Genomic DNA, 72,089 nt, shown 5'->3' on the forward strand with positions numbered 1-72,089 from the left:
TAGTTTTAACAGCGACAATGTTTATTTGCTAAAAACACGCCCATTGCGAGTTGCATACTCCCACACTGTACGCCCACTTTCACGCCCATGTCGGAGCATTGCGAAGTCGCGCCTCCGCAACGCCCACGCCACTCCTCGTTTTCGGTTGCCAGTTACGGCTTTTTTTTTTCTAAGTAATTTTGCACAGTTGTCGTACGTATGTACTCGCGCATGCGTAATCACGCATTTGCGCATGCGCAGATACTTACATTTCGTAAATTTGCGATGCGATGACTCTTTGCGAACAACTCGGAATGAGGGCCATAGACTGGATGATAATGAGATGAAATCAATATATATATATATATATATAATATCACACTATTACTGCAGCCGGACAGGTAGATATATTTATTATGTAATGACTGATGACGGACCTGCTGGACACTGTCAGCTCAGCAGCACCGCAGACTGCTACAGTAAGCTACTATAGTAGTATGTATAAAGAAGAAAGAAAGAAAAAAACCCACAGTTAGGTGGTATACAATTATGGATGGACGAGCGACTGCCGACACAGAGGTAGCTACAGCCGTGGACTACCGTACTGTGTCTGCTGCTAATATAGACTGGATGATAATGAGATGAAATCAATATATATATATATAATATCACTAGTACTGCAGCCGGACAGGTATATATATTTATTATGTAATGACTGATGACGGACCTGCTGGACACTGTCAGCTCAGCAGCACCGCAGACTGCTACAGTAAGCTACTATAGTAGTATGTATAAAGAAGAAAGAAAAAAAAAAACCACGGGTAGGTGGTATATAATATTATATATATATTATATACAATTATATATATATATATATATATATATATATTAAACTCACTGGTGGTGATTATTAAACTGGTGGTCAGGTCACTGGTCAGTGGTCACACTATCAGCAACTTGCAAGTAGTACTCCTAAGCAGACAATCACAATATATATTATACTGGTGGTCAGTGTGGTCACAATGGCAGTGTACGTTATATGTACTCCTGAGTCCTGCTCTCAGACTCTAACTGCTCCCCACTGTCAGTGTCTCCCCCACAAGTCAGATAATACAGTCACACTATCTATCACTTCAGCAAGTAACTACTAGTACTCCTCCTAATGCTCCCCAAAATTACTACTGTGTCTCTCTCTACTGTCTCACTCTCTTCTCTATAAACGGAGAGGACGCCAGCCACGTCCTCTCCCTATGAATCTTAATGCACGTGTGAAAATGGCGGCGACGCGCGGCTCCTTATATAGAATCCGAGTCTCGCGATAGAATCCGAGCCTCGTGAGAATCCGACAGCGGGATGATGACGTTCGGGCGCGCTCGGGTTAACCGAGCAAGGCGGGAAGATCCGAGTCGCTCGGCCCCGTGTGAAAAAAACTGAAGTTCGGGCGGGTTCGGATTCCGAGGAACCGAACCCGCTCATCCCTAGAATATAATAGTGTGCCAGCGCAGCGAGGCACCGTGCCCGCTAGGGGCCGCGTTCCACTCGCCACCCCTGTCGGGATTGTGTGGTCGGGATTCCGGCGTCGGGATTTCGACCGCCGGGATCCCGTCCAGTGGGATTTAGTACTAATCCCATGAAGTGAACATGAGGGGGGTGGGATGTATGATGAGGTAGAGTATGAGTAGGTGTCTGAGTGTTGCAGTGTACTGTATAAGGGCGGGTGGGGTGGGTGTGTGTGTATGAGCAAGGGGGACTGGGGGCTGTAGTATATGGGGGGCTTGGAGTGTATGAGAGAGGTGTCTGTAGTGTATAAGGGGGGACTTGCTGGGTGTTGCAGTGTATGAGGGCGGCTGTCTGGGTGTTGGGGTGTATGAGGAAGGAAAGGCTGGGTGCTGTAGTATATGAGGGGGATGTTGGGGGTTGTAGTGTATGGGAGGGGGTGCTGAGTGTTGGGGTGTATGAGGAAGGGGAGCTGGGTGCTATTGTGTTTAAGAGGGAGTGCTGGAGGTTGGGGTGTATGAGGAAGGGGTGCTGGGTGCTTTGTGTATAAGAGGGAGTGCTGGAGGTTGGGGTGTATGAGGAAGGGGTGCTGGGTGCTATTGTGTATAAGAGGGAGTGCTGGGGGTTGGTGTGTATGAGGAAAGGGGGCTGGGTGTAGAAGTGTATGAGGAGGGATTGGAGTGTATGAAGAAGGGGGGCTGTGTGCTGTAGTGCATGGAGGAGGTGTTTTGGTGTATGAGGAAGGGGGGCTGGTTGCTGTAGTGCATGGAGAAGGTTTGGGGGTGTATGAGGAAGGGGGGCTGGTTGCTGTAGTGCATGTAGGAGGTGTTGGGGTGTATGAGGAAGGGGGGCTGGTTGCTGTAGTATATGGGGGGCAAAGGCGTAACTAAGGGAGGTCGAGTAGGGCATGTGGCCTGGGCATCTTGGCAGGCCCAGCAGAGGGGGGCGCCGCCGGTGGCCAGGGCATCATGCCCACTCACCCCCGCTACTATTGCTGCACATCACCCCTGCGATCCTCAGCGGCTGCCCGCCGCCACATCTCTCACATCAAATTATGTGTCCAGCTTGCAGCAGGGATGTACAGTCAGGGGAGGCTGTCCAATCACCCACACTGGAGGCGGCGGGTCTCGACGGTGAGTGGCGTTGGAGGTAGCGGGAAGCAGCGGTGGGCCTTCAGTGTGTGCGGCTCTCCCGCCCCGTCCTCTTCCGCTGGCTCCCGCTCCCTCACAGACAGCAGCGGTGGCCCTGCGGAGCGTGCGGCTCTCCCCCCGTCCTCCCCCGCCAGCTCCGTCCTCCTGCTCACCTGACAGCCAGCAGCGGTGGGCCTGCAGTACGTGCGGCTCTCCCCGTCCTTCTCCGCCGGCTCCGTCCTCCAGCAGCAGGTTAGTTTGCGTGACTCTCTCTCTCTCCTCTCCCTCCCTCTCCTGTGGATGTGTAAGTATAATGTTCATTTTTACAGATCCCCCTACCCTATTGAATTCTACTGGACAAGTGGACGTGACCGGCGTGGGATGTAGGTATGTGTGAGTGTGTAAGTGTGTTTTAATAAATTTTTACTTTCACGGTGCGTGTGTTGTGTTTTTATTTGGGTATTTTTGTTGTTGTAGAACTACAGGTACCAGCGAGTCCATTATTTCCCTGCATGCTGGTACTTGAGGTTCTCCAAGTACCAGCAAGCGGGGGAGGCTTGCTGGGCCTTGTAGTTCCACAACAAAAAACAATATTCTTTTTTTTACACACATGGCTATCAGCCTGGCACCCACCGCCCAGGGGTGCTGGGGACAGCCTCAGGCTTCACCCCTGGCCCTTAGGTGCCTGGAGGGGGGGACCCCTTGATTTAAGGGGTCCCCACTCATCCAGGAAACCCCCGGCCAGAGGTGACTAGTTGGGGGGGGGTAATGCCACGGCCGCAGGGACCTACATAAAAGTGTCCCCCGGCTGTGGCATTATCTCTCTGGCTAGTGGAGCCCGGTGCTGGTTTTAAAAATATGGGGGACCCCTACATCTTTTGCCCCCTGTATTTTTGGAACTAGGACCGGACTAAGAGCCCGGTGCTGTTTGTCTAAATACGGGGAACCCCTGTCCAATTTTTTTTACCAGTATTTAAACAACCAGGACCGGCTCAAAGAGCCCGAGGCTGGTTATACTTAGGAGGGGGGACCCCACGCATTTATTTTTAACCCATTCAAAACCCTTCTCCATTAAGTTAATGGAAGCCCTGGACAATAAAATTGCATTCATGTCCTCCTCCCACTCCCTTCCCAGTCCCAAACACTAATTTTTTTTTCTATAAAAATGTACAATATATCACAAGTATGATGAGCAGGCAGGCAGCGGGCATTGGCGGCATCGGAGTGAGATGCAAATTAGTGGCGGAAGGCTGGGTCAGCTGATGGTGGGCGAGTTTGTAAGCCATTGGCGGTGGCAGCGGGCATCGGCTCAGAGGCAGTAGCGGGCATTGGCTCGGCGGCGGTAGGGGTCATCGGCAGGATTCGGCGGACATTATGGCTGTTTTGCACGCCACTGTTGGGCAGTGCAAAACAGCTTCCCCTGCCTCCCTCAGTCCCTGTTGAGACATAACTTTCAGTGCTGACCTGTGCAGGTGGCCGCAGAGCGCCAACAGCAGCGCCCACTGTAGTGACTGCTGGTCGTGGGAATGAGGTGTCATCCATTTGCGACACCCTCAACCAGAACACAGGGGTTAGGGAGCAGCCGGCTTGTTTGCAGAGGCGGCCCCAGCGGTAAGTTGGTGCTCATCAGGCGGCGTTGCTGCTGCAGTGGTACCCGGGCCGTAAGCCATGAGAAGGTGCAAGGGGAATACTGACGGGGAGTCCCAGGCCGACATGCAGCGTCAGGAAAAGAGGATCATCCGAAGCCCCAGCGGGTAGCCGGAGAACAGAGCCAGCAATGAGGCAGGGGAACTATCCGGGAAGCCAGCACTACAGAAGATTACTGCAGGCAGGTACCGAGGATTCGGAGAGTGTGCAGGGGAAGTGGGAGAGTGTTTGGCTCAGTGTCAAACTTGTGGCATAACGTGCGCTTTAGTGACTCTAGTGATAAGCTGTGTAAGGGGAATGAAATCTGTCTGAGGGGGAAGAGCTGCATGAGGGAGAACATGTGTCGGGGAAGAGCTGCATGAGGGAGAAGATGCGTCAGGGGGAAGAGCTGCACCAGCAGGAGAGAAGATTCCCCTTCGGAGCGCAGCAGACCACACTGAAAAAGGGTGCATCCCCGGTGCGGTGCTCTGCATCCCGGGTGGCGCCGAAGACGTGGAGTGTTGGAGGTGGCAGAAGCGCCGCAGCTTGGGGTGAGAAATCGCAATGCAACCCTTCCGCTGCTGAACTCTGCAATTAGTCAAATAAGGGGGTAGGCTCCCCTCACCACAGTGCCCCACAGGCCTTTTTAATTAAGGGGGTAGGATCCCCTCACTCTTATAATTCGGCTCATAACGTGTGCTATGATGTGAATTTCGGCTCATACCGTGTGCTATAATGTGACACGGGTAAGTGAGGAATATGGTTATGTAGGGATCTGTCACACATACAGGTCATATAGATCTGCTACATTTTAAGTGTACACATACTGTATATGCAGTACAGGTATAGTCCACTCTATGCTTATGGAAATGGTGCATAGTCCTCCTACCTTTATACATCATATGTATAGTTTCCTCTACCACTTTATTCAGTACAAGTATAGTATGCAGTATGTACTAGAGATGAGCGGGTTCGGTTCCCTGAGATCCAAACCCCACCAAACTTCACCACCCGACCCCGGATCCGAGTCAGGCTCGAGTTTTCTCGCCTGACTCAGAAACCAGACTGAGGCAAAACATCATCATCCCGCTGTCGGATTCTCGCAGGGTTTAAATTCCATATAAGGAGCCATGTGTCGTCGCCATTTTCACTCCGGCATTGGAGAGTGTAGAGAGAGGACGTGTCTCCGTCCTCAGTGTCCTGCATCAGTTCAGTGGTAGTGTCTTGTGCTGCATCAATCCAGTCACAGTGGTGGTGTCCTCTGCTGCCATATGTCCAGTGCTGCTGATAAGTCCAGTCCAGTGGTGCTGTGTTGTGCTGCATCAGTTCAGTGGTGGTGTCTTGTGCTGTATCAGGCCAGTCACAGTGGTGGTGTCCTCTACTGCCATATGTCCAGTGCTGCTGTATAAGTCCAGTCCATTACAGTGGTGCTGTGTTGACCTGCATCAGTCCAGTGGTGGTGTCCCTGTGCTGCTGTATATGTCCAGTGGTACTGCCGTATATGTCCAGTGATACTGCCGTATATGTCCTGTGATACTGCTGTATATGTCCAACGGTACTGCAGTATAAATCCAGTGATACTGCCGTATATGTCCAGTGATACTGCCATATAATTCCAGTGGTACTGGCGTATAAATCCAGTCCAGTGATACTGCCGTGTATGTCCTGTGATACTGATGTATATGTCCAGTGGTACTGCCATATAATTCCAGTGGTACTGCCGTATAATTCCAGTGATACTGCCGTATAATTCCAGTGGTACTGGCATATAAATCCAGTCCAGTGATACTGCCGTATATGTCCAGTGGTACTGGTGTATAATTACAGTGGTACTGCCGTATAATTCCAGTGATACTGGCGTATAATTCCAGCGGTACTGGCGAATAAATCAAGCTCAGTGATACTGCCGTATATGTCCAGTGGTACTGCCGTATAATTCCAGTGATACTATCGTATATGTCCAGTGGTACTGCCGTATATGTCCAGTGGTACTGCTGTATATGTCCAGTGATACTGCCGTATATGTCCTGTGATACTGCTGTATATGTCCAGTGGTACTGCAGTATAATTCCAGTGGTACTGCCGTATAATTCCAGTGGTACTGGCGTATAAATCCAGTCCAGTGATACTGCCGTATAATTCCAGTGGTCATGCCGTATAAATCCAGTAGTACTGGCATATAAATCCAGTCCAGTGATACTGCCGCATATGTCCAATGGTACTGTCGTATAAATACAGTGATACTGCCGTATAAGTCCAGTGGTACTGCCGTATAAATACAGTGGTACTGTTGTATAAATCCAGTCCCGTGATACTGCCGTATATGTACAGTGGTACTGCCATAAAATTTCAGTGATACTGCCTTATAATTCCAGTGATCCTGCCGTACAAGTCTAGTGATACTGCCGTATAATTCCAGTGGTGCTGGCATATAAATCCAGTTCAGTGATACTGCCGTATATGTCCAGTGGTACTGCCGTATAATTCCAGTGATACTACCGTATATGTCCAGTGGTACGGCCGTATATGTCCTGTGGTACTGGCATATAATTCCAGTAATACTGCTGTATATGTCCAGTGGTACTGCCGTATATGTCCAGTGGTACTGGCGTATAAATCCAGTCCAGTGATACTGCCGTATATGTCCAGCGGTACTGCCGCATAAATCCAGCGATACTGCTGTATATGTCCAGTGATACTGCCGTATATGTCCAGTGATATTGCCGTATATGTCCACTGGTACTGCCAAATAAATCCAGCAGTACTGGCGTATAAATCCAGTCCAGTGATACTGCCATATATGTCCAGTGGTACTGCCGTATAAATCCAGTGGTACTGGCATATAAATCAAGTCCAGTGATACTGCCGTATATGTACAGTGGTACTGCCATATATATCCAGTGATACTGCCATATATGTCCAGTGGTACTGCCATATAAATCCAGTGGTACTGGCGTATAAATCCAGTCCAGTGATACTGCCATATATGTCGAGTAATATTGCCATATAATTCCAGTGATACTGCCATATTATTCCAGTGGTACTAGCGTATAAATCCAGTGATACTGCTGTATAAATCCAGTCCAGTGGTACTGTTGTATAAGTCCAGTGGTACTGCCGTATAATTCCAGTGGTACTGCCGTATAAGTCCATATAAGTTCAGTGGTGCTGTCCTGTGCTGTATATTATTTACTCCAAATAAAGGGGTTATTAATATTTAATCCAAATAATTTTCACAGGGTTTGCCTTGTGTGGTGTAGAGGTACGCTCTCCTGTACCGCATATTGTTATATAACTCCAGAAAAATAATGGAGAACAAAAATTTGGAGGATAAAATAGGGAAAAATCAAGAACCACTTCCTCCTAGTGCTGAAGCTTCTGCCACTAGTCATGACACAGGCAATGAAATACCATCAACTTCGTCTGCCAAGGCCGATGCCCAATGTGAAAGTAGAGGGCATGTAAAATCCAAAAAGCCAAAGTTCAGTAAAAGACCTAAAATAATAAACTGAAATGGTCTGAGGAGAAACATAAACTTGCCAATATGCCATTTACGACACAGAGTGGCAAGGAACGGCTGAGGCCCTGGCCTATGTTCATAAATAGTGGTTCAGCTTCCGATGACAATGGATGCCCTCATCCTCCTGCTAGAAAAATTATAAGAGTTAAGCTGGCAAAAGCACAACAAAGAACTGTGCATTCTAAGATGGTATCACAAATCCCAAAGGAAAGTCCAAGTGTGTAGGCCTGACCTTCCCAACACTGGACAGAAAGAGGTGGCTCCTTCTACCATTTGCACACCCTCTGCAAGTGCTGGAAGTAGCACCCACAGTCCAGTTTCTGATATTCAAATTGAAGATGTCACTGTTGAAGTATACCAGGATGAGGATATGGGTGTTGCTGGCGCTGAGGAGTAAGTTGACGATGAGGATTCTGATGGTGATGTGGTTTGTTTAAGTCAGGTACCAGGGGAGACACCAGATGTCCCTGGATGAATAAGCCAATTATGATGCCTGGCACAATACCAAAAAAGCCACCTCTTTGGTTTGGAATTATTTCTCCACAAATCCGGACAAAGGTGTCAAGCCATGTGTTGCCTCTGTCAATCTGTAATAAGTAGGGGTAAGGATGTTAACCACCTAGGAACATCCTCCATTATACGTCAATTGCTGCTCATTCACTAGTCAGTGTCAAGTTGTGTAACTTTGGGGAAGAGCGTAAGCAGTCCACTGACACCTAAATCCTTTCTTCCTCCTGTTCCCAAGCTCGTGCAAGCCACACCACCAACTCCCTCAATGTCAACTTCCTCCTCAGTCAGGAACGTCCGTAGTCCTGCAGGCCATGTCACTCGCAAGACTGAGGAGTCCTCTCCTAACCGGGAGTCCTCAGGAGGATCCTTGAGTGGTACGCCTACTGCTACTGTTGCTGCCACTGCTGTTGTTGCTGCTGGGAGTCGATCATCATCCCAGAGGGGAAGTCGGAAGACCACTTGTAATACTTCCAGTAAGCAATTGACTGTCCAACAGTCCTTTGTGAGGAAGATGAAATATGATTTGTAGTCATCCTGTTGCAATGCAGATAACTCAGGCCTTGACAGCTGTGTTGGTGTTAGATGTGCGTCCGGTATCCGCCATTAGTTCAGTGAAACTTAGAGAATTGATGGAGGTAGTGTTCCCCCGGTACTAAATCCCATCTAGGCAGGCGATACCGAGAATGTACAGAGACGTCAGAAAAAGTGTTCTCAGTGTCCTAAAAAGTGCAGTTGTACCCACTGTCCGCTTAACCATGGACATGTGGACAAGTGGATCAGGGCAGACTCAGGACTATATGACTGTGGCAGCCACTTGGTAGATGTGTTGCCTCCGGCAGCAACAACAGCAGCGGCACCAGTAGCAACATCTTGCAAACGCCAACTCATTCCTAGGCAGGCTACGCTATGTATCACCACTTTCCATAAGAGGCACACAGCTGACAACCTCTTAGGGAAACTGAGGGACATCATTGCACAATGGCTTAAACCAATTAGACTCTCCTGGGGATTTGTCATATCGGTCAACGCCACCAATATTGTGTGTGCATTACATCTGGAAAAAATTCCAGCACGTCCCATGTTTTGCACATACAATTAATTTGGTGGTGCAGAATTTTTTTTAAAATGACTGGGGCGTGCAGGAGATGCTGGCAGTGGCCAGAAAAATTGCGGGCCACTTTCGACATTCAGCCACTGCGTGCCGAAGACTGGAGCACCAGCAAACACTCCTGAATCTGCCCTGCCATCACCTGACGCAAGAGGTGGTAACGAGGTTAATTCAACAATCTATATGCTTCAGAGGATGGAGGAGCAGCAAAAGGCCATTCAAGCCTATACATCCACCTACGATCTAGGCAAAGGTGGGGGAATGCATCTGACTCAAGTGCAGTGGAGACTGATTTCTGTCTTGTGCAAGGTTCTCCAACCCTTCGTACTTGCCACACGTGAAGTCAGTTTAGACACTGCCAGCTTGAGTCAGGTCATTCCCCTTATCAGGCTTTTGCAGTAGCAGCTGGAGAAATTGAAGGAGGAGCTAAAACAGAGCGATTCCGCTAGGCATGTGGGACTTGTGGATGGAGCCCTTAATTCGCTTAACCAGGATTCACGGGTGGTCAATCTGTTGAAATCAGAGCACTACATTTTGGCCACCGTGCTCGATCCTAGATTTAAAACCTACGTTGTATCTGTTATGATTCCCGTACTCCAGACCAGAGGAGATCTTATGGCAGAGGTCTGAGTACAGGAAAGATATACTGGTTTGTGGGAGCAGGAGAGCCTAGTAACCCCTGGCGCCCTAACTCCGTTGTCTCGCCCGTGTTATCAGAAATCCCCTGCGAGACTATGGTTGCTTGAGCCCATGGCAGCCGCGTTCGAAGGGCGGATTATGTCTGCCCAACCCCGATGCCCCCTCAGGTCTTAATGGGAGACAAAGGGAAATCCGAGACAGGGTGATAACAAGGGGCCCTCTGACTAAGCAACCAGGCCAGGGGTTACAAGCTAACTAACTTAACCAAAGAAGTATGTGCGGACTAGCCGCCAGGGAAAAGGACAACCAAAGATCCACTGATCCGTCACTCCTATCCAGCACCGCTGGACACCAGAGTGGACCAGGGAGAGCGGAATCCTCCGCAAAAGCTCCAGAACACAAAGATACAAAATAATAAACAGTAAGCGGTCAAGCCGCAACACACGGCTATGCCGCGACTCACGAACACCACAGGATGTTAAAGGTGCTCGGTCAGACTCCAGGAATAGATGACAAACTTCCGAGTACAGGATCACTGAGGACAGGAACAACCGGATTGAGCAGGACTGGAAACTCTCTGTAACTGACACAGGCAAACAGGAAGCTATCACCGGCGTCTGTGAGAAGTCCAAAGGGTGCTTATAACTGTGAGCTCCCCAATCAGGAGCCAGACTGGGTAATCACCAGTAATGCCATGCAGCTTGCATGCTGCACGGCCAGCACACCATTAATACAAATTAGAAAAGACCCAGCAACGGGGAACGCGGCCCGAACGTGGCGTCCCCGTTGCTAGGGTCTGAGCGGCTCCGTGCGCCCGGCGTCCAGCGTTGCCAGGGAGCCGGCGGCTGTACGCGCACGGCGTCCCTGGTTGCTAGGCGCCGGGCCGCACCGACGAGCGGACCCCGGCGCCTAACAGTACCCCCCCTTGAGGAGGGGTCAAGGAACCCCTAAAGCCAGGTTTCTGGGGAAATTCTCGAAAAAATGCCCTCTTGAGCCTCGGGGCATGGAGATCCTTATCCAGGACCCAAGACCTTTCTTCTGGACCATAACCTCTCCAATGCACCAAAAAATAAAGCCGACCCCGGGACAACTTGGAATCGAGAACCTTCTCCACCAAGAATTCCTGCTGACCCTGTACATCTATTGGTGATCTCCCCTGAGATATCTTACGAGGAAATCTACTGGACGAGACAAATGGTTTCAGCAAAGAGCAATGGAAAGTATTTCCGATCCGTAAAGTTTTTGGTAAACGTAACCGGAAGGCAACTGGATTGACTTTTTTGATAATGTGAAATGGTCCAATAAATTTAGGACCCAATCTGGCTGAGGTTTGTCGAAGTTTAATGTTGCGAGTCGACAACCATACCCTATCTCCTACTTTAAAAGTGCACGGCCGCCGGAGCTTGTCAGAAAATCTCTTTTCCTGAAATGCCGCTTTTCTGAGAGCCAGGTGCACTTTTCTCCAAATGAGCCTAAGATGAGAGGTCAAGGTCAGTGAGGAGACAAAGGAATGTTGAAAAAAGGAATTTGCTCTGGGGTGAAAACCAAAAACTGCAAAAAATGGAGACACATTGGTGGAGGAATGACAGGCATTATTGTAAGCGAACTCTGCCAATGGAAGAAACTCAGACCAGTCATTTTGGAGTTTGGCCGAGTACAAACGCAAATATTGTTTTAGTGATTGATTAACTCGCTCAGTCTGCCCGTTGGATTGGGGATGGTAGCCTGACGTTAAAGATAATTTCATCTTCAATGAGACACAAAAAGATTTCCAAAACTGTGCAATGAATTGTGGACCCCGATCAGAAACAATATCAGTGGGTAACCCATGGAGTCTGAAAACATGGCGGAGGAACAAGACTGCCAATCCCTGGGCAGATGGCAATCGGGGAAGAGCAATGAAATGGGCCATTTTGCTAAAACGGTCCACTACCACCCATATGACTCGGCATCCGGCTGACAGAGGGAGGTCCACCACAAAATCCATGGAGATATGAGACCATGGCCTAAGAGGAACATTCAAGGGCATAAGCTGACCGATAGGCAAAGTACGGGGAACTTTATGCTGTGCACAGACCTGACACGAAAAAACAAACTCTTTAATGTCCTTGGAAAGACCAGGCCACCATACTGAGCGGGAGACTAATTCCAAAGTCTTAGCGATTCCCGGATGCCCGGCAACTTTGCTATCATGAAACTCCGTCAAAACAGTTGCTCTCAAAAACTCAGGGACAAAAAGACGACCAGCAGGAGTATTTCCAGGAGCTTGATGTTGAAGCAGCTTTAACTGGGTAAATAAATCCTGTGTGAGGCCTGCCCGAATGACTGAAGACGGAAGTATGGGAGTAACAGGACTGTTGTCTTGAACTGGAAGAAAACTGCGTGACAGGGCATCTGCCTTGGTATTCTTGGAACCTGGCCTGAAGGTGATAATGAATTTGAAACGAGTAAAAAATAAAGCCCAACGAGCCTGCCGGGCATTCAGTCGTTTAGCTGATTCAATGTATTGAAGATTTTTGTGATCAGTCAAAACTGAAATGATATGAGTCGCTCCCTCAAGCCAATGCCTCCACTCCTCGAAAGCCCATTTAATAGCCAGCAATTCCCGGTTACCAACATCGTAGTTGGATTCAGCAGAAGAGAATTTCCTGGACATAAAGGCACAAGGATGTAATTCAAGGGAATCCGGATCCTTCTGAGACAGGATAGCCCCTACTCCAACCTCTGAGGCATCAACCTCAACAATGAAAGGCAATTCTGGGTTGGGGTGTCTGAGGACAGGGGCTGAGACAAAGGCTTGTTTCAAGGCCTGAAAAGATAACTCAGCTTCACGTGACCAATTGGTAGGATCTGCTCCCTTTTTAGTCAGTGCCACAATGGGAGCAACTAGGTCAGAGAAAGAGTGAATAAATCTTCTATAGTAGTTCGCAAACCCTAAAAAGCGCTGAATTGCTTTTAAGTTGGTGGGTTGCGCCCAACTGAGGATGGCTTGGAGCTTTTTTGGTTCCATACGGAATCCCCGAGGGGAAATAATGTATCCTAAAAAGGATACCTCCGTGACATGAAATTCACACTTCTCCAGCTTGGCATATAGGTGATTTTCACGTAATTTTTTTAGAACCTGACGCACCTGGGTAACATGTTGTTCTACCGAGTCAGAATAAATCAAAATATCGTCTAAGTAGACTACAACGAATTTTCCAAGAAATTCACGGAGCACATCGTTAATGAGATCCTGGAAAACTGCCGGAGCGTTAGACAGGCCGAATGGCATAACCAGATACTCATAGTGGCCTGACTGAGTACTGAATGCCGTTTTCCACTCATCCCCTGACTTGATTCTGATGAGGTTATATGCTCCTCTCAGGTCAATCTTAGAAAAAATCACAGCCGAACGTAGCTGATCAAAGAGGACAGAGATCAGTGGCAGAGGGTAAGTATTTTTTACTGAGATTTTATTCAAGGCTCTAAAGTCAATGCAGGGTCTGAGTGAACCATCCTTCTTCTCTACGAAAAAGAAGCCTGCACTTAAAGGGGATTTAGATGGCCAGATAAATCCTTTCCCTAGGCTTTCTGTAACATACTCATTCATGGCCACGGTTTCAGGTCCGGACAATGCATATAACCTTCCCTTAGGCAAAGTGGCACCAGGAATTAGCTCAATAGCACAATCATAAGGCCTATGGGGAGGCAGAATATCCGCATTGCCCTTGGAAAAAACATCAACAAAATCCTGGTATTCCACAGGAATGGGTGCGGGAATGGCAGCAGCTATTCTGATGGGAAGCGTAATACATTCTTTATTACAGATGGTACCCCATTGTGAGATCTCCCCCGACTGCCAATCAATGATGGGATTATGAAAGGCCAGCCAAGGGTGACCCAGAACCACTGGAACTGCTGGGCAATGGGTGAGGAAAAACTCAATTTTTTCAGAATGCAGAGCTCCTACCGAGAGTAGAACAGGAGGTGTACAGAGAGAAATAACCCCATTGGACAAGGGACTCCCATCTAAACCATGCATGGTGATACACCTACCCAAGGCTAACTGAGGAATACCTAAGGTCTTGGCCCATGTTAAATCCATAAAGTTCCCTGCAGCTCCACTGTCCACAAAAACAGAGACCGAGGAACAGAGGCTGCCAAAGGAAACTTTAGCTGGGACTAACAGTGAATTATTTGAGGAGATAAGCTGCAGACCAAAGTGACCCCCCTCACAATTCACTTGGTCGAGACGTTTCCCGACTTGTTCGGACAACTACGGGCAAAATGTCCCTTACCTCCACAGTATAAACAAAGACCAGAATTTTGCCTTCTGGTTCTTTCTTCAGGAGACAGTTTGGAGAGACCTATCTGCATAGGCTCCTCTATGTCTACAGGGATGGAAAAAACACAAGGAGTTGACCCGACAGATGCTCCTTTTTCAGCCCTCCGCTCTCTGAGCCGACGATCAATCTTAATAGAGAGCTCCATGAGTTTATCGAGAGTCTCAGGAGCGGGATACTGAAGGAGACTGTCTTTTATAGACTCAGATAAGCCGAGGCGAAACTGACTGCGCAGGGCTGGGTCATTCCATCCACAGTCATTCGACCAACGGCGAAACTCCGTACAATAATTCTCTGCGGGATTCCTACCCTGTCTGAGAGCACGCAACTGAATCTCGGCGGATGCCTCTCTATCAGGGTCATCATATAACAGTCCTAAAGACTTCAGAAAGGCGTCTACAGAAAATAAAGCCGGATCGTCTGTCTTTAAACCAAAAGCCCAGGTCTGAGGATCCCCCTGAAGCAGAGAAATAATAATTCCAACCCGCTGAGCCTCCGTACCTGAGGAGACTGGTCTCAAACGAAAATAAAGTTTACAAGACTCTTTAAAATTAAAAAACTGTTTTCTATCCCCAGAAAAACGGTCAGGCAGATGCATTTTTGGTTCAGGAATGACCCTTGGGGAAGTCCGTAACAGATCTTCCTGTGACCTCACCCGAAGGGACAGATCCTGAACCATCTGAGTAAGTTCTTGAATCTGGCTAACTAGAAGCTGGCCAGGATTTGGCCCGACACCGGTGGGATTCATGAGGCCGACAAATCTCCCAACTGAACAAGGGAAAAATTAACTCCTGTTAATTTTAATTTTTAGTCTGGCCGGTGATAATGTTATGATTCCCGTACTCCAGACCAGAGGAGATCTTATGGCAGAGGTCTGAGTACAGGAAAGATATACTGGTTTGTGGGAGCAGGAGAGCCTAGTAACCCCTGGCGCCCTAACTCCGTTGTCTCGCCCGTGTTATCAGAAATCCCCTGCGAGACTATGGTTGCTTGAGCCCATGGCAGCCGCGTTCGAAGGGCGGATTATGTCTGCCCAACCCCGATGCCCCCTCAGGTCTTAATGGGAGACAAAGGGAAATCCGAGACAGGGTGATAACAAGGGGCCCTCTGACCAAGCAACCAGGCCAGGGGTTACAAGCTAACTAACTTAACCAAAGAAGTATGTGCGGACTAGCCGCCAGGGAAAAGGACAACCAAAGATCCACTGATCCGTCACTCCTATCCAGCACCGCTGGACACCAGAGTGGACCAGGGAGAGCGGAATCCTCCGCAAAAGCTCCAGAACACAAAGATACAAAATAATAAACAGTAAGCGGTCAAGCCGCAACACACGGCTATGCCGCGACTCACGAACACCACAGGATGTTAAAGGTGCTCGGTCAGACTCCAGGAATAGATGACAAACTTCCGAGTACAGGATCACTGAGGACAGGAACAACCGGATTGAGCAGGACTGGAAACTCTCTGTAACTGACACAGGCAAACAGGAAGCTATCACCGGCGTCTGTGAGAAGTCCAAAGGGTGCTTATAACTGTGAGCTCCCCAATCAGGAGCCAGACTGGGTAATCACCAGTAATGCCGTGCAGCTTGCATGCTGCACGGCCAGCACACCATTAATACAAATTAGAAAAGACCCAGCAACGGGGAACGCGGCCCGAACGTGGCGTCCCCGTTGCTAGGGTCTGAGCGGCTCCGTGCGCCCGGCGTCCAGCGTTGCCAGGGAGCCGGCGGCTGTACGCGCACGGCGTCCCTGGTTGCTAGGCGCCGGGCCGCACCGACGAGCGGACCCCGGCGCCTAACAGTATCTCTCTTTCCGGCAGACACAAGTCTGCAGAGGTTCAAAGACCTGCTGGTGATAAAATTGTGAAGTCAAGCGGAGCGTGACCCGTCAACATCTCCTCCTTCACATTCTCCCGCAACTGGGGGTGCGAGGAAAAGGCTAAGAATTCCAAGCCCACCCGCTGGCGGTGATGCAGGGCAGTCTGGAGCGTGTGCTGACATCTGGTCCGGACTGAAGGACCTGCCAATGATTACTGACATGTCGTCTACTGTCACTGCATATGATTCTCTCACCATTGAAAGAATGGGGGAGGATTATATGAGTGACCGCATCCAAGTAGGCACGTCAGACAGTCTGTACGTATACTGGCAGGAAAAAGAGGCAATTTGGAGGCCCTTGCACAAACTTGCTTTATTCTACTTAAGTTGCCCTCCCTCCAGTTTGTACTCCGAAAGAGTGTTTAGTGCAGCCGCTCACCTTGTCAGCAATCGGTGTACGAGGTTACTTCCAGAAAATGTGAAGAAGATGATGTTCATCAAAATGAATTATAATCAATTCCTCCGTGGAGACATTCACCAGCAATTGCCTCCAGAAAGTACACAGGGATCTGAGATGGTGGATTCCAGTGAGGACGAATTAATAATCTGTGAGGAGAAGGATGTACACACAGTGAAAGGGGTGAGGAATCGGAGGATGATGATGAGGAGGACATCTTGCCTCTGTAGAGCCATTTTGTGCAAGGAGAGATTGGTTGCTTCTTTTTTGGTGGGGGCCCAAACCAACCAGTCATTTCAGTCACAGTCGTGTGGCAGACCCTGTCGCTGAAATGATGGGTTCGTTAAAGTGTGCATGTCCTGTTTATACAACATAAGGGTGGGTGGGAGGGCCCAAGGACAATTCCATCTTGCACCTCTTTTTTCTTTCATTTTTCTTTGCATCATGTGCTGTTTGGGGACAATTTTTTTGAAGTGCCATCCTGTCTGACACTGCAGTGCCACTCCTAGATGGGCCAGGTGTTTGTGTCGGCCACTTGTGTCGCTTAGCTTAGTCACACAGCGACCTTGGTGCGCCTCTTTTTTTCTTTGCATCATGTGCTGTTTGGGGACAATTTTTTTGAAGTGCCATCCTGTCTGACACTGCAGTGCCACTCCTAGATGGGCCAGGTGTTTGTGTCGGCCACTTGTGTCGCTTAGCTTAGCCATCCAGCGACCTCGGTGCAAATTTTAGGACTAAAAATAATATTGTGAGGTGTTCAGAATAGACTGGAAATGAGTGGAAATTATGGTTATTGAGGTTAATAATACTATGGGATCAAAGTGACCCCTAAATTCTATGATTTAAGCTGTTTTTTATGTTTTTTTGAAAAAAACACCCGAATCCAAAACACACCCGAATCCGACAAAAAAATTTCGGTGAGGTTTTGCCAAAACGCGTCCGAATCCAAAACACGGCCGCGGAACCGAATCCAAAACCAAAACACAAAACCCGAAAAATGTCCGGTGCACATCACTAGTTATAAGCAGGGGCATCAGAACGTTTTTAGGTTGGGGAGGCAAGATATAATTTCAGTTTGGCGCCCCTAGTTTCCCAGCACACTGACTGGTGCCCACAGTCCCTCACACAGACAGGTGCCCACAACCCCCCACACTGACTGATGCCAGTCAGAGAAGGAGACGCACTTACAATTCCAGGTCTTCCAATCAGTGGGCGGGACGTTGCTCTCCTGGATTCTATCGCACCTGGCAGTGGGCGGGGCTAATGATGAGGGCAGAGTGAGCCATCCAGCAGCGGCCGGTAGGGGGGGGTTCTGCTGCAGGTTATGCTTACGTGTCTCGAACCTCCCCGTTCAGTAATGTTTATTAATGTATGCGTCCGCCCCCTCCCACCGCCATGCACGACTCTGAGCTCCTGCTGCAGTGCTGCTGGGATGGTGAAGCTCAGGAGTGACTGCGTCCCGGCCAGGAATCTCTGCTCCGGTCCCTGCTCTCCAGCCGTCACTGCACGGGATCATATGTGCGGCAGTGGTACTTCACCTAGCTGCTCGTTCCTCTCCCCAGTACTATCGGTGCCTCTCTCATGTTTGGGGGGAGCGAGCTACCCCCTGCCCCCCCCCCCCCCATTCCGATGCCTCTGGGCAGGGGGTTAACTCCCAGAGGCAATAGAGATGCCTGCCTCCTTGTTCCAAGCCCTGAAGGGGCACCTGCATGTACAGCAGCAGCTGTGTGGTTCGCAGTGTGATCCAAGTGTGACCTCTGCTCTTCCAATGCAGCTCTGTGGCGAACCTGCCGCATCTGCAGAGTTTATCAGCACTGTCTCAGGAGCTGTTCTAACACCTGCAATAGTGGACAGGACAGCTCCTGCATGGTACAGCTCAACTTGTACTGCACCAAGTGACGGTGCACCTGTAGCTGCTGCTGGACCGTGAGATGGAACCTCCAGTGATCGCTGATTCTGTTTGCTGCAGATGGCTGCATCTCGTGAGCCTGACCCTGATCCACCAGCCACTGTCACACAGTATAGTTGGAGCCCTGCCAATTCACTGCAGGCTCCGGACCCTGTAGACTAGCTAAGGGTGCTATCTATATAATTCTGTTAGTCATGTGAGTTTATATATCTATGTCTATCTATCTATCTATCTATCTATCTATCTACACAGTATATATATATATATATATATATATATGTATATATAAAGATAGATAGATAGATAGATAGATAGATAGATAGATAGATAGATAGATAGATAGATAGATAGATAGACAGGTTGAGTATCCCATATCCAAGTATTCTGAAATATAGAATATTCCGACATACGGAATTTTTTGAGTGAGAGTGAGATAGTGAAACCGTTGTATTCTGAAGGCTCAATGTACACAAACTTTGTTTAATACACAAAGTTATTCAAAATATTGTATTACATGACCTTGAGACTGTGTGCATAAGGTGTATATGAAACATAAATGAATTGTTTGAATGTACACACACTTTGTTTAATACACAATGTTATTAAAAATATTGGCTAAAATTACCTTCAGGCTGTGTGTATAAGGTGTATATGAAACATAAATGTATTCTGTGCTTAGACTTCCCATCACCATGATATCTCATTATGGTACGCAATTATTCCAAAATACGGAAAAATCCTATATCCAAAATACTTCTGGTCCCAAGCATTTTGGATAAGGGATACTCAACCTGCATACCTCCCAACTGTCCCGATTTTTGCGGGACTGTCCCGCTGTCCCACCCGCGGGCCACAGTGTCCCGCGGTGGGGGGGGGGGGGCAGTTGGGAGGCTCTGTCACCCGCTGCCCTGCTTAGCAGAGCAGCGGTGAATAGACGCTGTGCACATGCGCACAGCGTCTATTCATTGGAGACAGAGGGAGAGGGGGCATGCCAGCGGCTCGCAGAGCGCTGGGCATGCCCCTTCAGTGACGAAAACGGGGGCGTGGCTCGGATCGCGGGTCCTCCGCAAAGCCACGCCCCTTTTGTAGGCCACGCCCCCTTTTCGGGAGCGCCCCGCGCGTGTGTCCCTCTTTAGGTAGGGTAAAAGTTGGGAGGTATGAACCTGTATATAGTGGTGAGAGGGGTTGCTTCTGAATTGAATTGCCCACATTCCTAATCAGCTCCCTCCAAGAGAGACTAAAGCAAGTCCTGTGTAGTATGCAGTAGCAGTGGGAGTATGGAACCCCAGGTTTTCTGGTTTTCACAGGTCGAGCTGGAAATCATCACTGAAGGACAGGAAGGGATTACAATCATTATGTGCCTTTTGCTCCGGGCACTGATGCTGAATAGCAGGCAGCAAGTAGGCTGGAGTCTCAATAGTGCCAGGGACTTTCTGAACTAGATGTGCTAGGAAATACAGCAGATTGTGACTGTATTCTATCACAGCAGACTAATTGCTAGCACCTTTATGCTGAGACATTTATCCACACCTGTAACTGTAATTACTGTGCGTATTTGTCCAGCATTTGTGTGTGTATGTCAGGGACGTGAGGTGAGCTAAATGGCTCAGGAGGCACTGGTAAGCCCCAGAGACAGATTTACACGCAATATATGATCCAAAGCGTACATCTGAGCATTATACATGGGTGCAGCAGTATAAACTCCTGTAAATTTGGTGAGTTTTGATCAGAGATGTTCGGAAAAGATAGACAGGTGAGGAACTGCCGAGTGAAGGAGAGGCAGGGAGGCGGGGCTTGCCAGACGTGTGTCCTCCTTCACTCGGCTTACACATCCCGTCTGCATCCTCTGCAAGGGGCTTGACGGGTCAGGCTTCCACCGGCGCGGTGCACAATCCCGGCTCTGAGTGCGGCGGATTGCTATTTTGCCTTGTGGATTTCATAACATGTGATATACTGGCCCAAAGAGTGGGTCTGACAGGGTACGAGTTTTTCTTAACCCGTGCTGTATTCTGATGTTCATCCTTTGTATGAAATAAACTGATTTGCACTATGGGCGCATTCTCCTAAATTTAGTTCTTCCAGTCTATATATATATATATATATATATATATATTTATATATTTATATATATATATATATTAGTGATGAGCGGGTTCGGTTCCTCGGAAACCGAACCCACCCGAACTTCACCCATTTTACACGGGTCCGAGGCATACTCCGATTCTCCCGTATGGCTCGGTTAACCCGAGCGCGCCCGAACGTCATCATCCCGCTGTCGGATTATCGCGAGATTCGGATTCTATATAAGCAGCCGCGTGTCGCCGCCATTTTCACTCGTGCATTGGAAATGTTAGGGAGAGGACGAGGCTGGCGTCCTCTCCGTTTATTGTTGAACTTGATTGATTGTGCTTTATTGCTTAATTGTGGGGAGGACTGGGGAGCAGCTGTATAATATAGGAGGAGTACAGTGCAGAGTTTTGCTGATCAGTGACCACCAGTTTTATCCGTTCTCTGCCTGAAAAAAACGCTCCTTATCTGTGCACAGTGTGCTGCATATATCTGTGCTCACACTGCTTAATTGTGGGGACTGGGGAGCAGCTGTATATATAGCAGGAGTACAGTGAAGAGTTTTGCTGACAGTGACCACCAGTATACGTTGTCTGCCTGAAAAACACTCCATATCTGTGCTCAGTGTGCTGCTTTATTGTGGGGACTGGGGACCACCAGTATAATATTATATAGGGGGAGTAGTACAGTGCAGAGTTTTGCTGACCAGTGACCACCAGTATACGTTGTCTGCCTGAAAAACACTACATATCTGTGCTGTATTGTAGACAGTATATAGTAGGAGTACAGTGCATAATTTTGCTGACCACCAGTATATAATATATAGGAGTACGGTACAGAAGGCCACTGCTGTACCTATCTCTGTGTCGTCAAGTATACTATCCATCCATACCTGTGGTGCATTTCAGTTTTGCACAGTTTGCTGACCACCAGTATATAATTTATAGCATTACGGTACAGTAGGCCACTGCTGTACCTACCTCTGTGTCGTCAAGTATACTATCCATCCATACCTGTGGTGCATTTCAGTTTTGCACAGTTTGGTGACCACCAGTATATACTATGTAGCAGTACGGTACAGTAGGCCACTGCTGTACCTACCTCTGTGTCGTCAAGTATACTATCCATCCATACCTGTGGTGCATTTCAGTTTTGCACAGTTTGCTGACCACCAGTATATAATATATAGCATTACGGTACAGTAGGCCACTGCTGTACCTACCTCTGTGTTGTCAAGTATACTATCCATCCATACCATACCTGTGGTGCATTTCAGTTTTGCACAGTTTGCTGACCACCAGTATATAATATATAGCATTACGGTACAGCAGGCCACTGCTGTACCTACCTCTGTGTCGTCAAGTATACTATCCATCCATACCTGTGGTGCATTTCATTTTTGCACAGTTTGCTGACCACCAGTATATAATATATAGCAGTACGGTACAGTAGGCCACTGCTGTACCTACCTCTGTGTCATCAAGTATACTATCCATCCATACCTGTGGTGCATTTCAGCTTTGCACAGTTTGCTGACCACCAGTATATAATATATAGCAATACGGTACAGTAGGCCACTGCAGTACCTACCTCTGTGTCGTCAAGTATACTATCCATCCATACCTGTGGTGCATTTCAGTTTTGCACAGTTTGCTGACCACCAGTATATAATATATAGCAGTACGGTACAGTAGGCACTGCTGTACATACCTCTGTGTCGTCAAGTACACTATCCATCCATACCTGTGGTGCATTTCAGTTTTGCACAGTTTGCTGACCACCAGTATATAATATATAGCAGAACGGTACAGTAGGCCACTTCTCTACCTACCTCTGTGTCGTCAAGTATACTATCCATCCAAACCTGTGGTGCATTTCAGTTGTGCGCAGTATATATAGTAGTAGGCCATTGCTATTGATACTGGCATATAATTCCACACATTAAAAAATGGAGAACAAAAATGTGGAGGTTAAAATAGGGAAAGATCAAGATCCACTTCCACCTCGTGCTGAAACTGCTGCCACTAGTCATGGCCAAGACGATGAAATGCCATCAACGTCGTCTGCCAAGGCCGATGCCCAATGTCATAGTAGAGAGCATGTAAAATCCAAAAAACAAAAGTTCAGTAAAATGACCCAAAAATCAAAATTGAAAGCATCTGATGAGAAGCGTAAACTTGCCAATATGCCATTTCCGACACGGAGTGGCAAGGAACGGCTGAGGCTCTGGCCTATGTTCATGGCTAGTGGTTCATATTCACATGAGGATGGAAGCACTCATCCTCTCGCTAGAAAAATTAAAAGAGTTAAGCTGGCAAAAGCACAGCAAAGAACTGTGCGTTCTTCTAAATCACAAATCCCCAAGGAGAGTCCAATTGTGTCGGTTGCGATGCCTGACCTTCCCAACACTGGACGGGAAGAGCTTGCGCCTTCCACCATTTACACGCCCCCTGCAAGTGCAGTCCAGTTCCTGATTGTCAAATTGAAGATGTCACTGTTGAAGTACACCAGGATGGGTGTTGCCGGCGCTGGGGAGGAAATTGACCAGGAGGATTCTGATGGTGAAGTGGTTTGTTTAAGTCAGGCACCCGGGGAGACACCTGTTGTCCGTGGGACGAATATGGCCATTGACATGCCTGGTCAAAATGTAAAAAAAATCAGCTCTTCGGTGTGTAATTATTTCAACACAAATGCGGACAACAGGTGTCAAGCCGTGTGTTGCCTTTGTCAAGCTGTAATAAGTAGGGGTAAGGACGTTAACCACCTCGGAACATCCTCCCTTATACGTCACCTGGACCACATTCATCATAAGTCAGTGACAAGTTCAAAAACTTTGGGTGACAGCGGAAGGAGTCCACTGACAACTAAATCCCTTCCTCTTGTAACCAAGCTCCTGCAAACCACACCACCAACTCCCTCAGTGTCAATTTCCTCCTTACCCAGTAAAGCCAATAGTCCTGCAGGCCATGTCACTGGCAAGTCTGACGAGTCCTCTCCTGCCTGGGATTCCTCCGATGCATCCTTGAGTGTAACGCCTACTGCTGCTGGCGCTGCTGTTGTTGCTGCTGGGAGTCGATCGTCATCCCAAAGGGGAAGTCGGAAGACCACTTGTACTACTTCCAGTAAGCAATTGACTGTACAACAGTCCTTTGCGAGGAAGATGAAATATCACAGCAGTCATCCTGCTGCAAAGCAGATAACTCAGGCCTTGGCAGCCTGGGCGGTGAGAAACGTGGTTCCGGTATCCACCGTTAATTCAGAGGCAACTAGAGATTTGATTGAGGTACTGTGTCCCCGGTACCAAATACCATCTAGGTTCCATTTCTCTAGGCAGGCGATACCGAAAATGTACACAGACCTCAGAAAAAGACTCACCAGTGTCCTAAAAAATGCAGTTGTACCCAATGTCCCCTTAACCACGGACATGTGGACAAGTGGAGCAGGGCAGACTCAGGACTATATGACTGTGACAGCCCACTGGGTAGATGTATTGCCTCCCGCAGCAAGAACAGCAGCGGCGGCACCAGTAGCAGCATGTCGCAAACGCCAACTCGTTCCTAGGCAGGCTATGCTTTGTATCACCGCTTTCCAGAGGAGGCACACAGCTGATAACCTCTTACGGAAACTGAGGAAGATCATCGCAGAATGGCTTACCCCAATTGGACTCTCCTGGGGATTTGTGACATCGGACAACGCCAGCAATATTGTGCGTGCATTACATCTGGGCAAATTCCAGCACGTCCCATGTTTTGCACATACATTGAATTTGGTGGTGCAGAATTATTGAAAAAACGACAGGGGCATGCAAGAGATGCTGTCGGTGGCCCGAAGAATTGCGGGCCACTTTCGGCATTCAGCCACCGCGTGCCAAAGACTGGAGCACCACCAAACATTCCTGAACCTGCCCTGCCATCATCTGAAGCAAGAGGTGGTAAAGAGGTGGAATTCAACCCTCTATATGCTTCAGAGGATGGAGGAGCAGAAAAAGGCCATTCAAGCCTATACATCTGCCCACGATATAGGCAAAGGAGAGGGAATGCGCATGACTCAAGCGCAGTGGAGAATGATTTCAACGTTGTGCAAGGTTCTGCAACCCTTTGAACTTGCCACACGTGAAGTCTTATCAGGCTTTTGCAGAAGAAGCTGGAGACATTGAAGGAGGAGCTAAAACAGAGCAATTCCGCTAGACATGTGGGACTTGTGGATGGAGCCCTTAATTCGCTTAACCAGGATTCACGGGTGGTCAATCTGTTGAAATCAGAGCACTACATTTTGGCCACCGTGCTCGATCCTAGATTTAAAACCTACGTTGTATCTCTCTTTCCGGCAGACACAAGTCTGCAGAGGTTCAAAGACCTGCTGGTGAGAAAATTGTCAAGTCAAGCGGAACGTGACCCGTCAACATCTCCTCCTTCACATTCTCAACTGGGGGTGCGAGGAAAAGGCTAAGAATTCCGAGCCCACCCGCTGGCGGTGATGCAGGGCAGTCTGGAGCGAGTGCTGACATCTGGTCCGGACTGAAGGACCTGCCAACGATTACTGACATGTCGTCTACTGTACTGCATATGATTCTCTCACCATTGAAAGAATTGTGGAGGATTGTATGAGTGACCGCATCCAAGTAGGCACGTCAGACAGTCCGTACGTATACTGGCAGGAAAAAGAGGCAATTTGGAGGCCCTTGCACAAACTGGCTTTATTCTACCTAAGTTGCCCTCCCTCCAGTGTGTACTCCGAAAGAGTGTTTAGTGCAGCCGCTCACCTTGTCAGCAATCGGTGTACGAGGTTACTTCCAGAAAATGTGGAGAAGATGATGTTCATCAAAATGAATTATAATCAATTCCTTCGTGGAGACATTCACCAGCAGCAATTGCCTCCACAAAGTACACAGGGACCTGAGATGGTGGATTCCAGTGGGGAAGAATTAATAATCTGTGAGGAGGGGGATGTACACAGTGAAAGGGGTGAGGAATCGGAGGATGAGGAGGAGGTGGACATCTTGCCTCTGTAGAGCCAGTTTGTGCAAGGAGAGATTGATTGCTTCTTTTTTTGGTGGGGGCCCAAACCAACCAGTCATTACAGTCACAGTCGTGTGGCAGACCCTGTCGATGAAATGATGGGTTCATTAAAGTGTGCATGTCCTGTTTATACAACATAAGGGTGGGTGGGAGGGCCCAAGGACAATTCCATCTGGCACCTCTTTTTTCTTTCATTTTTTCTTTGCATTATGTGCTGTTTGGGGACAATTTTTTTGAAGTGCCATCCTGCCTGACACTGCAGTGCCACTCCTAGATGGGCCAGGTGTTTGTGTCGGCCACTTGTGTTGCTTTGCTTAGTCACACAGCGACCTTGGTGCACCTCTTTTTTTCTTTGCATCGTGCTGTTTGGAGACAATTTTTTGAAGTGCCATCCTGCCTGACACTGCAGTGCCACTCCTAGATGGGCCAGGTGTTTGTGTCGGCCACTTGTGTCACTTAGCTTAGTCACACAGCGACCTTGGTGCACCTCTTTTTTTCTTTGCATCATGTGTTGTTTGGGGACAATTTTTTTGAAGTGCCATCCTGCCTGACACCTCAGTGCCACTCCTAGATGGGCCAGGTGTTTGTGTCGGCCACTTGGGTCGCTTAGCTTAGCCATCCAGCGACCTTGGTGCGCCTCTTTTTTTCTTTGCATCATGTGCTGTTTGGGGACAATTTTTTTGAAGTGCCATCCTGCCTGACACTGCAGTGCCACTCCTAGATGGGCCAGGTGTTTGTGTCGGCCACATGAGTCGCTTAGCTAAGCCATCCAGCGACCTCGGTGCAAATTTTAGGACTAAAAATTATATTGTGAGGTGTGAGGTGTTCAGAATAGACTGAAAATGAGTGGAAATTATGGTTATTGAGGTTAATAATACTATGGGATCAAAATGACCCCCAAATTCTATGATTTAAGCTGTTTTTGAGGGGGTTTTGTAAAAAAACACCCGAATCCAAAACACACCCGAATCCGACAAAAAAAATTCAGGGAGGTTTTGCCAAAACACGCCCGAATCTAAAACACGGCCGCGGAACCGAATCCAAAACCAAAACACAAAACCCGAAAAATGTCAGGTGCACATCACTAATATATATATATATATATATATATATATATAAAATTTGTGGAGCGCTTATCCCAGGCGACGGGGCTAGTCCCCGAAACAGCGTAGGATGCAATAAAAATGGAATTTCTTTCTATGCCACTCCAATCCAGAGGACCTTACGTTTAAGGCCATTGAACATGTTTGCCTGGGCGAGAGAGGAGGGGATCTTGGAAACAAACTTTCAGGACGAGAAATGTACTGGATTTTCCAGTTGCAGACTCTACATCCAGTTGGCCTAAATGAAGGATACGAAATCGCACCTTTTTTATAAGGTGCAGTATCCCTCAAAACACCCCATCTCTTCTTCTTTTTATTATTTTTATTCTTTCTATTATCACTTTACTGAATATACTCATGTATCTAGTTAATCATTGCACACCTAGCACTTGTATGATTAAAGAAATAAATCGCGTGGTATTATGATGTCTATTTTTTGCGTACAGTCAAACCACACTGGTACGCCCAATCTCGTCCGATCTTGGAAGCTAAGCAGTGTTTGGGCCTGATCAGTACTAGGGAAGGAGACTACCTGGGAAGATCGGGTACTGTAATGATTAACAAATGACGTAAACTTAATACTGACCTATTTAGCTGCATATATTGATAAGCACTACATATTTTCAACACACCAACACATTAATTCTGCACTCATCACGTATCTCCACAAACGTAAAAAAAGCTATGCACTATAATTAGTCCTTATTAATTATTATACCCTTATGTTATCAACTTGCAGCAGCACTTTGCTGTATACTCTTAATATATAATTAAAACTACTTATATAAAAAAAATCCCTGATCTCTGTACTATAATTAGTCTTTCTGTATCTTATTACTGCACCAGCGTTTTACTCTCTTAAAAATATTTATATATATTAGTGATGAGCGGGTTCGGTTTCCGAGAAACCGAACCCCCCCGAACTTCAGCCTTTGTACACGGGTCCGAGCCATACTCGGATTCTCCCGTATGGCTCGGTTAACCCGAGCGCGCCCGAATGTCATCATCCCGCTGTCGGATTCTCGCGAGATTCAGATTCTATATAAGCAGCCGCGCGTCGCCGCCATTTTCACACGTGCATTGAGATTGATAGGGAGAGGACGTGGCTGGCGTCCTCTCCGTTTATAATTGTAGAAGAGACAGTTGATTGCTTGTTTTATTACTAATTGTGGGGAGGATTGAGGAGCAGCTGTTAGGACTCGGAGTAGAGTGCAGAGTTTTGCTGATAGTGACCACCAGTTTTTTTTTTATCCGTTCTCTGCCTGAAAAAAACGCTCCATACCATATCTGTGCTCAGTGTGCTGCATGATATATCTGTGCTGAGTGCTCACACTGCTTAATTGAGGGGACTGGGGAGCAGCTATAGCAGGAGTACAGTGCACAGTTTTGCTGACAGTGACCACCAGTATACGTTTGTCTGCCTGAAAAACACTCCTGTGGTGGCTTTTTTTATACTAGTTTAGCAGTCTGCTGACAGTGTCCACCAGGTCCATTATACTGTATATAGCAGTACGGTAGGCCACTGCTGTACCTACCTCTGTGTCGTCAGTCACTCGTCATCCATTAATAATAATAAGTATACTATCCATCCATCCACATTGTATACCTGTGGTGGCTTTTTTTCTTTATACTAGTTTAGCAGTTTGCTGACAGTGTCCACCAGGTCCATTTATTATACTGTATATAGCAGTACGGTAGGCCACTGCTGTACCTACCTCTGTGTCGTCATTCGTCGTCCATAAGTATACTATCCATCCATCTACATTGTATACCTGTGGTGGCTTTTTTTCTTTATACTAGTAGTACTAGTTTAGCAGTCTGCTGACAGTGTCCACTAGGTCCATTATACTGTATATAGCAGTACGGTAGGCCACTGCTGTACCTACCTCTGTGTCGTCACTCGTCGTCCATAAGTATACTATCCATCCATCTACATTGTATACCTGTGGTGGCTTTTTTTCTTTATACTAGTTTAGCAGTCTGCTGACAGTGTCCACCAGGTCCATTATACTGTATATAGCAGTACGGTAGGCCACTGCTGTACCTACCTCTGTGTCGTCAGTCACTCGTCCATAAGTATACTATCCATCCATCTACATTGTATACCTGTGGTGGCTTTTTTTCTTTATACTAGTTTAGCAGTTTGCTGACAGTGTCCACCAGGTCCATTTATTATACTGTATATAGCAGTACGGTAGGCCACTGCTGTACCTACCTCTGTGTCGTCACTCGTCGTCCATTAGTATACTATCCATCCATCTACATTGTATACCTGTGGTGCCTTTTAGTTGTGCGCATTAAAATATGGAGAACAAAAATGTGGTGGTTAAAAAAATAGGGAAAAATCAAGATCCACTTCCACCTCGTGCTGAAGCTGCTGCCACTAGTCATGGCCGAGATGATGAAATGCCATCAACGTCGTCTGCCAAGGCCGATGCCCAATGTCATAGTAGAGAACATGTAAAATCCAAAACTCAAAAGATCAGTAAAATAACCCAAAAATCAAAATTAAAAGCGTCTGAGGAGAAGCGTAAACTTGCCAATATGCCATTTACGACACGGAGTGGCAAGGAACGGCTGAGGCCCTGGCCTATGTTCATGGCTAGTGGTTCAGCTTCACATGAGGATGGAAGCACTCATCCTCTCGCTAGAAAAAAGAAAAGACTTAAGCTGGCAAAAGCACAGCAAAGAACTGTGCGTTCTTTGAAATCCCAAATCCACAAGGAGAGTCCAATTGTGTCGGTTGCGATGCCTGACCTTCCCAACACTGGACGGGCAGAGCTTGCGCCTTCCACCATATGCACGCCCCCTGCAAGTGCTGGAAGGAGCACCCGCAGTCCAGTTCCTGATAGTCAAATTGAAGATGTCAGTGTTGAAGTACACCAGGATGAGGATATGGGTGTTACTGGCGCTGGGGAGGAAATTGACAAGGAGGATTCTGATGGTGAGGTGGTTTGTTTGAGTCAGGCATCCGGGGAGACGCCTGTTGTCCGTGGGAGGAATATGGCCATTGACATGCCTGGTCAAAATACAAAAAAATCAGCTCTTCGGTGTGGAATTATTTCAACACAAATGCGGACAACAGGTGTCAAGCCGTGTGTTTCCTTTGTCAAGCTGTAATAAGTAGGGGTAAGGACGTTAACCACCTCGGAACATCCTCCCTTATATGTCACCTGCAGCGCATTCATCATAAGTCAGTGACAAGTTCAAAAACTTTGGGCGACAGCGGAAGCAGTCCACTGACCACTAAATCCCTTCCTCTTGTAACCAAGCTCCCGCAAACCACACCACCAACTCCCTCAGTGTCAATTTCCTCCTTACCCAGGAAAGCCAATAGTCCTGCAGGCCATGTCACTGGCAAGTCTGACGAGTCCTCTCCTGCCTGGGATTCCTCCGATGCATCCTTGAGTGTAACGCCTACTGCTGCTGGCGCTGCTGTTGTTGCTGCTGGGAGTCGATCGTCATCCCAGAGGGGAAGTCGGAAGACCACTTGTACTACTTCCAGTAAGCAATTGACTGTACAACAGTCCTTTGCGAGGAAGATGAAATATCACAGCAGTCATCCTGCTGCAAAGCGGATAACTGAGGCCTTGGCAGCCTGGGCGGTGAGAAACGTGGTTTCGGTATCCATCGTTAATTCAGAGCCAACTATAGACTTGATTGAGGTACTATGTCCCTGGTACCAAATGCCATCTAGGTTCCATTTCTCTAGGCAGGCGATACCGAAAATGTACACAGACCTCAGAAAAAGAATCACCAGTGTCCTAAAAAATGCAGTTGTACCCAATGTCCACTTAACCACGGACATGTGGACAAGTGGAGCAGGGCAGACTCAGGACTATATGACTGTGACAGCCCACTGGGTAGATGTATTGCCTCCCGCTGCAAGAACAGCAGCGGTGGCACCAGTAGCAGCATCTCGCAAACGCCAACTCGTTCCTAGGCAGGCTATGCTTTGTATCACCGCTTTCCAGAATACGCACATAGCTGAAAACCTCTTACGGCAACTGAGGAAGATCATCGCAGAATGGCTTACCCCAATTGGACTGTCCTGGGGATTTGTGACATCGGACAACGCCAGCAATATTGTGCGTGCATTACATCTGGGCAAATTCCTGCACGTCCCATGTTTTGCACATACCTTGAATTTGGTGGTGCAGAATTATTTAAAAAACAACAGGGGCGTGCAAGAGATGCTGTCGGTGGCCCGAAGAATTGCGGGCCACTTTCGGCGTTCAGGCACCGCGTACAGAATACTGGAGCACCACCAAAAATACCTGAACCTGCCCTGCCATCATCTGAAGCAGGAGGTGGTAACGAGGTGGAATTCAACCCTCTATATGCTTCAGAGGATGGAGGAGCAGCAAAAGGCCATTCAAGCCTATACATCTGGCCACGATATAGGCAAAGGAGGTGGAATGCACCTGTCTCAAGCGCAGTGGAGAATGATTTCAACGTTGTGCAAGGTTCTGCAACCCTTTAAACTTGCCACACGTGAAGTCAGTTCAGACACTGCCAGCCTGAGTCAGGTCATTCCCCTCATCAGGCTTTTGCAGAAGAAGCTGGAGACATTGAAGGAGGAGCTAAAACAGAGCGATTCCGCTAGGCATGTGGGACTTGTGGATGGAGCCCTTCATTCGCTTAACCAGGATTCACGGGTGGTCAATCTGTTGAAAAAAGAGCACTACATTTTGGCCACCGTGCTCGATCCTAGATTTAAAACCTACGTTGTATCTCTCTTTTCGGCAGACACAAGTCTGCAGGGGTTCAAAGACCTGCTGGTGAGAAAATTGTCAAGTCAAGCAGAACGTGACCCGTCAACAGCTCCTCCTTCACATTCTCCCGCAACTGGGGGTGCGAGGAAAAGGTTAAGAATTCCGAGCCCACCCGCTGGCGGTGATGCAGGGCAGTCTGGAGCGAGTGCTGACATCTGGTCCGGACTGAAGGACCTGGCAACGATTACTGACATGTCGTCTACTGTCACTGCATATGATTCTCTCACCATTGAAAGAATTGTGGAGGATTATATGAGTGACCGCATCCAAGTAGGCACGTCAGACAGTCCGTACGTATACTGGCAGGAAAAAGAGGCAATTTGGAGGCCCTTGCACAAACTGGCTTTATTCTACCTAAGTTGCCCTCCCTCCAGTGTGTACTCCGAAAGAGTGTTTAATGCAGCCGCTCACCTTGTCAGCAATCGGCATACAAGGTTACTTCCAGAAAATGTGGAGAAGATGATGTTCATTAAAATGAATTATAATCAATTCCTCCGTGGAGACATTCACCAGCAGCAATTGCCTCCAGAAAGTACACGGGGACCTGAGATGGTGGATTCCAGTGGGGACGAATTAATAATCTGTGAGGAGGGGGATGTACACAGTGAAAGGGGTGATGAATCGGAGGATGAGGAGGAGGTAGACATCTTGCCTCTGTAGAGCCAGTTTGTGCAAGGAGAGATTGATTGCTTCTTTTTTGGTGGGGGCCCAAACCAACCAGTCATTTCAGTCACAGTCGTGTGGCAGATCCTGTCACTGAAATGATGGGTTCGTTAAAGTGTGCATGTCCTGTTTATACAACATAAGGGTGGGTGGGAGGGCCCAAGGACAATTCCATCTTGCACCTCTTTTTTCTTTCATTTTTCTTTGCATCATGTGCTGTTTGGGGAGTATTTATTTGAAGGGCCATCCTGCGTGACACTGCAGTGTCACTCCTAGATGGGCCAGGTGTTTGTGTCGGCCACATGGGTCGCTTATCTTAGTCATACAGCTACCTCATTGCGCCTCTTTTTTTCTTTGCATCATGTGCTGTTTGGGGAGTATTTTTTTGAAGGGCCATCCTGCGAGACACTGCAGTGCCACTCCTAGATGGGCCAGGTGTTTGTGTCGGCCACTTGTGTCGCTTAGCTTAGTCATACAGCGACCTTGGTGCGCCTCTTTTTTTCTTTGCATCATGTGCTGTTTGGGGAGTATTTTTTGGAAGGGCCATCCTGCGTGACACTGCAGTGCCACTCCTAGATGGGCCAGGTGTTTGTGTCGGCCACTTGGGTCGCTTAGCTTAGTCACACAGCTACCTCATTGCGCCTCTTTTTTTCTTTGCATCATGTGCTGTTTGGGGACAATTTTTTTGAAGTGCCATCCTGTCTGACACTGCAGTGCCACTCCTAGATGGGCCAGATGTTTGTGTCGGCCACTTGGGTCGCTTAGCTTAGTCACAGAGCTACCTCATTGCGCCTCTTTTTTTCTTTGCATCATGTGCTGTTTGGGGACAATTTTTTTGAAGGGCCATCCTGCGTGACACTGCAGTGACACTCCTAGATGGGCCAGATGTTTGTGTCGGCCACTTGGGTCACTTATCTTAGTCACACAGCTACCTCATTGCGCCTCTTTTTTTTCTTTGCATCATGTGCTGTTTGGGGACAATTTTTTTGAAGGGCCATCCTGCGTGACACTGCAGTGCCACTCCTAGATGGGCCAGATGTTTGTGTCGGCCACTTGGGTCGCTTATCTTAGTCACACAGCTACCTCATTGCGTCTCTTTTTTTCTTTGCATCATGTGCTGTTTGGGGAGTATTTTTTTGAAGGGCCATCCTGCGTGACACTGCAGTGCCACTCCTAGATGGGCCAGGTGTTTGTGTCGGCCACTTGTGTCGCTTAGCTTAGTCACACAGCGACCTTGGTGCCTCTTTTTTTCTTTGTATCATGTGCTGTTTGGGGAGTATTTTTTTGAAGGGCCATACTGCGTGACACTGCAGTGCCACTCCTAGATGGGCCAGGTGTTTGTGTCGGCCACTTGTGTCGCTTAGCTTAGTCACACAGCTACCTCATTGCGCCTCTTTTTTTCTTTGTATCATGTGCTGTTTGGGGACAATTTTTTTGAAGGGCCATCCTGTCTGACACTGCAGTGCCACTCCTAGATGGGCCAGGTGTTTGTATCGGCCACTTGTGTCACTTAGCTTAGTCACACAGCGACCTTGGTGCGCCTCTTTTTTTCTTTGCATCATGTGCTGTTTGGGGAGTATTTTTTTGAAGGGCCATCCTGCGTGACACTGCAGTGCCACTCCTAGATGGGCCAGGTGTTTGTGTCGGCCACTTGTGTCGCTTAGCTTAGTCATACAGCGACCTTGGTGCGCCTCTTTTTTTCTTTGCATCATGTGCTGTTTGGGGAGTATTTTTTGGAAGGGCCATCCTGCGTGACACTGCAGTGACACTCCTAGATGGGCCAGGTGTTTGTGTCGGCCACTTGGGTCGCTTAGCTTAGTCACACAGCTACCTCATTGCGCCTCTTTTTTTCTTTGCATCATGTGCTGTTTGGGGACAATTTTTTTGAAGTGCCATCCTGTCTGACACTGCAGTGCCACTCCTAGATGGGCCAGATGTTTGTGTCGGCCACTTGGGTCGCTTATCTTAGTCACACAGCTACCTCATTGCGCCTCTTTTTTTCTTTGCATCAGTGCTGTTTGGGGACAATTTTTTTGAAGTGCCATCCTGCGTGACACTGCAGTGACACTCCTAGATGGGCCAGATGTTTGTGTCGGCCACTTGGGTCGCTTATCTTAGTCACACAGCTACCTCATTGCGCCTCTTTTTTTCTTTGCATCATGTGCTGTTTGGGGACAATTTTTTTGAAGGGCCATCCTGCGTGACACTGCAGTGCCACTCCTAGATGGGCCAGATGTTTGTGTCGGCCACTTGGGTCGCTTATCTTAGTCACACAGCTACCTCATTGCGCCTCTTTTTTTCTTTGCATCATGTGCTGTTTGGGGAGTATTTTTTTGAAGGGCCATCCTGCGTGACACTGCAGTGCCACTCCTAGATGGGCCAGGTGTTTGTGTCGGCCACTTGTGTCGCTTAGCTTAGTCACACAGCGACCTTGTTGCGCCTTATTTTTTCTTTGTATCATGTGCTGTTTGGGGAGTATTTTTTTGAAGGGCCATCCTGCGTGACACTGCAGTGCCACTCCTAGATGGGCCAGATGTTTGTGTCGGCCACTTGGGTCGCTTATCTTAGTCACACAGCTACCTCATTGCGCCTCTTTTTTTCTTTGCATCATGTGCTGTTTGGGGACAATTTTTTTGAAGGGCCATCCTGTCTGACACTGCAGTGCCACTCCTAGATGGGCCAGGTGTTTGTGTCGGCCACTTGTGTCGCTTAGCTTAGTCACACAGCGACCTTGGTGCGCCTCTTTTTTGCTTTGCATCATGTGCTGTTTGGGGACAATTTTTTTGAAGGGCCATCCTGTCTGACACTGCAGTGCCACTCCTAGATGGGCCAGGTGTTTGTGTCGGCCACTTGGGTCGCTTAGCTTAGCCATCCAGCGACCTCGGTGCAAATTTTAGGACTAAAAATAATATTGTGAGGTGTTTAGAATAGACTGAAAATGAGTGGAAATTATGGTTATTGAGGTTAATAATACTTTGGGATCAAAATGACCCCCAAATTCTATGATTTAAGCTGTTTTTGAGGGTTTTTTGAAAAAAACACCCGAATCCAAAACACACCCGAATCCGACAAAAAATTTTCGGTGAGGTTTTGCCAAAACGCGTCCGAATCCAAAACACGGCCGCGGAACCGAACCCAAAACCAAAACACAAAACCCAAAAAATTTCCGGTGCACATCACTAATATATATATATATATTATTCCTTTCATTATATTAGTGTTCTGTTCTCCTGTTTTGTGTTGTTACTATGTAAACTGTTTTAAACGCCTGTAAACAATAGTACACGATGATATTACCACTTTTTTCTCTTTATGTATGTAACCGTTGCCATGGACACGAATGCATCTAGACTATATATGGGTCTGACGAACTACTAAAAGATGGTCGCCACAGCATAGAAACAAATGGACTGAATCCCATCAAATATGGCCGCCGCTATACAGATCTTGAGAGACAGAACTCTCCTATATGAAATGATGCCGCCGGGGATAGCCATGGATGCAAGCGCAGAGGATCCCCTGGAAGCCGGGAGCCACCGCGGGCGCATGCGCAGACGTGGACCGGAAGTGGGGCGTAAATGACGAATATGCACGAGACGCAGCATCCGTCACCAGAAGTGTGGCGGAAATGCCGCTAATCCACCTTTCCTGACGTTTTTAGAGTCTTTCTGACTCAATTTGAACTTTATAACCAACTCACTCTGCCCTAATGTTTAGCCCACATTAATCTGTCTTCCTTTATGTTGCACTAAAAAGCACTTTGAAAGCGTTGAATACCTAATTATATCATGTGATCATTTGTGATGTCATAACCCCTTTACTAAGTGGTATGGCTATAAATAGACATGCAGGTTCATTTTGTCCCTACCCTTTGAAGAAGTCTGATGAGACGAAACGCGTTGGTTTCCTGCACTAATCCCCTGCTGATTTTAAGCTAAGTTGATCTCCTATCCTTTTTATTATTTTTTGGTCCATATTCTGGTCTTTTATAAAAACTTTTTATGCCTTTTATAAATGTAATTTTGTGTAACTTTTTACTCTCATATATATTAAATAATTTTATTTAAAAAAAAACATTTTGGGGGCTTTTAAATGAACCATTTCTTAGCAACACTGAGCGCCGTTTCCCTATCCTTCCATATTTCCATACGCCTAGCAGTACTATACCAGCACTGCATTTTTAGGGTTTGGCTGACACCTCTAATGAGGTTATGTGTGCTTTTTTATGGTATTTTTTAATTCTTTCTAGATTATATCTATATAACGTTTACTGAGATCATACCTCACAAGTGGCGCTGTACGCCCCCCTCTTTTTTATATATATATATATATATATATATATATATGATCCCCTTTATGAAGTGTAGGCAACGGGATGAAATGCATTGGCACTTTACTGTATCCTGGACTATAATCATGGAGAGATAAGCATTTAAAACTTTTATATTCTGTACTTGTGTTTTTTTTAATTGAATAAAACTGTTAAATTGAAATCTATCGGTGGTGAAGACCCCCCTTTTGATTCTGCTTTGGGATTGTTTGGCTTCCCACATACTCACAGTAAAATCTGAACAAACATGCAATGTTAAGACAATACACACACTGTTCTCCATATTTTGTTTTCTCTTTTTATGCACCTTGGATTTATGGTGGTCACATGACTGATGATAACATATATACAAATACACACACAGCGAATTTGTTTGCTTATTTTTTTAGGTGTGGGGGGGCATCAAACTTAAACTTGCCTCCGGGTGACTGGGATAAACTTATGCCCCCAGTTATAAGTGTCCCTTAGTGGCTCCTGACTATCTTATTAAGCAGTCTTTTCATTATCACTTAAATACACAAAAGCAGGTGAAAATGAACATTAACATTCACCTACTTTTGTATAAATTAAGTGTAAATGTAATTCATTAAACAGGTAATGCAGGATGTATCACAGATATCTCTTGCTTACCTTTCGCTCCTGATCTGGCCCACTGTCCCCATACACTAGTGTGGGGACATAAATTCATTAAGCTCTTAAAATACAATATTTTTGGACCTTGACTGCAGGAATATTCACAATCTCCAGATGACGTTTCTTCCTGGACCCTGCTGCTTAAGTATTGGAAGGAGTCTACATCACAAAGAGGAACCTGTTAGGATTCCTCCGCCACTGCCTGGCTCATTCTGCCGGAAGTTGTGCATGCGTGAACCCAAGTTCACACATGTGCAGTAGACTTGGAAGTGCAAAGTTTCACCGCTGGTGAAAAGATTAGTGGCGACAGCTGATGCTGTTTCATGCTCCCACCCCAACCAGCCAGACCCTAACCTTCCACTCTGCAAGAAAACCAACACCCCCAAAGTGGGGCAGCCTGCATTAACATTTAGCATCTTGCACTCTAATACCTATTTATCAAGCGCTGAAAATACATTGAGTTGGTGTGACTATACCTCTGGCCTTGCTGCATTCTTGCCAGTTTAAATAACAATGTATTTGTATAAACCTTTATCCAGCAGTGTTGACTGCCAACAACAGAGAAAATGGCATACAGGAGGAAGACACCACTGGGTATATCGAGGAGTGTAAGTCTTGTTAAATACCGGTGGTATGTGTCTTCATATGTACCGCTGTGAAAAGCAATGATACAAAATAAAAGATAGCACTGGTTGTAGTCTTTAAATAAAGATTGCACTGGTTGTAGCTTTGAATAAAGATTGCACTGATTGCAGCCTATAAATAACGTGTCACCCCTCGGTATTCACTGCATTGGGCCTTTTCACATTTTTCTGTGTTACAATATGGAACCATTATCGATTTAAGTGAAATGTATTACAATTTATCAACAGAAAGTACTCAATAATGTGCCCCAAAACAAATTGAAGCCAACCATTTGCCACAATAATTGAGCAACAAGGGTGTAGCTACCATAGGTGCAGGCATTGCAGCTGCTATTGGGCCCAGAGCTGAGAGGGGCCAACTTCACTGTCAAAGTAACATGTGTTATATGCAGTTTTCACCATTGGGTGATATATATATACTGTACAGTAGGTGTCCTTACAAACTTTTGCTTTGGGGCCTGCAATATATCTAGATATGCCACTGGACCTGCTCATTATAATATGGCATAAAATAGAGATGTACGCTGGACATTTTTGCTGGATTTGGATTAGGATTAGGATTTGGGTCTTATTTGTTGTCTGGTTTTGGATTTGGATTTGCCAAACCGTCGTGACTGGTTTTGGATTTGCATTTTTCCCCAAAATTTTTTTTATAAAAGCTAAAATCACATAATTTGGGCCCTATTTTATTCCTAAAGTATTATTAACCACAATAGTATTAATTTCCAGACATTTCCAGTCAATTTTGATGACCTCACAGCTCCCAATATTGTTTCGCCAATATTGGCCAAAGGCTGCAGCTAGCTGACTGATTATTAAGCAACAGAGCAGTGGCACAAACACACAGCAGTTTATAGCACAGTGTACTTGGGTACAGTGCACAGAACACTACAAACAATAGATCTATATATTATTTTCATTTTCTTTTTTGTTCTCGCAGCTCGGTTCAAACTACGTGGAGTCACAGGGGTTATAGATGCACGTAAAAAAAGGGGATCCATTCAATTTGCCTGCTGTCGGGATGCCGGTAGTAAGGATACCGACACTGGAATCATGACAGCCGCCAATGCCGCCAGCCGGTATCCGAGCAAAACAGGACTATTCCCACTTGTAGGTGTCCACAACACCTATAGAGTGGGTACAGATCCTGTGGTGAGCACAGCGATCCACTGAGCCCACTATGAGACTTTGCGCTTGCCCCACTTCCAGCATTCCGGCATGCGCTGTCGGGATATGAACAGCCGGCATCCCGCCGGTAAATCGTATGTATTAATTATTATTTATTTATTTATTTATTACCAGTTATCTATGTAGCGCATACATATTCCACAGTACTTTACAGAGAATATTTGCCCATTCACATCAGTCCCTGCCCCAGTGGAGCTTACAATCTATATTCCCTACCACATGTACACACAGACACATTCACGCTAGGGTTAATTTTTGTTGGGCGGCAATTAACCTACCAGTATATTTTTGGATTGTGGGAGGAAACCGGAGTACCCAGAGGAAACCCACACCAGTACGGGGAGAATATACAAACTCCACACAGTTAGGAACATGGTGGGAATCAAACCCATGACCTCAGTGCTGTGAGGCAGTAATGCTAACCATTACACCACCCATACTGCCCAAATCGCACTAAGTTGAAGAGCACCAACAGTACAAACAATAGAACTTAAATATATATTTTTATATATATTTCTGTTTTGAACTTGCAGCTTGGTTCAAACTGCATAGAATCACAGAGCTTATAGATGCACATGAGTAAAGTGCATTAAGGTAAAGTGCATCAAACAGTACAATTTACAGCAGAGTACAGCAGCATGCAGCATGCATTGCCCATACACACAGTCACTATACAGAGCAAAGCCACTTTTCAGCCTGGATTCTCTGGACACAGCACAGCATGAAGCAGACACCCATATACAGTCACTTTAGAGAGCACAGCCACTTGTGAGTCTGGAGTCTCAACACAGCAAATACAGAAGAATACAGTGCAGCATACAGCAGCGTGTGTGAAAGTGAAATGACGCCAAGTCCTGGTCACAGTGTCTTATATAGAATCCAAATCCTGCAAGAATCCAGCTGGGAGGATGGTATTTTGTCTCGAAGTGGGATCCGAACCTGGTGGGAACACCTGGGCCATGGCTTGGGTGGACTTGGATCCCAGGAGTTAGGAATGGTTCAGATTCTTTGGAATCCAGACCGCTCATCTCTAGTATAAAATGAACTGTAAGGCATAATAATGTTATATAACATGAAATGGGACACTGTAATGTGACCCAATATAAAGTGGAGGCACTATAGTGTGGCATAATATGAAATGGGGGCACTGTACTATGGCATAATATAAACTGGGGGCACCGTACTGTTGCGTAATATTCTGTATATATATATATATATATATATATATATTAATGCGAAAGCCCTCACTCACTCACTGACTCATCGCTATATATATATATATATATATATATATATATATATAGAAGAGGAAGTCAGCGGCACTCAGCAGACGAAATGATGAATTGAAATGGCTTTATTTAAGTCCTACGCCGTTTCGGGGACTAACCCCCGTCTTCAGGGACAAATCAAACACAAGTGATAACATACCAAAAACCATATATATACCCTCCCAGACAAGCACTCATTAATGGAATCCTACTCACCTGTCCAGGCGCCGGCGGCTACAGCATAACACACTGTGCGGCATCCAGGTCGCGGAGTAGTGACGTCAGCCTGCTGCGTCGAGCGGGGAGTCTATCGCGGGAACGAGAATCCCGTTGCCAAGCAACCCTAAGCTCAAGACATCATTGAAGACGCTTCCCTCTGCTTATCCTAGCCACTCACAGGGCTCTGTCTGCCGGCGGGAGCACTGAATGGGGATTACGTCTCCATTTCACACCGTTGCTGGGCAACCACTAAACAGAAAGAAAACATAATATAATATGCTGTGCAAAGCAAAATACAAAAAACAAAAGATACCCAGCTAATCTAATTATATTATGTTTTCTTTCTGTTTAGTGGTTGCCCAGCAACGGTGTCAAATGGAGACGTAATCCCCGTCCAGTGCTCCCGCCGGCAGACAGAGCCCTGTGAGTGGCTAGGATAAGCAGAGGGAAGCATCTTCAATGACGTCTTGAGCTTAGGGTTGCTTGGCAACGGGATTCTCGTTCCCGCGATAGACTCCCCGCTCGACGCAGCAGGCTGACGTCACTACTCCGCGACCTAGATGCCGCACAGTGTGTTATGCTGTAGCCGCCGGCGCCTGGACAGGTGAGTAGGATTCCATTAATGAGTGCTTGTCTGGGAGGGTATATATATGGTTTTTGGTATGTTATCACTTGTATTTGATTTGTCCCTGAAGACGGGGGTTAGTCCCCGAAACGGCGTAGGACTTAAATAAAGCCATTTTAATTCATCATTTCGTCTGCTGAGTGCCGCTGACTTCCTCTTCTATCTACGTGGATCTTGCCATAGATCGCAGAGGGCACCGCAGCAAGTATTTCGCTATATACCCATCTGAGTGCCGAACCTAACCGCTATTTATATTGGATATGTTGTAAAGCCACCTGAACACTGGTGGATTTTCCAGCTTTTCCTGGTTAAGGCACCTAAGGGAACTCTGTTATTTCATATATTTACATATGTTACGCCTGGACAGTCACTCTATTTTACTCAGTGTGTGATCACTGTTTTAAACCACATTGGGTGGTGAACACTAAGTGGAAGATACTTTATCAGCAGCGGTCCGGCCCTTTGATCAAGCATAATGTCAGTGGCAGACTCTGATATGGAAGCAGCATGGGAACTAGCGCAATTAGACGCTAAGGAACGCTATAGTTACTCGGACAGTGAGGCTCAAGCGATACTCATCAAACAACATTTGGATGATGATCCACCGTCCTCCACAGCAGAGGAATTATACCGCCAATGGCAGAGATTAAAACAACGCGAATGTGATTACATGTATCATGGTATCACTTTGTCGGACTATTATAGGAATAACCAGATCCCTAGGGGATTCAGGGTCCGAAATACTCCTACCATAGGACGGTACAGTATCCCTTTCTGCAGGCGCTGGGTAGCAATACTTAACAAATGCTCCATGGACTTGATGCTATTAGTAGTGGAGAAATCCACACGTGAATTAGCACTTATTAAGGAACAAATTCTCACATTTGAGATAGCGCATAAAGCCACATTGGCAGCAGACACCAATGTTATTTGGCTTGATAAGATACAAGTCCAGATTGAGCAATATAGGAGCAATTTGATTAAGTATAAAAAAGAAAAACTTCATAAAGTACAACTTGATTACCAACAGAGGAAAGTATATGCGTGGTTGGGCAATACCAATACCCCTAATGAGCGCTCGACACAGCAGAGGAGATACCGGCAGAGAAGACAGCAGTACGATTACTCTGACTCCAGTACATCATTAAGCGAGAATGAACCTACCAGTACTCCCTCTACTTCAGCTCAAGCATCTTACCCTTTAGGGGTGGCCACGGGATCGGACAACCGTCCAACACCCGGACGAGGACGAGGCGGTCGGGGCAGAACAAGAGGATTCAACGCACGACGTCCCCCCCGCCGCTAACCGATCTCGTAATTAATCTATCAGCTACCCCCCTCACAACAGCTGAAGTTAAGGTGTTATCAAGAGGACTATCCTTTGTGCCAACTACTAAACCAGATGCATTCTTGGCACAGGTAGAAAATTATAAATTTAATAGGACTTTGCGCCTTAAGGAACATTTTGGCAATACCAAGGAATCTCCCCGTGATACTATGGTTCCTGCTAAATTACGTAAGGTAGCACCTCGTTCTAAATTTGACCCCAATACAAACAACCCTTCTATACGGACTTTCTCTAGGATGATGGAACAGTCCTATACTCAAGCTACACATGTCAAGAGTTATCCTAATCTTTCAACTCAGGAACAGCAAGCATTAAAGGACTTGTCATTAAGAACAGATCTGGTAGTACGACATGCAGATAAGGGGGGCGCTGTCGTAATACAGGACTTAACAGACTATGTGGCGGAGAGTAATCGTCAGCTTTCTGATGCCTCTACTTACAAATTGTTGACTTTTGACCCTACAGGACAATACAAAAGGGAATTAGATGTATTCTTAACACAGTGTGTAGTCACAGGTACTCTAACTGAAGAACAGGTTGGAGCTATGACCGTAGATTCCCCCACAGTACCCTTATTCTACACTGTGCCTAAAGTGCACAAGTCCCTGTCACAACCACCTGGCCGACCCATTGTGTCGGCACGAAATTCGCTATACCATCCAGTTTCCATTTTTTTAGATGTGTATTTAAATCCCTGTATTCAGGCAGTCCCGTCATACCTCAGGGATACTACCGCCTTATTGTCATTGTTACAAAAATTGACACCACTTCCCGATTAATTGCTGCTTTGCAGCGCTGACGTCACCAGCCTCTATACCTGCATCCCCCACGATGCAGGTGTGGAGGCAGTACGGACGTTGATCACAGATAACCCATTATATTTAGGGCCACCTGTGGAGGTATTTTTGCAATTATTAACCCTGGTGTTGACCCGTAATTATTTCTCATTTAATGGGCGCATATATTTACAGTTGGCGGGTTGTGCGATGGGGTCCCCGGTGGCCCCATCGTACGCGAACGCATACATGTATTCAGTGGAAACACAACTTTTTGGCCCTAGCATTGAGTCATCTATGTGCCTCTACAAGAGGTACATAGATGACTTATTGATTTTTTGGTCAGGCCCTGAACAGACATTGAGTAAGTTATTGGAAGCACATAATGCCTCCAATAGTGTGATTAAGTTCACGTTCCAGATTTCTGCACTTCAGATACATTTCCTTGATGTGGTGATATCAGTACAAGAAGGTGCTATATGCACCAATTTGTATGTAAAACCCACTGACAGGAATTCGGTGTTACACAATGAAAGTTTCCATCCGCTTACTACACGTAAGGGCCTACCATACTCCCAATTCTTGCGAGATAGGAGGATTATATCTGATCCACAACAAACAATAGAGACCATGGACCAGATGGTTAATAAATTTGTGGCACGTGGGTACCCGTTATTAGAACTTGAGGCCAATAAAACAAAAGCTTTAAGCCACACGAGAGAATCACTATTATTTAGTGACTCTGAAGGAGTTACACAACAGACTCCTAGGATCCCGTGGGTTAACAAATACACTACGGCCACCCCTACTTTAGTTAAACAGGCTAAAAAATTGTGGCCGATTGTGAACTCTGACCCCACATTACCAGCTTTATAGGGGTCTAAGTTACTTCCAAGCTATACAAAGGGGAAAAGTATAGCGGATAGTGTTGTAAAATTGGATGTTTTCCCTTTAACCAAAGTGGAACAATCTCACTTTTTGCGTCCTAAGGTTGGATGTTACCGGTGTTTGGGCTGCTCAACTTGTAATACACTATTGACGGGATCACACTTTAGTCACCCACAGACGGGTAAGCAGTTTAAGATACAGCATCGGGTGACTTGTACAACCACCCACGTAATATACATGCTCAAGTGCCCCTGTGGGTTGGCCTATATAGGCAAAACACAGAGGCAATTCCGTGAACGGATGGCACTTCATCGCAGTGCCATCAAACAGGCACTGGAGAAGGGCTCCAGTGAACAACCGGTTGCCCGCCATTGCATACAGGCGAGGCATACGGTGGCTAGCATGCGGGCCATTATAATAGATCACGTCCCTCCCTCACACCGTGGTGGGGATCGGAACAAGATCCTCTTACAACGTGAGAGTAGGTGGATTTATGTTCTCAACACCTTATCACCACGAGGCCTTAACGAGACGTTAGGTCTCCAATGCTTTCTATGAATCCAGTTATGTCATTTATTGGGCATTAATTACATGATATTTTCCTTAGGTACATTTGTTGCTCTTAATTTATATGTCAATTGGCCGTATTAAGACAAGCATACTAGACAAAGGGTCCATTAGTTATAAGCTGGGGATTAGTATTTCCCTTAGTGTTCTTCTTTCTTCTTTTTTCGTATATTTTTCACGTATATTTCATGTATATTGTTAGGTTAGTATTTTTTATAGTATTTTTTATAGTATTTTATGTGTCGATATCTGTTTGTTTTTTAGTTTTATTACTTTATTATTATATCTTTTGTTGTTTATCTTATTTTTTATAGACACTGTGAGTATTAGTAGCTATGGACGATCGTCAAATTAGATTAGCTGGGTATCTTTTGTTTTTTGTATTTTGCTTTGCACAGCATATTATATTATGTTTTCTTTCTGTTTAGTGGTTGCCCAGCAACGGTGTGAAATGGAGACGTAATCCCCGTCCAGTGCTCACGCCGGCAGACAGAGCCCTGTGAGTGGCTAGGATAAGCAGAGGGAAGCGTCTTCAATGACGTCTTGAGCTTAGGGTTGCTTGGCAACGGGATTCTCGTTCCCGCGATAGACTCCCCGCTCGACGCAGCAGGCTGACGTCACTACTCCGCGACCTGGATTCCGCACAGTGTGTTATGCTGTAGCCGCCGGCGCCTGGACAGGTGAGTAGGATTCCATTAATGAGTGCTTGTCTGGGAGGGTATATATATGGTTTTTGGTATGTTATCACTTGTGTTTGATTTGTCCCTGAAGACGGGGGTTAGTCCCCGAAATGGCGTAGGACTTAAATAAAGCCATTTTAATTCATCATTTCGTCTGCTGAGTACCGCTGACTTCCTCTTCTATCTACGTGGATCTTGCCATAGATCGCAGAGGGCACCGCAGCAAGTATTTCGCTATATACCCATCTGAGTGCCGAACCTAACTGCTATTTATTTATATATATATATATATATATATATATATATAAATATATATATATATATATATAAAAACAAAACCCAATTGCGCTTGGTATAACTTTAAAACACTCAGATTTTAGTATTTCCAGTAGCTGTTCTTCCACGGTGTGGATTCTTATAACTGGTATCACCTGCAAGCATACCCTCACACCAGAGAACACACCCGAACAAAAAGACGGCCAGAATGGCCTAAATTAGATATGATACCAATTTGTTTTTATTAAAAAACATATAGAATTCCATAAATTCATATGAACATTTTTTTTACAGATAAAAGGTTCCATACATTCATATAAACATTCTTAAAAGAAAAACATCCAGATACAGTCAATAGGTTTTCTGTTCAAGCCTTTAAAGAACACCCTCACCCTTATAGGTGTATATTCTGTAGGGTGTATTAATGAACTAGATAAGAGACCGTAACGGATTCGATCCAACGCGTTTCGTCAGAACGACTTCATCAGGGGTTTCTGTATGGTATCACTAAAACATAAAACGGGTGATTGGATGGTCCTTTAAAATTTCTAGGATAATTTTTATATACACACATATATGCATATACACATAGGGAAGGAAAATGGAGGAGAAAATGGAGAAGGAAATATATACATACCAAAAAAAGGAAGGAACAAAGGCCTTCATGGATATAAAACATCCATAGCCCATATATATAGGACCAACTTTTAATAGAGATGGATAATTCACCCAGAATGGTTGTAGGATGGTAAAACCTATGGATATTATTAATTGGTTAGAAGACCATAATTTTAATATTCGGACATATTTTTACTGGGTGCTATCAGGTGTGGTGTCTTATCATATAATTTTATACATACCAAGCATAAACGCATACGCCTTTAAGGGTATTCGGCTAGTTAATGAACCTGTATTTGTGTATCTTTTCTGTTAGTTGTCTTTTCCTGCTGCCAAATAATGCCTATTTTTAGGGATAGGTCTAAAAGACCTCAAAAATGTAGAAATATTTTTTCAGAGGAATATGTGGAAGGAGATATGGAGGAGGATGCGGAAGATTATTATCCACAATTAAATCTGATAGAGAAACTAGCGATCAAAGAACTTAAGAATTGGTACGATGTGATAACGCTAGAAAAATACATAGAAGTGGGTCGAGTCCCTAGGGGGCTAAGAATGATTAAAACACCAACCTTTGGTAACCTTGATGAGGGTTTTATGAAAAACTGGAACTCCATTTTGGAGGACTGTTCCATAAAACTCATGACTCTATTAGCAACTGAAAAGAAGAAGGAGTTAAATAAACTTGAAGTTGAACTTAACCAATTAGAAACTACTCTTACTAAATTTGAAAACAGTGAGGAGTTTAAAAAAGATGTAACTGACCTACAGGAGAAACTAGACGCAGTTGAGGATGAAATCATCTATAGAAAACAAAAAAAAATTTCTAGGGATAAAAATGATTATGTAAACAATAAAATATTTAGTTGGTCTAATACAGATTCCAAATTCGTCAATCAATTTTCAAAACGAGGTAATGAAGAGCCTGAACGTAGGAGCAGACGTGATCAATATAGACATGCTCCTATATATACAGAGAATTATAAAAGGGATAATTGGCAAAATAGAAGGAGACGGTCCTCTAATTATTCTCCCCATTATGGAAGAAAAAGAGATGGAACTACCTCTTACCAAAACCATTGGAGAGATAGATATCCGTCTTATAGGAAAAGATATGATGTTGGGAGATCTCAGTCCCCAAATGTCTTTCGACAACGTTTTTTAGACGAGGGTCCACGGAAAGATCTACAACAGGGACGAAAAAGAGGTCTTTTTATAGGAGAGGAAAGAGAGGGGGGAGAAAACTCACCAAACAACAAGAGAAGAAGGCCACTTTTTCATCTTGTGGAGAATCAGAGGTTGGACTCTTCAACCTCTCCAAGAGACAATTATCGAGTGCTCAAACAACGGTTTTAGGTAAAGGCCTAAAATTCGCTCCAGACGCACATGTCAATAAATTTGATCTTTATATTGACTTGAATAAATATATAAGAAATCTAACAGTGCAAAGGCATTTTTTTAAAAATCCAACCCCTGCTATGTCTAGAATTACTGAACAGAAACCTGTAGTGGCCCTTCCATCTAAATTCTACCCAGTTGAATCAAGGGGTAGCCATTTGGAAATCTTTTTTGATTCAGTTAAGGATGAATTTAGAAAATTAAAGGTAAAACCAGACAAGTTTACTTCTAATTTGAAACCTCAAGAAAAGAAAGCACTCTCCCTTCTAAAGAAAGATGATAACTTAGTTATCCGCAGTGCAGATAAGGGAGGAGGTGTAGTCATCCAGGAAAGAGATTCATACCTAGCTGAGGCGGGTAGAATTCTGGATGACGAATCAACCTACCTTAAATTAAGTTCAGATCCCACTGAACATTTTCAGGAAGAACTTTATATGTTACTCTTTGATGCTAGGAAAAAAAATTTAATCTGCCAAACGGAATATGATTATCTGTTTGTAAAACATCCAACAGTACCAATTTTTTATCACCTTCCAAAAGTGCATAAAAATCGTGAATGTCCCCCAGGGAGGCCCATAATTTCGGGGATCAACTCTTTGACCTCAAATTTGTCACACTATATAGACCTCAAACTACAACACTATGTAAAAAGGTTGCCATCTTTTTTGAAAGACTCTACTAGTTTACTACAGGAATTGGCAAACTATATATGGAGAGAAGGGGACACTTGGCTTACAATCGATGTCCAAGCCCTCTATTCGTCAATTCCGCACGATAAGGGGGTCCTTGCAGTCAAGAAAACCTTGGAAATTGATTTGGAAAAAACTGTGGGAGAAACTGAGTTTATCCTACACAGTATTGAATATATTCTGCGACACAATTATTTCCAGTTTGGAGATGCCCACTACCTCCAACAACAGGGGGCTGCAATGGGGACAAAATTTGCCCCATCGTATGCGAACCTGCTGATGGGGGAGTGGGAGAACACTTTTGTCTATGGTTCCCCTTTCTTTACAGAAAATATTAGATTCTATAGGCGCTATATTGACGATTTGATTTTTGTATGGAATGGTGACTCACAAAGTATAGCCTCTTTTATAGAAGCTATCCATCAAAACCAATTCAATCTGAAATTTACTCACAGAACAGACACGATTACAATTGATTACTTAGACATTAAATTGGAAAGTACAGTAAATGAAAATATTAAGACCTCAACCTTTTTCAAAGATGTGGACACTAATAGTTTTATACCATCTACAAGTTGTCACCATCGAAATTGGATTGAGAATGTCCCCTATGCACAATTCCTGAGGCTTCGGAAAAATTGTAGTAATGTCAACGACTTTCTGGTTCAAACGGAGATTCTAAAAGAACGCTTCCTGTCAAGAGGTTACAATGCTTTAAAAATAGAGGAGGCGATTGATAGAGCATTGAAACAAGATAGACCGAGTCTCCTATCGAATAATACTAGAAAGAAAATAGAAAAACACTTTCAATGTCGACCATTCATTACTCAATATAACAAAGAAAATTGGATGGTGAAAACAACATTGGAGAAACATTGGAATATCCTGTTAAAGGATCCAGTGTTGGGACCCTCTCTCCCTCCAAAACCTCTAGTTATTTTCAGAAGGGCAAAGAATTTGAAAAGCATTCTGGTCCCAAGCAAACTTAAATCTACTAAAGTATCCACATCTGGACCAGATACATTTCTTTCACTGAAGAAAAAGGGAGGTTGTTTTCCATGTGGACATTGCATTTGCTGCAAACACATGGAAAATAAACCGTTTGTGTGGCTATTGGATAATGGCTTGGAATACAAACTGAAAGAGGTGGTTAACTGTAACTCACAGTATGTCATTTATAGAATTACTTGTCCATGCAATTTGTCCTACATTGGCAAGACGAAGCGGTTAGTAAAACTTAGAATCCAAGAACATATGCGTAGCATTAAAAATAAGGTAACAAGTCATAACCTGCCGAGGCATTTCTTGGAATGTCATAATTCGAACTTAAAAGGATTTTCAATTACAATCCTTGAGTGCGTACGGCTAGGAGATAGAGGAGGAGATAGGGACCTTCTTCTATCAAAAAGGGAAACGTATTGGAACTATAATTTAAACACGTTGGTACCAGGGGGACTTAATGAGAACATTGATATAGTATCTTTCCTATGAGATCTATAGTTTCCCATCATTTTATAGATTCTTCTTTCCAACTAAGATCCAGATTATATTCCCTCCCTTTTGTTTCTCCCTCTCATTCTTTTTTTTTTCCCCCAATTTTACATGGGGCTATTTTGAAAACTATGTATGTAAAATAACACTATGATGTGAAAATAAATGCAATATAAAGAAAAGAAAAAAAAAAAAAAGTTTTATTACAGAGTATACGATCACTGTGTCTTTAAAAGCATGTTAGAATATGTGGATAAATGTACCAGTCTTGGACTCTGCATTCGAATACTTATTTTATGTGTATATGTATATATACATATGGTACAATTTGTTGCAAAAAAGAATAGTTTATCTAGTGCTCCACCTAGATTAGTGGTAAAATATATTTTGAACACGAACAATTTGGTTTTTGACACTTTTTTTCTAGCAAATTATAAATAAGATATAGGATTTAAATTCTTTTTCAATACCAATCTTAGATATTTACTATGGAGATATAAAGATTAGCGGTAATAGGCATATTGAACACAAACACTTGCTTTTTTGCATTAGCAATATATAAATGAAGTATAGGATTTAAACTTTTTTTTTTTTTTTTTTTTTTGTCTCCTTACATATGCGTTCCAGCCTTTGCTGAGTGGAACACATGCAGGAAATCAGTATCCACACACCTGATAGTTAGTTCATAGACACTTTTAAGTTGTTTTTAAGCACAATTCACTTTTTTATTTCAAATTAAAAAGTTCACCTAAATCTAGGGATTATTCTAATCCTTTTAAGTGTGGAATTATGTTTAGAATAGGAGCAGTATCCAGGAAAAACTAATAATTAGAGCCACTAATTACAGGAAGTGAGACTTGCACTGAGATGAATAAATAGCAGTCTCAGTGCTGTGCCAGTTCATTTTGGATGTGGCTGTTACTTGTGTCTCTTTCCTGGTGGCTGCAGTAAGTATTTGGAATGCATTGTACTGGACTGTATTTGTCTAATATGTAAGACTTGTATGTTTAAATTGTAATCACTGATATTGTGATCTAAGTGAGCACCTGATCTTTTGTATTATCATGTATTAAAATTATGAATGGAATGAATATTAAATAGATATTATGAAAACGAGTTAGATATGATGCAACTATGTGGTATTGAAAGAAACACAATTGTAATGAGATTGGATACCATTATTAGTATTATATATGAAATTAGCTCTATGCTATAGAAATCGACACTGAGTGGTGCAGTTATTCACTATATGTAAATTTATTGAACACACCGTTTATTATTCACTTTTTGGAGTTTGTGATATAATTGCACTTTAAAGTATATGTAGCTGAAATGTTGTTAAATATTCTTTAGGGTTCAAATTTAACAGACCCTGCATAAAAACTGAAAAGAGTCTGCAACCAGGTTCATTAACTAGCTGAATACCCTTAAAGGCGTATGCGTTTATGCTTGGTATGTATAAAATTATATGATAAGACACCACACCTGATAGCACCCAGTAAAAATATGTCCGAATATTAAAATTATGGTCTTCTAACCAATTAATAATATCCATAGGTTTTACCATCCTACAACCATTCTGGGTGAATTATCCATCTCTATTAAAAGTTGGTCCTATATATATGGGCTATGGGTGTTTTATATCCATGAAGGCCTTTGTTCCTTCCTTTTTTTGGTATGTATATATTTCCTTCTCCATTTTCTCCTCCACTTTCCTTCCCTATGTGTATATGCATATATGTGTGTATATAAAAATTATCCTAGAAATTTTAAAGGACCATCCAATCACCCGTTTTATGTTTTAGTGATACCATACAGAAACCCCTGATGAAGTCGTTCTGACGAAACGCGTTGGGTCGAATCCGTTACGGTCTCTTATCTAGTTCATTAATACACCCTACAGAATATACACCTATAAGGGTGAGGGTGTTCTTTAAAGGCTTGAACAGAAAACCTATTGACTGTATCTGGATGTTTTTCTTTTAAGAATGTTTATATGAATGTATGGAACCTTTTATCTGTAAAAAAAATGTTCATATAAATTTATGGAATTCTATATGTTTTTTAATAAAAACAAATTGGTATCATATCTAATTTAGGCCATTCTGGCCGTCTTTTTGTTCGGGTGTGTTCTCTGGTGTGAGGGTATACTTGCAGGTGATACCAGTTATAAGAATCCACACCGTGGAAGAACAGCTACTGGAAATACTAAAATCTGAGTGCTTTAAAGTTATACCAAGCGCAATTGGTTATTGTTTTTGTTTATGTTATTCTTGGAAAGTTCACTAACAGGGACTTTCTCCATATTGCTGCTGGTGGGTTGAGCGCGGGGTGGAAGACATTTTTTTGTATATATATATAATATATTAATGTGAAAGCCCTCACTCACTCACTGACTCATCGCTATATATATATATAATATATATAATATATATATATATATATATATATATATATATATATTAATGTGAAAGCACTCACTCACTCACTAACTCATCACGAATTTTCTTACTTCCCAATATGTTTGGATGCTGAAATTCAACATAGGTATTCTGCAAGTGGGAAATAGGAAAACTATGTAATTAGAATTTTAATAAACCTACCCCAAGGGGATAAAAAGGGGGTTGACATAATGACGTCATTGCTAATGCTTGGCTTGCGTAGCGTGAACGATAACGCCCAAACAGATAATCAGATTAAAATTCAGATTGCTCCTCCATGTGTAGTATTTAATAAACTACAAAAATGGTCCAGTCACTTTTTACCATATCTGCTACAGGTGTTGCTTGGGTAACACCAAGAACCATGGATTACTATTTACTCACATTAACACATATCAAATTTACATCTCTATAGATATACTGAATTATTAACACTCATGTATATGTAGAAAAGTGAAAATCAGAAACTCCTGTGCAAAGAACGAGTAGAACAGCTAGTGTGTGTGTGTGTGTGTGTGTGTATGTGTATATATATATATATATATATATATATATATATATTACACATATACAAGAGGGTTCTGCACTCTCATCAAAGTTCCTAATGGTGGGTGCTCTCGACCGACTAAATGTCCGCAAATGTAGACGAGAATCCCACGTGGTGGAGGGTGCACTCTCACTGTGTATAAAGTCCACACATTTCTTCAATAGAAAATTTTTATTGTAGCCTCAAATGTTTCGACGTTTCGATCCAAAAAGGATCTTTTTTAAGAAGGGCCATATTGGAATGTGCTGATAGAGGTGAGGAGGGGTAGGCATTGCATGCATTTTAAGACCAGTGGTGAACACAGGGTGTTATTTTATTCCTCCTTGTAGTCTCACTACTCTGCCACCTGTTCTTGGTATATGAGTTCCTTTTTTCTAAATCTGGAATTATGCAGTAGTTTATGTTGATACAAGCATTGTCGCTAATATTGTTATATATTGGGACCAGGGAGGCTCAGTCATGTTTATGTTCTATTTTTTCTAGATATACTTTTAATTATTCGGCTTCATTATATTATGATTGGATTTGATGATTCATGTATGGCCCTTCTTGAAAAAGATCCTGGTTTTTGGATCGAAACGTCGAAACCTTTGAGGCTACAATAAAAATTTTCTATTGAAGAAATGTGTGGACTTTATACACAGTGAGAGTGCACCCTCCACCACGTGGAATTCTCGTCTACATTTGCGGACATTTCGTCTGTCGGGAGCACCCACCATTAGGAACTTTGATGAGAGTGCAGAACCCTCTTGTTTGTATAGGTGCAGGACCTCTGCTTTTGTGGTCCTTCTCTTTTCTGACACCCATCCTTATATCTTGTTTAAAGTAGTACATTGTTATGTGACACTGTGTATGCAGCAATTTGTGTTTTGTATTGTCCTGGTGTGTGTGTGTATATATATATATATATATATATATATATATATTTTTTTTTTATTCAAAAATGACACAGGAAGGTGCATATCTACTTGATGACGGCTTGCGGTCACAAGCCGAACAAGGCACCTTATCCTTTACTGATGAGGAGGTGGAGAAGTTGTTGTTTGATAAAATTGATTTTGAGGCATTACCAGCAGACACTCCATTAGATATATTTCATTGGTTATTGAAACAAAGGCAACGAGAGATTGATCTGAATCTCCATGGGCAATTCCTCTCGGAGTACCACCGGCGACGGCAGATACCGAGAGGTTTTCGCATTATTAATACACCTACCATAGGGAGAAGTAATCCTAAATTTTGCAGTTGATGGTGTGGCATCCTAAACAAATGTTCCCTCGATCTGATAGCACTGGTAATAGAGGAGGTGGGACTTGATCTCAAGGTTGTTAGGGTTGATATTGAGGCAGCTAATGTTAGTGCGATTCCTCTATTGCGTGACGATAAAACACAAAATTGGGTTGAAAAACCACACTGTGTATAGGTGGTTGCTGGGTAATACTCACAATTTTAATGACAATACCATTAGACCCATGAGAAGGAGAAGGGCACCACCCTTTCCGGTTGAATCTGCCTCCTCGGTGTCCACCTCCGATACCGACCACAATGCAGGGTCTGGAGATTCGAGGCATTTTTTAGAGGTAGGCACAGATCTGCCCCCTCATTCTGGAAACCCAGAGGCGGCGGAGGCCGCACCCAAGGAGGGGCGGGTACCAGAAGACGTGGGAGATCCAGAAAAACATAAGTACAGTGTTTAATCTGTCCAATACACCTCTTGATGAGGCCGATATGTCTCTTTTGTCTAAAGGTTTGTCATATGTGCCAACTTATCAACACAATAAATTTCAAAACACAGTTGATCAGTTTAGATTTGGTCGGTCCCTTAGACTTAAGGAATATTTTTCTGATAAAACTACAGATCGACCCCATACATCGTTTAAGAAACCTTCCACGTTTGATCCTCCCTCTCAGAATGCCAGCGTTAAAACGTTTCTAAGGATCGTTAACAGAGATATCAGCAATTACTCACCCCCTAAAAGCTTTGACAACCTCTCTAGCGCAGAAAGAGTTGCCCTAAAACGATTGCGTGAAAATAAGGAGTTAGTTATTCGCCCAGCCGATAACGGTGGGGCGGTGGTGATTCAAAACTGGCAAGACTATGATAAAGAAATTATGCGTCAATTGGCGGATGAAATTACATATCAACGATTAGGATCTAATCCTGTGCCTAGCACTAAGCGGACCATTGACGCATGTCTCAAAAGGGGTCTTGACAATGGGTGGTTGGATAGTGAGCTGCATTCCTTTCTCACTGTCGAACATCCCAAATGCCCTATCTTGTACACTTTGCCCAAAGTACATAAAAGTTTGAATGCACCGCCTGGCAGGCCTATCATAGCCGCCGAGGGGTCTTTGTTACAGCCACTGGCCCAGTTTGTAGACCATATTCTCCAACCCCTAGTAACTAGGAGTGATAGCTACATCAAGGATACTGGAGACTTTCTCTCACAGCTTAAAGGGGTAGACTTATATGGCGTCCCTTGTCTAATGGCCACAATGGATGTCAACTCCTTATATACAGTGATACCACATGATGACGGGTTAAGCTCTTTAAGAACTGCACTGATTAAAGGTCCTAAAATAAACATGCCCATTGAATTTATTATCGAATTGGCCGAATTGGTCTTGAAGACCAACCATTTTATGTATAAAGATTCATATTATTTACAACTAGCGGGTACAGCGATGGGGTCAAACCTGGCCCCCTCATACGCTAACCTATGCATGACACAGTATGAGTCTGTCAACATCTTTCCTAAATATGGCCATTCAATTTTCTTCTATCGTCATTTTATCGACAACATTTTCTTGCTTTGGACCAACACAGAGGAGTTGTTTTTATCTATGGTCAGTGAACTAAACTCTCTAGCTAGTCCCATTAAATTTACATCAACCTGCTCAGACACCAGTATTAGTTTCCTTGACGTGACTATCAATAAAACTAACAATCTGTTGGCAACGACATTATATCGGAAACCAACAGATCGTAACCTCACCCTGCATGCCTCTAGTCATCATCCACCGGCCCTAAAAGACAACTTACCTGTGTCCCAATACCTTCGGGTTCTTAGGATTAACTCAGCCAGTGAGAAGGTAGAGACACAACTCACTGATGTTACTACACATTTTAGGGAACGAGGTTACCATACTAGAGTATTATCTATCTTAAAAAAGCAAAAGCGATCTTCTCATGGACATGTGATAGTGAGCGTAATAAATCTAAAGATAGGATGGTGTTTACCACCCACTTTGATAACCACTCTGGACATGTCAATAAAGTTTTGAAGAAACATTGGGCTATTGTCAGTTCTGATCCCATGTTACCATTCACCCGTATGAAACCACCAATGTTGACGTATAGGCGAGGTCCGAACCTGAAACAAATGTTGATGAGACCCACCATGTATCCTGACGCTAGGCCTTCCCATACACAATTGTATACACAGAAACCCGGATGTTTCTCGTGCGGCAACTGCACGACGTGCAGGTCATTGATGGTTGGACCGACTTTCAATCATGCCCACACTGGGACCACCATCAAGATCAGATTTCATCTACATTGCAGAATGGATCATGTCATCTACATACTGAAATGTCCATGTGGGTTCCTTTATGTTGGGTTGACTATGCAGAATTTTAGAGACCGGATGGCCAACCACCGGTCTTCTATACATACCGCTTTAAACAGTGGAACCTCTGATAAACCTGTCGCACGACACTTTCTAGAGGCTAAGCACCAAGTAGCAAGTCTAAAGTGTATGTTGATTGATTGGGTTCCCCCTCTGTCGACTGGAGGCGATCGAGTGGGGCAGCTTAAATGGAGGGAATGTTATTGGATCAATGAATTGGACACAGTAGCCCCCAAGGGGCTCAATGAATATAATCCATTAAGTGTTTGTCTATAAGTCTCTGACCAGTTTATTAATGGTATATCTTCAACACATGTCCAATGCATCCCTCGATTGGTGTCAGTATATAATGTATAGATACCGATATAAGAAATTTCACAAGTGCGCCCGTTACAATTATATGGTTAATGACTGATAATTAATGCACTCTGAACAGGTGATGTTTTCTATTGTGGTGCTGACAATAAATAAACAATACCAATACACAGTAAGTAATAAGAAAAAATGTGTGTATTTATTTTCTGCAGTGACAACGTCTGCTGTATGCAGAGAGGGGGGGGGGGTCCGGGAAGGGGATGGGAAAGAGTAATATTGGTGCTTTGGATATGGCAGTAACCTTCAAGTATATAGGAACACCCTCAGATGGGTGTGCTGGTGCTCCACTTCTAGAGGTGGCGTCCCACCTAAGTAGTGGAATGGTGTCCTTGATTGAAATGTGGATAGTCCAGAGCCAATAGCAATAATGATAAGTAGAATGTCTTATTGATAAGAATGGAGTCCAGTAGATGAGGCGTGGGGTACCCCTGAGTGACCACTTGCAGTGCGGGGACTGGGACAGAGCTAGTGCTCAAGGTAATGAGGACTCCGGACAAACCGTGTCCCCTTTATGTCCTGATCTACCCCGATGTCGCTCTAGTGAGCGCACCGCGGTTCTCTGGACGACAGGGGATCGGTTGTTTGTCTTGGAGAGAGAGAAGGACACTGCTTCTAGCCCTATAGGGCTATCCGCTTTGCCTTTTCCTCTCCTACAGAGTCCCTTACCTGATCGCTACTGCTCTGTCTTCTTTCCCTCCGCCCGCGGTCTCCTCCGATGTCTCTGCTTCAGCTGCATCCAGCGTCCTCCCTCACTTCCTGGTTGTCCCGATCACGTGACCGCAGTGAGGTCTCGATGATTATCGGCTCTCTCCACGTACTTTCCTCCTCCTCTTACTCTTTAGTGTGCGGCTCTGATATGAATGTCCTTGGCTTATTGTGATTGTTTTGATGATGCTGCTCCAATGCGTATCGGCCAGTGTTGGCCTTCGTCAGGGAGTCCTTGTCTGCCATTTTAGGTGTGGGCTATTTATGCCCATAAGGAAGGAGGGGCATATGTTAATTAGTCCATAATGCATTGGGGATGGGGAGGATAAATTGATAGAGTATTCCTCACAGTGGGACACAATTAACTCTGTCAATCCTTTCATCACTTTAAGGAGGGGAGGGGGAGGGAGACATGATAATGTAGGATGTGTCATTGAAAATAAGATTCAATCCTATTGTCTCAATCTGAACAGTGTGACATGGGATAACTAAAAATAAATAAATAAAAATAAAAGTAAAAATAAGTATAAAATAGATCCAAATCGAAATAAAAATAATAATAAAAATCAAAAAAATATAATAATAAAAATAATAATATAAAAATAAATAAATAAAAATAAGAATAAAATAAAAGTAAATATAAATTATAAAATTAAAATAAAAATAAAAATACATATGAATATAAACAAGAATATAATCATAATAATGAATATAGTTTGCCGCGCTTGTGGAAAAAAGCTGCTCAAGTTGTTATTTGACGTGTATAGAAATTGGACCGAGCGCTTATGTGTGCAAATGTATAATGTTCTGAGAAAAGTAAAAAATGAAATTGATAAGAAAAAAAATTAAAATGTGTATAATAAATAAAAATAAAATAAAAATAATATTAAAAATTAAAAATTAAAAATTGAGGGTGGGAATAGGATGGGGAGAGGGAAGAAGTGCAATGTTTACAGCTCCTTTTTGAAAAATTGTGGAGCTTGTGGACACTTTTATGAGAGGGGACAGTCTGTTCTTTTGTAATGGAAACTTTCCCTGACTTACCCTGTTTTGCTGTGCAGATGCGGCTGGAGGCTTTTGGTATCTATGACAGCGTTCAAGTGCTGTAACTCACGATCTCCTCCTCTTAGCCGCACTGTAGCCGCTGCTCCGTTCGTCAGACCGGAAGTTGAGATGTTTACTTCCGGTATTCGGGCGCTGGCGGCGGCTGGCTTCGTGTCCTTGGTGTCCTCGGTGTTTGCTTTGTTCTTCTTATACTCCAACGCGTTTCGAATCGCAGCAGGATTCTTTTTCAAGGACCATCTCCTTGAAAAAGAATCCTGCTGCGATTCGAAACGCGTTGGAGTATAAGAAGAACAAAGCAAACACCGAGGACACCAAGGACACGAAGCCAGCCAGCGCCCGAATACCGGAAGTAAACATCTCAACTTCCGGTCTGACGAACGGAGCAGCGGCTACAGTGCGGCTAAGAGGAGGAGATCGTGAGTTACAGCACTTGAACGCTGTCATAGATACCAAAAGCCTCCAGCCGCATCTGCACAGCAAAATAGGGTAAGTCAGGGAAAGTTTCCATTACAAAAGAACAGACTGTCCCCTCTCATAAAAGTGTCCACAAGCTCCACAATTTTTCAAAAAGGAGCTGTAAACATTGCACTTCTTCCGTCTCCCCATCCTATTCCCACCCTCAATTTTTAATTTTTAATTTTTAATATTATTTTTATTTTTATTTTATTTTTATTTTTATTTATTATACACATTTTAATTTTTTTTCTTATCAATTTCATTTTTTACTTTTCTCAGAACATTATACATTTGCACACATAAGCGCTCGGTCCAATTTCTATACAAGAATATAATCATAAAGAATAATAATAAATTGAAGATAATGTTGAAATTGAAGTTGATATAAAAATAATTAGTGAAACTGAGAAAATAATACTAATAGTGATGATAATAATAATGATATTAATCTTATACATATATATATATATATATATATATATATATATATATATATACAAATTCAGGTTGTGTCCGGCACTCTGCTGTAGGAGGAACACTTGCCACGGTGCCCTGGTTTTCAAATGCATAGAATTCCAAGGGTAGCCGGCACTCGTGGACTAAATAATTGACAGAACTCAGGTAGCAGTTGTCAACGTTTCGGGGTTTTATTCCCTTTGTCAGGACCACCATACATACAAAAAGACATACCTTATAAAGAGTGCACCATCACCGTGAACACCTCTCCCGTCGAAGTCCCGATGACGTCATCATGGCGCGTCCGCGCCGGCGTGTCGGGAACTCGCTGGGAGGTTAAGAAAACCCTCAGTGAATACAATGTAGTAAAAACAAAACAGTTAAAATCTACACAAAACAATGTTTCCAATGAACATGGCAACAGTGTGTGCATGTAGCTATTGGATAAAGTGATGTAAAACCATAATGCGATCTGCATCATGCATATCTAATAGAACGTGATACGGCCAAGTGCAAACTCTACACCCATGTCACTAATAAGCATGCAAAATGGCAAAGGCCATAATATTCCAATAGAATATAAATATCCACGATGTGGCATCAAACCTTAATGATAAAAGAAAACGGCTCACATGCAGCAGCTGTTAAATAAACATGATAAATGTATCAAATTAAATAAAGAACTGGAGACATTCTATGTTTTAACTATTCTGCGGAGGTGAAGAGGGCAAATAATATGATGATAGGGAAGAGGATCCTGTGTGTGCGACTCGCACATAATGGTAAATACAGTCTCATAGGAATGGGGTATAAGTCAGTATTTCATTGAGGCCGTGCGGTTTATAGGTTTTCAGAGTGTGGATCCAAAAAGCTTCTCTCTGCAATAGTTTCCGATCTCTGTCACCTCGTCTGATGTTAGGAGGAATACAGTCTATCATCTTGTAGCGTAATGTGGCCAGGTTGTGTTTTTGTTCCATGAAATGCCTAGCAACTGGCTGGTCCGAACCTTTGCCTTCCAAAGCTGCACGGATGCTGGATCTATGCATGGCCATGCGTTCTTTTAATTGTCTTTTAGTCTTACCTACGTATAGTAGGCTGCATGGGCATCTAATGAAGTACACAACGAAGGTGGAAGAACACGTAAGTATGTGTTTGATTTTATATAATTTTCCCGTATGTGGATGGGGAAAGGTGGAACCTGGTTCTAGATAACTGCATGTTGTGCAGCCGGTGCACCTGTAGTTACCTGGTTTTTTTTAGAGATGAGCGCCTGAAATTTTTCGGGTTTTGTGTTTTGGTTTTGGGTTCGGTTCCGCGGCCGTGTTTTGGGTTCGAACGCGTTTTGGCAAAACCTCACCGAATTTTTTTTGTCGGATTCAGGTGTGTTTTGGATTCGGGTGTTTTTTTCAAAAAACACTAAAAAACAGCTTAAATCATAGAATTTGGGGGTCATTTTGATCCCAAAGTATTATTAACCTCAAAAACCATAATTTACACTAATTTTCAGTCTATTCTGAATACCTCACACCTCACAATATTATTTTTAGTCCTAAAATTTGCACCGAGGTCGCAGTGTGAGTAAGATAAGCGACCCTAGTGGCCGACACAAACACCGGGCCCATCTAGGAGTGGCACTGCAGTGTCACGCAGGATGTCCCTTCCAAAAAACCCTCCCCAAACAGCACATGACGCAAAGAAAAAAAGAGGCGCAATGAGGTAGCTGTGTGAGTAAGATTAGCGACCCTAGTGGCCGACACAAACACCGGGCCCATCTAGGAGTGGCACTGCAGTGTCACGCAGGATGTCCCTTCCAAAAAACCCTCCCCAAACAGCACATGACGCAAAGAAAAAAAGAGGCGCAATGAGGTAGCTGTGTGAGTAAGATTAGCGACCCTAGTGGCCGACACAAACACCGGGCCCATCTAGGAGTGGCACTGCAGTGTCACGCAGGATGTCCCTTCCAAAAAACCCTCCCCAAACAGCACATGACGCAAAGAAAAAAAGAGGCGCAATGAGGTAGCTGACTGTGTGAGTAAGATTAGCGACCCTAGTGGCCGACACAAACACCGGGCCCATTTAGGAGTGGCACTGCAGTGTCACGCAGGATGTCCCTTCCAAAAAACCCTCCCCAATCAGCACATGATGCAAAGAAAAAGAAAAGAAAAAAGAGGTGCAAGATGGAATTGTCCTTGGGCCCTCCCACCCACCCTTATGTTGTATAAACAAAACAGGACATGCACACTTTAACCAACCCATCATTTGAGTGACAGGGTCTGCCACACGACTGTGACTGATATGACGGGTTGGTTTGGACCCCCCCCAAAAAAGAAGCAATTAATCTCTCCTTGCACAAACTGGCTCTACAGAGGCAAGATGTCCACCTCATCATCACCCTCCGATATATCACCGTGTACATCCCCCTCCTCACAGATTATCAATTCGTCCCCACTGGAATCCACCATCTCAGCTCCCTGTGTACTTTGTGGAGGCAATTGCTGCTGGTCAATGTCTCCGCGGAGGAATTGATTATAATTCATTTTAATGAACATCATCTTCTCCACATTTTCTGGATGTAACCTCGTACGCCGATTGCTGACAAGGTGAGCGGCGGCACTAAACACTCTTTCGGAGTACACACTTGTGGGAGGGCAACTTAGGTAGAATAAAGCCAGTTTGTGCAAGGGCCTCCAAATTGCCTCTTTTTCCTGCCAGTATAAGTACGGACTGTGTGACGTGCCTACTTGGATGCGGTCACTCATATAATCCTCCACCATTCTATCAATGTTGAGAGAATCATATGCAGTGACAGTAGACGACATGTCCGTAATCGTTGTCAGGTCCTTCAGTCCGGACCAGATGTCAGCATCAGCAGTCGCTCCAGACTGCCCTGCATCACCGCCAGCGGGTGGGCTCGGAATTCTGAGCCTTTTCCTCGCACCCCCAGTTGCGGGAGAATGTGAAGGAGGAGATGTTGACAGGTCGCGTTCCGCTTGACTTGACAATTTTGTCACCAGCAGGTCTTTCAACCCCAGCAGACTTGTGTCTGCCGGAAAGAGAGATCCAAGGTAGGCTTTAAATCTAGGATCGAGCACGGTGGCCAAAATGTAGTGCTCTGATTTCAACAGATTGACCACCCGTGAATCCTTGTTAAGCGAATTAAGGGCTCCATCCACAAGTCCCACATGCCTAGCGGAATCGCTCCGTGTTAGCTCCTCCTTCAATGTCTCCAGCTTCTTCTGCAAAAGCCTGATGAGGGGAATGACCTGACTCAGGCTGGCAGTGTCTGAACTGACTTCACGTGTGGCAAGTTCAAAGGGCATCAGAACCTTGCACAACGTTGAAATCATTCTCCACTGCGCCTGAGACAGGTGCATTCCACCTACTATATCGTGCTCAATTGTATAGGCTTGAATGGCCTTTTGCTGCTCCTCCAACCTCTGAAGCATATAGAGGGTTGAATTCCACCTCGTTACCACTTCTTGCTTCAGATGATGGCAGGGCAGGTTCAGTAGTTTTTGGTGGTGCTCCAGTCTTCTGTACGTGGTGCCTGTACGCCGAAAGTGTCCCGCAATTCTTCTGGCCACCGACAGCATCTCTTGCATGCCCCTGTCGTTTTTTAAAAAATTCTGCACCACCAAATTCAAGGTATGTGCAAAACATGGGACGTGCTGGAATTTGCCCATATTTAATGCACACACAATATTGCTGGCGTTGTCCGATGCCACAAATCCACAGGAGAGTCCAATTGGGGTAAGCCATTCCGCGATGATCTTCCTCAGTTGCCGTAAGAGGTTTTCAGCTGTGTGCGTATTCTGGAAAGCGGTGATACAAAGCGTAGCCTGCCTAGGAAAGAGTTGGCGTTTGCGAGATGCTGCTACTGGTGCCGCCGCTGCTGTTCTTGCGGCGGGAGTCCATACATCTACCCAGTGGGCTGTCACAGTCATATAGTCCTGACCCTGCCCTGCTCCACTTGTCCACATGTCCGTGGTTAAGTGGACATTGGGTACAACTGCATTTTTTAGGACACTGGTGAGTCTTTTTCTGACGTCCGTGTACATTCTCGGTATCGCCTGCCTAGAGAAGTGGAACCTAGATGGTATTTGGTAACGGGGGCACACTGCCTCAATAAATTGTCTAGTTCCCTGTGAACTAACGGCGGATACCGGACGCACGTCTAACACCAACATAGTTGTCAAGGCCTCAGTTATCCGCTTTGCAGCAGGATGACTGCTGTGATATTTCATCTTCCTCGCAAAGGACTGTTGAACAGTCAATTGCTTACTGGAAGTAGTACAAGTGGGCTTACGACTTCCCCTCTGGGATGACCATCGACTCCCAGCAGCAACAACAGCAGCGCCAGCAGCAGTAGGCGTTACACGCAAGGATGCATCGGAGGAATCCCAGGCAGGAGAGGAATCGTCAGAATTGCCAGTGACATGGCCTGCAGGACTATTGGCATTCCTGGGGAAGGAGGAAATTGACACTGAGGGAGTTGGTGGGGTGGTTTGCGTGAGCTTGGTTACAAGAGGAAGGGATTTACTGGTCAGTGGACTGCTTCCGCTGTCACCCAAAGTTTTTGAACTTGTCACTGACTTATTATGAATGCGCTGCAGGTGACGTATAAGGGAGGATGTTCCGAGGTGGTTAACGTCCTTACCCCTACTTATTACAGCTTGACAAAGGGAACACACGGCTTGACACCTGTTGTCCGCATTTCTGGTGAAATACCTCCACACCGAAGAGCTGATTTTTTTGGTATTTTCACCTGGCATGTCAACGGCCATATTCCTCCCACGGACAACAGGTGTCTCCCCGGGTGCCTGACTTAAACAAACCACCTCACCATCAGAATCCTCCTGGTCAATTTCCTCCCCAGCGCCAGCAACACCCATATCCTCCTCATCCTGGTGTACTTCAACACTGACATCTTCAATCTGACTATCAGGAACTGGACTGCGGGTGCTCCTTCCAGCACTTGCAGGGGGCGTGCAAATGGTGGAAGGCGCATGCTCTTCACGTCCAGTGTTGGGAAGGTCAGGCATCGCAACCGACACAATTGGACTCTCCTTGTGGATTTGGGATTTCGAAGAATGCACAGTTCTTTGCTGTGCTGCTTTTGCCAGCTTGAGTCTTTTCATTTTTCTAGCGAGAGGCTGAGTGCTTCCATCCTCATGTGAAGCTGAACCACTAGCCATGAACATAGGCCAGGGCCTCAGCCGTTCCTTGCCACTCCGTGTCGTAAATGGCATATTGGCAAGTTTACGCTTCTCCTCCGACAATTTTATTTTAGGTTTTGGAGTCCTTTTTTTTCTGATATTTGGTGTTTTGGATTTGACATGCTCTGTACTATGACATTGGGCATCGGCCTTGGCAGACGACGTTGCTGGCATTTCATCGTCTCGGCCATGACTAGTGGCAGCAGCTTCAGCACGAGGTGGAAGTGGATCTTGATCTTTCCCTAATTTTGGAACCTCAACATTTTTGTTCTCCATATTTTAATAGGCACAACTAAAAGGCACCTCAGGTAAACAATGGAGATGGATACTAGTATACAATTATGGACTGCCTGCCGAGTGCAGACACAGAGGTAGCCACAGCCGTGAACTACCGTACTGTACTGTGTCTGCTGCTAATATAGACTGGTTGATAAAGAGATGTCTATGTAACTATGTATGTATAAAGAAGAAAGAAAAAAAAACCACGGTTAGGTGGTATACAATTATGGACGGACTGCCTGCCGAGTGCAGACACAGAGGTAGCCACAGCCGTGAACTACCGTACTGTACTGTGTCTGCTGCTAATATAGACTGGTTGATAAAGAGATGTCTATGTAACTATGTATGTATAAAGAAGAAAGAAAAAAAAACCACGGTTAGGTGGTATACAATTATGGACGGACTGCCTGCCGAGTGCAGACACAGAGGTAGCCACAGCCGTGAACTACCGTACTGTACTGTGTCTGCTGCTAATATAGACTGGTTGATAAAGAGATGTCTATGTAACTATGTATGTATAAAGAAGAAAGAAAAAAAAACCACGGTTAGGTGGTATACAATTATGGACGGACTGCCTGCCGAGTGCAGACACAGAGGTAGCCACAGCCGTGAACTACCGTACTGTACTGTGTCTGCTGCTAATATAGACTGGTTGATAAAGAGATGTCTATGTAACTATGTATGTATAAAGAAGAAAGAAAAAAAAACCACGGTTAGGTGGTATACAATTATGGACGGACTGCCTGCCGAGTGCAGACACAGAGGTAGCCACAGCCGTGAACTACCGTACTGTACTGTGTCTGCTGCTAATATAGACTGGTTGATAAAGAGATGTCGTAGTAGTATGTATGTATAAAGAAGAAAAAAAAACCACGGTTAGGTGGTATATACAATTATGGACGGGCTGCCGAGTGCCGACACAGAGGTAGCCACAGCCGTGAACTACCGCACTGTACTGTGTCTGCTGCTAATATATAGACTGGTTGATAAAGAGATAGTATACTCGTAACTAGTATGTATGTATAAAGAAAGAAAAAAAAACCACGGTTAGGTGGTATATACAATTATGGACGGGCTGCCGAGTGCCGACACAGAGGTAGCCACAGCCGTGAACTACCGCACTGTACTGTGTCTGCTGCTAATATAGACTGGTTGATAAAGAGATAGTATACTCGTAACTAGTATGTATGTATAAAGAAAGAAAAAAAAACCACGGTTAGGTGGTATATACAATTATGGACGGGCTGCCGAGTGCCGACACAGAGGTAGCCACAGCCGTGAACTACCGCACTGTACTGTGTCTGCTGCTAATATATAGACTGGTTGATAAAGAGATAGTATACTCGTAACTAGTATGTATGTATAAAGAAAGAAAAAAAAACCACGGTTAGGTGGTATATACAATTATGGACGGGCTGCCGAGTGCCGACACAGAGGTAGCCACAGCCGTGAACTACCGCACTGTACTGTGTCTGCTGCTAATATATAGACTGGTTGATAAAGAGATAGTATACTCGTAACTAGTATGTATGTATAAAGAAAGAAAAAAAAAACACGGTTAGGTGGTATATACAATTATGGACGGGCTGCCGAGTGCCGACACAGAGGTAGCCACAGCCGTGAACTACCGCACTGTACTGTGTCTGCTGCTAATATAGACTGGTTGATAAAGAGATAGTATACTCGTAACTAGTATGTATGTATGTATGTATAAAGAAAGAAAAAAAAACCACGGTTAGGTGGTATATACAATTATGGACGGGCTGCCGAGTGCCGACACAGAGGTAGCCACAGCCGTGAACTACCGCACTGTACTGTGTCTGCTGCTAATATATAGACTGGTTGATAAAGAGATAGTATACTCGTAACTAGTATGTATGTATAAAGAAAGGAAAAAAAAACACGGTTAGGTGGTATATACAATTATGGACGGGCTGCCGAGTGCCGACACAGAGGTAGCCACAGCCGTGAACTACCGCACTGTACTGTGTCTGCTGCTAATATATAGACTGGTTGATAAAGAGATAGTATACTCGTAACTAGTATGTATGTATGTATAAAGAAAGAAAAAAAATCCACGGTTAGGTGGTATATACAATTATGGACGGGCTGCCGAGTGCCGACACAGAGGTAGCCACAGCCGTGAACTACCGCACTGTACTGTGTCTGCTGCTAATATAGACTGGTTGATAAAGAGATAGTATACTACTAATATTATATATACTGGTGGTCAGGTCACTGGTCACTAGTCACACTGGCAGTGGCACTCCTGCAGCAAAAGTGTGCACTGTTTAATTTTAATATAATATTATGTACTCCTGGCTCCTGCTATAACCTATAACTGGCACTGCAGTGCTCCCCAGTCTCCCCCACAATTATAAGCTGTGTGAGCTGAGCACAGTCAGATATATATATATACATTGATGCAGCACACTGGGCTGAGCAGTGCACACAGATATGGTATGTGACTGAGTCACTGTGTGTATCGTTTTTTTCAGGCAGAGAACGGATATATTAAATAAAACAAACAACTGCACTGTCTGGTGGTCACTGTGGTCGTCAGTCACTAAACTCTGCACTCTCTTCTACAGTATCACAGCCTCAGGTCAATCTCTCTCTCTCTCTCTCTCTCAACCCTAATCTAAATGGAGAGGACGCCAGCCACGTCCTCTCCCTATCAATCTCAATGCACGTGTGAAAATGGCGGCGACGCGCGGCTCCTTATATAGAATCCGAGTCTCGCGAGAATCCGACAGCGTCATGATGACGTTCGGGCGCACTCGGGTTAACCGAGCAAGGCGGGAGGATCCGAGTCTGCTCGGACCCGTGAAAAAAACATGAAGTTCGTGCGGGTTCGGATTCAGAGAAACCGAACCCGCTCATCTCTAGTTTTTTTGTGAGAAAATGTTCTTTAATAGGAGCCTTAAAGTGTGAAATATCGTTATGGATGACTGTATCCTTGATGCTGCGACCTCGCTTATATGATGGTAAGATTGAGGTTCCTCTCAGCATAGATAATTGGGGGTCTGTTGTTATAATCGGCCAAACTTGTCGTGCTTGCAGTGCCAATTTTCTGCTGATGCCAGAGTACCCTTGGGGCCAAATCACCTTCTTTTCCAGAGTCTGATGCTTAGTTATATTACCAATTAAGGCTTGTTCTCTGGAAAGTGTAAGTGCCTTAATTTTTGCTGATTGAAGTGATTTGGAATGGTATCCTCTGAGTAGAAATTTATGCAATAATTTATCTATTTGTGCAATGGCATCTGCTTCATCACTGCAGATTCTTCTTACCCGTAAGGACTGTGAGTAAGGTAGCCCACGTATAGTAGCCGCTGGATGGTCACTTGAGGCGTGTAGCACAGTGTTCCGATCTGTCTCTTTGGTGTATAATGAGGTGGAAATCATGTGTTCTTGATTACTGGAAATTAGTACATCCAAATAATGGATGGATGATGTGCTGCTCTCCCATGTGAACTTCACCGCTGGATCCAGAGTGTTAATCTCTTTCATTTTCTCATCAAATGTCTTTTGACTCTCTGACCATAATACAAAAATGTCGTCGATGTAGCGACAGTAATATTTGATGTATGGCTTGACCGTGTCATTGCTTAGAAATAGGTCTCTCTCTACCTCAGCCATAAAAATGTTGGCCAGACTAGGGGCCACACAGGACCCCATGGCACAACCGGAGTGCTGTATATACAGCTTGGAATCAAATAAAAAATAATTCCTAGATAATGTGATTTCTAGGAGTGCCAAAAAGAAATTCAAATCTGGGCCGGTGTACAAAGGGTTGTTGGTCAGCCATCTCCGGACAGCCGCAAGGCCCCTGTCATGTGGAATGCAAGTGTACAAACCCACCACATCTATTGTACACATAAGCCAATCTCCTGTCATCGGTGACAGGTCCTGTAATTTGAGCAGCAGAGTGGTGGTGTCTTTTAGAAACGTGGGGATGCCTTTGACAACCGGCTGTAAATAAAAGTCCAATTATTGTGAGAGGACATAATATAGAGAGTCCCTTGCTGCAATGATTGGGCGTCCCGGTGGGGATACCGGGTCCTTATGCAGTTTAGGCAGCATGTAAAATACAGGAATCACCGGTTCCTCTACAATGATGGCGTTGCGGTCCCGTTCATTTATGATTCCACCTGAGACTGCTTGATCTAAGAGTGTCTTCAGTTCACTCTTAAATCGGTCAGTGGGGTCACTGGGTAACTGTCGGTATACACTGGTGTCACTAAGTTGGCGGTGAGCTTCGTTACGATAGGCACTCACATCTTGCACGACCACACCTCCTCCCTTGTCTGCAGAATGAATGACAATGTCTTGGTACGTGCTGAGATCTCTGAGAGCCTTTTTCTGTGTCGGGGATAAATTCCACTTATCCTGATGGTGGGTCTCCACTAGATGGTTAATAGTGGAGTCCATGGATTGCGTAAAGTGTTTGATGGCAAGATTGTGGGACTGTGGTTCAAAGACGGATTTCTTTCTCACGGGCATGACTTCATTGTTTGATGTGGGGGTGTCCCCAAACCATTCTTTCAACCGTAATCTTCTATTAAATTTGTGTAAATCTATCTTGGACTGGAATGCATCAGGTTTCTGGGTGGGCACGAAAGACAGACCAAGGTTTAAAACCGATGTTTCAGAGTCTGTCAGTTGTCTAGAAGACAAATTGAACACTATGTCTTCCTTTTTGTGTTCTTTTTTGAAAAGTCAAGCCCACTGGCCTCCTCTTCTGTTATTGTTTCTCCGGCCTCGTCTCTGCATGCCCGTGTTCTGACCCCCGAGGGTGGTTTGTCCTGAAAACCCCTCGTGTTGCCGGACACAACCTGAATTTGTATACCACATACCCACTCACATGTTTGAGTGGATGAGGCCAAGGCACCGCTGAATTCTACTACAAGGCCCATCACTGTCTTCTCCTGTTTTACTATTTCACCCAGCACTTTTCTTTCACAAGTGACTGCTTGGATAGCAGCCCGGTGTTTCTCACAACATGTCTGTGAATCCGGCAACGGATGAGGCCAGCGGCTTTGTCAGTAGCGTTTTACCGTTAGGTGAGATGCTTAATCTATCAGATATCGATGCAGAAAGCATTCTGTTTTCGGATAATTTTCAAGTCGCCGCAGGAACAGATACGGCAGAACAAAACTACACTCAGTTGTTACGGCTAAAAAAGAAAGAAACGGATTTCTATTTACACGGCGTGACATTATCAGACTACTTTCGGAGCAAAAAAATCCCTCGTGGGTTTAGAATAAAGAACATCCCGACCATTGGCCGCTATAATCAAGATTTCTGCAGGCGTTGGGCAGCAGTTCTAAACAAGTGTTCCTTTGACCTGATGCTACTCGTCATAGAGGAATCAGGCAGGGAACTGAAAGCCGTCAGAGAAAAAATTCAAGCCTTTGAGTCACAACATCTGGATAATCTTAAAAAAGACACCGGCAGTGACTGGATCACAAAACTCAATGAACAAACGACCAAATATAAACAAGAATTAATTAAATTCAAGCAGAATAAACTACGGCTGGTCAATCAAGACTATGCGGAACTGAAAGTGTACAGTTGGGCATACAACCGAGAACCCAAAGTGGACAGGAAAAAATACTTCAGATCTCGTCCAAAGAAACATTGGGGTGACACTGAATCCTCCAGTGACGGTGCATCCTCCAATGAACAAGAAAGACGCAACATGAGGGGTTTTCAGGACAAACCACCCTCGGGGGTCAGAACACGGGCACGCAGAGACGAGGCCGGAGAAAGAATAACAGAAGAGGAGGCCAGTGGGCTCGACTTTTCAAAAAAGAACACAAAAAGGAAGACATAGTGTTCAATTTGTCTTCTAGACAACTGACAGACTCTGAAACATCGGTTTTAAACCTTGGTCTGTCTTTCGTGCCCACCCAGAAACCTGATGCATTCCAGTCCAAGATAGATTTACACAAATTTAATAGAAGATTACGGTTGAAAGAATGGTTTGGGGACACCCCCACATCAAACAATGAAGTCATGCCCGTGAGAAAGAAATCCGTCTTTGAACCACAGTCCCACAATCTTGCCATCAAACACTTTACGCAATCCATGGACTCCACTATTAACCATCTAGTGGAGACCCACCATCAGGATAAGTGGAATTTATCCCCGACACAGAAAAAGGCTCTCAGAGATCTCAGCACGTACCAAGACATTGTCATTCATTCTGCAGACAAGGGAGGAGGTGTGGTCGTGCAAGATGTGAGTGCCTATCGTAACGAAGCTCACCGCCAACTTAGTGACACCAGTGTATACCGACAGTTACCCAGTGACCCCACTGACCGATTTAAGAGTGAACTGAAGACACTCTTAGATCAAGCAGTCTCAGGTGGAATCATAAATGAACGGGACCGCAACGCCATCATTGTAGAGGAACCGGTGATTCCTGTATTTTACATGCTGCCTAAACTGCATAAGGACCCGGTATCCCCACCGGGACGCCCAATCATTGCAGCAAGGGACTCTCTATATTATGTCCTCTCACAATATTTGGACTTTTATTTACAGCCGGTTGTCAAAGGCATCCCCACGTTTCTAAAAGACACCACCACTCTGCTGCTCAAATTACAGGACCTGTCACCGATGACAGGAGATTGGCTTATGTGTACAATAGATGTGGTGGGTTTGTACACTTGCATTCCACATGACAGGGGCCTTGCGGCTGTCCGGAGATGGCTGACCAACAACCCTTTGTACACCGGCCCAGATTTGAATTTCTTTTTGGCACTCCTAGAAATCACATTATCTAGGAATTATTTTTTATTTGATTCCAAGCTGTATATACAGCACTCCGGTTGTGCCATGGGGTCCTGTGTGGCCCCTAGTCTGGCCAACATTTTTATGGCTGAGGTAGAGAGAGACCTATTTCTAAGCAATGACACGGTCAAGCCATACATCAAATATTACTGTCGCTACATCGACGACATTTTTGTATTATGGTCAGAGAGTCAAAAGACATTTGATGAGAAAATGAAAGAGATTAACACTCTGGATCCAGCGGTGAAGTTCACATGGGAGAGCAGCACATCATCCATCCATTATTTGGATGTACTAATTTCCAGTAATCAAGAACACATGATTTCCACCTCATTATAC

The 72,089-nt window shown here is 44.7% G+C and overlaps 1 long non-coding RNA gene and 1 pseudogene across 1 annotated transcript; both read left to right on the top strand.

Annotated features, from left to right (window-relative positions):
- Positions 1 to 27,145: 27,145 nt before the first annotated feature.
- On the top strand, positions 27,146 to 27,264 carry LOC134968306 (5S ribosomal RNA; annotated as a pseudogene).
- A 23,870-nt stretch (positions 27,265 to 51,134) lies between these two features.
- Positions 51,135 to 51,794, top strand: LOC134965239 (uncharacterized). The gene is made up of 3 exons (XR_010188342.1): positions 51,135 to 51,235; positions 51,341 to 51,458; positions 51,589 to 51,794. It is a non-coding gene; the product is annotated as an uncharacterized LOC134965239 (long non-coding RNA).
- Positions 51,795 to 72,089: the final 20,295 nt, after the last annotated feature.

This window comes from Pseudophryne corroboree, chromosome 10, assembly GCF_028390025.1.
Source record: "Pseudophryne corroboree isolate aPseCor3 chromosome 10, aPseCor3.hap2, whole genome shotgun sequence".
NCBI lineage: Eukaryota > Metazoa > Chordata > Amphibia > Anura > Myobatrachidae > Pseudophryne > Pseudophryne corroboree.